This window comes from Rhinichthys klamathensis, unplaced genomic scaffold (genome assembly GCF_029890125.1).
Source record: "Rhinichthys klamathensis goyatoka isolate OS25496 unplaced genomic scaffold, OSU_Roscu_1.1 h1tg000010l_1, whole genome shotgun sequence".
NCBI classification, from domain to species: Eukaryota; Metazoa; Chordata; class Actinopteri; order Cypriniformes; family Leuciscidae; genus Rhinichthys; species Rhinichthys klamathensis.
Genome location: NW_026606563.1, coordinates 1,241,995 through 1,305,185, shown reverse-complemented (window position 1 = coordinate 1,305,185; position 63,191 = coordinate 1,241,995). Strand labels below are relative to the sequence as shown.

General features: G+C 40.3%; 2 protein-coding genes across 2 annotated transcripts; one reads left to right on the top strand and one right to left on the bottom strand.

The window, feature by feature from the left end:
* Positions 1-25,426: 25,426 nt before the first annotated feature.
* LOC130094862 (uncharacterized) lies at positions 25,427-27,852 on the top strand. Its single transcript, XM_056261398.1, has 2 exons — positions 25,427-26,346; positions 27,669-27,852. The coding sequence occupies exons 1-2, from the start codon at positions 25,916-25,918 to the stop codon at positions 27,850-27,852; spliced, it is 615 nt and encodes a 204-aa protein (XP_056117373.1). The 5' UTR covers positions 25,427-25,915.
* Positions 27,853-28,240: 388 nt separating this feature from the next.
* LOC130094848 (uncharacterized) lies at positions 28,241-31,616 on the bottom strand. The gene is made up of 7 exons (XM_056261345.1): positions 31,104-31,616; positions 30,922-31,003; positions 30,505-30,691; positions 30,209-30,330; positions 29,905-30,133; positions 29,678-29,824; positions 28,241-28,543 (listed from the first exon to the last, which is right to left on the bottom strand). The coding sequence occupies exons 1-7, from the start codon at positions 31,547-31,549 to the stop codon at positions 28,377-28,379; spliced, it is 1,380 nt and encodes a 459-aa protein (XP_056117320.1). The 5' UTR covers positions 31,550-31,616; the 3' UTR covers positions 28,241-28,376.
* Between the last annotated feature and the right edge of the window lie 31,575 nt (positions 31,617-63,191).

The following is a 63,191-nucleotide window of genomic DNA, read 5'->3' as shown; positions in this document are numbered from 1 at the left end:
AGTAGATGCTTTACATATTTACATACACATACACCGTACATCTACAGTACCTACACTGACCTAAACACATGCATACACATAGACACAGATGCCTACCTTCATGCATACACATACACATTTTCATCAATCTTCTTCGTTTCCGTCTTTCTGAATTTAACACTTCTCAAAGAAATATCAGTTTTACAAGTAACATTGTTCAAAATTATACATTCATTCCTAAAGTTGTATGGTCTTTCCACAGGTCATGCATTTCCCCAGACATAGAAGAAATGGGATATCCCTTGAAGTTTTCCTGCACACTTTTGCATTGTTTTGTGAAATAAAGTATGTTTATATTTCACTCTTTTTTTAACTCAATTACTCTTCCTGATACTGGTTCAGATTGCCCCCAGATGTAAGTAAAATGTGTATGGGGATGAGTCAGTTGCTATGTGTTTAGAGATAAACATTATTACTTATATTGGTTTCCCCCTCCACTCAAGTGAATTCCATAAAAGTAGCATTTATGCTACTTGTTGTTATTCTAAAGGAGAATGGACGGAATCTTGTTTATTTGCTCAAAATCACTAGCCTGGGTTTCCCCATACTGCCTTTGCGCAGCGCGATTTTATTCACGCTGCAAGGTAGTCTGGATACCATGGACCAAATTTTCGCCTCAGCGAGGGGACCAATCACAGAACGGGGAGGGACCAGCAAGATGATGACGACGTCTATGCGACACACCGAAGCAGTTTGTTTATACCTATGGATCAAACATGGCAGCAGACGCAAAGTTACCTTTCGATGCAGCCTTAGATATTATTCTAATATATATAAGTAGTTTAGAACGCAAATAAATCTCTGACCCATCGTCTTCTTCCTCGTCTAATTTCTTTCGCTCTACATACGTCATCTGGTATAATTGAAACGATTGGCTATGAGCTACGTACAGGCGCATTTGATAGACATTCGTAGCACCCAATAAACTGCTCTGGGCATTCGTAAACCACGCCTCCAATACGAGAAAATGAACATGTGGTTCCCAGACCGCGTCTCAATGTCAATGAGACATGGTCTGACGTTAGCCAGGCTACAAAATCACAGCATCAATACTAGGTGTAAATTATTGCAATATAAATGGCTTCTGCGGACCTACATTACCCCAGTCAAACTACATAAATTTAATCCAAAATATTCCCGACAGTTGTTTAAAATGCAAACAAGAAATTGGTACCCTTTATCATTGTATATGGGAGTGTAATGAGATTCAAGGATTTTGGAAGGAGATTGTTCTTATGATTGGTAAATTAACTGAAGAAAATTTCCATCTTGTGCCCAAATTTTGTCTGTTTCATATTTACCAGTAAATTTGGAGGTGAATGCAAGAAAACGTAAACTAATTGATTTTATTTTGCTTCAGGCCAAGCATGCTATTGCTTAAAAATGGAAGGAGACTCAAGGACTTTCCCCTAATCAATGGTTTAAAGAAATGAAAGCTTTAGCATAAGTTCTGCCGGGAAGACTCAATTGTTACGTCACGTATTACCTTCTCATCTATCCAATCGTGTTCTAATACTTGTGGTATAAAAGAGGTACTCACACATGTCTGAGTTCGCAGATGCTGACGCTTCCATTCAGTTGTTCGAGTCAGTTGCCGACCAAACATGTCTAAGGTCACGCAATTCATTTGCGATTATTCTGATTCTGACGATGATTTCGTCCCGCCGTCTCCTCCTGTTGCTCGACGCACCTCACGCATCCAGTGCCGTATCTCTCCATGGGCGCAGTGGTCCTCCGAGGATATGATCAACGTTCTCAAGGACACTGGCATACCGGTCAGCCAAGGACTTTCTAGAGAAGATCTACTCCTTCTGGCACAAAACACCCTGGGTAATCCGCCTGTTTATACCCATTCGACTTCAAAAGCTTCAACTTCGGGAGCTCAGCCAAAAACAACCAGCAGGAAAAGATAGGCTAAATCATCCTCACCTCATCCACAAAAAAGATCATCGCTACCCGTTCGGGTGCTATCTTCTCCGCAGATCGTCGACCCTACAGACACGCATTATCAGCTCATCTACACAGTTCAAAGCCTTTCACAAACCGTAAAAGGACTGGAGTCTAAAATGTCGACTTTCGAACATTCCTTCATCAATCCTAACTTCAGCTCAGATCCGGCCACCAACTTTTCAGTGATTCCACAGTTCCACCCTCCTTGTCTTGGATTAACCAATCCTTCGAACGGGCCTTCTACATCTTCTACCCTGCCTGCTTCTTCACTCACGATTCTGTAAGGACTGGGCTAAAAGGGTGAATCTGAAAGGACTAAATACATCCTGCTAAAGACCCAAAAAGCCTGGAATGTAAATTTACACACACACACACACACACACACACACACACACACACACACACACACACACACACACACACACACACACAGCTTTGTTTTTGTGATATATGAGGACATTCCATAGGCGTAATGACTTTTATACTGGACAAACTGTATATTCTATCCCCCTACACTGCCCCATCCCTAAACCTACCCATCACAGGAGACATGCTGCATTTTTACATTTAAAAAAAAACATTGTTTTTTATGTTTTTTAAGCTATTTGAAATATGAGGACACATGCAATGTCCTCATATATCACGTGTAAGTTGTAATACCAGTGTAATATGCATGTCATTATACACATTTGTGTCCTCATTTATCACAAAAACAAACACACACACACACACACACACACACACACACACGCATCCCCCACAAGTGAAGCCTGCTCAGGACAGAGCGTGGTTTCCTGTTACGAGACACTTTTATGACTGACTTGGAATTTGATGTTCAAGAGAAGGAAACTTCTTTTTTTTTAAAGACATTTAACCAGATATATTCGATGTGTTTTTATGTGTGTCCATTTGCCCATGTCACATTGGAATGGCTATGATTTTATCGTAGCTTAAAGTGAATTATAAATACCTTCATTATGCATTTTATGAATAACTGTCTATTCCCATAACTGGTACACATAGTTCTGGACACCTCCAGAATACATTCGGTGTGATCAATCAGAATACGTACAGTAATATCCAGTAAAATATAGTTTACTATGTTTTCCATCTTTGGAGTGAAAAGAGACCAAAACTAACATCACTGGGTTCTTAGATAACAGCGTTTACGACCCAAAGGAATGTTCACAGGACTGTGGCTCTCTCTGAATTCTAACCAAGGAGGAGAAATGAATCCTGTATCCATATATATATATATATATTATTATATATCCACTTGAGAATTGCATGAACAATGTATCTAAGTTCCCTATTTCATGAATTGCCTTTCTGTGGTTTGGTCTATGTTTCTCGACAACTCTAATGGGATAAGGTTTCAAACTTTGCCAACTAAGGTTTAACCAAATCCATTTGTGGCAAGTTTGGTCTCGATAAACTCCAATCTTCGTTCCCCATTTGTTAATTGACATTACATTTTGCTAAACTTTGTGACACATTAGTATTATAAGAATTGTGAAGATTCTTCTCTTAAACAACCGACGAAATTAGGGTGTCAAATGTCTCTCTCTGAGACAAAGAGCAATAAAACCCAAAGTCCCGCCTGTAAACTTCCAACCCTCTAATTGGCCAAGCCAACAGGAAGAGGCTGGATTTCTCCAAAAGTGATAAATGACGCTTCCCCCCTCCGCTCGCTCTTCCTCCCTTGTCCTCGTGTCATAATGTAACGTCTCGCCTCCGGGCGAGCTCTTCGCCTTTCTTTTATTTGTTTCTAGTTTAGTTTGTGTTTTTCAGTTGTAGATAAGTCTCTGTGTTTAATTCCAATCGACGATTGAAAAGAAAACCCCGTGACATATCTCTTCAGCAAATCCATCTACAAGGGACCTTTAAACGAGCGCGCGCTCGCTTTGAAGGAGAAACACGCGCACGTGACCACGTGACGCGCCGGACCGAGAGACACACACGCTTCTTCACAAGCCATGCAAAGAGTTACCTGTGCAAGTATCCGTGTTTGATCACGCTTTTAAGATTTGTTGAAGTCTTGTTGTCTCTCAAAGTTCTGTTGTCTATGTGAATTTGCTATTTAGAAAGATCCTCGGGTCTTTCTAAACTCCCTCTTGCATAACTGCAACTCTCTACATTTCTTCTCTCTCTCTATCTCTATGCATTTCTCGTTCATCGATGCCTTATCAGGTTTGTTTGTTTATTATGTTTGTAAATACATATATCCCATGTAACCGTAGTAAATACATAAGTAGTCATGCCTCTATTAAATTAATTATATATTCATTTGATTGATGTGCTGTCTCTTTGCTCAGTTTCAAGTCCCTTAAGTGCAAAAGATCTTATGCTACAAGCTTACTAAAATTAAAAATACCTTAAAGAGTATGTGTTGTGTTTATAGGGCGGGAAACCCAATTCTTCTGGCCAGAGAATTGCGTTTCCTGAAATCCTATAAAGTAAGATGATATGGTGGATCCCCACAAATATTATCCTGACAATTGAGCTAATTCATTTTACCTGTTTTGTGAAACGTGGTCCGTGTAATTAATTGCAATCAACTTGTGGTTAATTTCAAGGATTCACATGCATGCATGCATCAGGTAAAATGACAGATCCTCCCTTATCGGGAGATTTATTAACTTGTTTATATTTATTAAGATTTATAGATTGACTGATCTAATCCAAACATGCATGAATAATTATTAATTACCAATTATTAATTATGATATGCAAATTCCCCACGGATTAGATCCGCCCTGAATCCTTACAATTCAGACACCATTTCAAGATGTCTCTGCTCCACCGGCTCCTTCAAACTTCAGTTTATCAACAGCAGCTCCAGCTCAAGCGTTCACAGCAAAATCCCCAATGTACATATGTACACTCTCGGTGTACATATAGGTCCAACTACAGGGTGTTAAAAATGAACACTGAAGCAGTGTTGAAGTTAATGAGATAATTAAGTGATTAATTAAGTGATGATTGGCCATTAGTTGTGACACCTAATGTTAATAAGAAGAATCATTGAAGGAAAGAGAAACAACAAGAACAGAAAAAAAGAGAAACACAAGAACGCCTGACTTCGAGCCATTACACATTATTGTACTTATTATTACCAGTGTATTTCTGTCATAAATCTACATACATTCTTATTTATATTGAACAGAAGTTTAGATGGTAATGTTTTTATTGAATGTTTCGTTTCATGTCACCATTATGGCGATCAGTGTTTGCTACAGTTGGGCTCTTGACCCTTTGCTTTTTAACATTAGTTTTTCTCTGGCTGTTCCAACTCTGTGTTTATAAAGCACATGTGTTACTGCAAGAGAAACCATGACATGGGCTGTGTTTCCCAAAAGCATCGTAAGCCTAACGTTCGTTCTACGATCAAGTTAGGCTTAAGATGCTTTGGGGAAACACAGCCCAGGTCATGATGGTTATGTTTAAATTAAGTTACAATCCTGTAGTGTCCTGATTCACTCAACCAGCATTATAAACTGATTATACAAAGGTTCTATTCATATTCATTATAATAGTTAATTCCAGCAGTGCTTTAATAATCTGAAGGTTTAAAATCACACACAGATATCAAGAATCTACATATGAATCTCAACAATGGTGACAATCACTCAAAAGATTCATGTTGCAGTGCATGATGGGAGCCACCAATCAAAATGCATCCATGGCTCCCATCATGCATTGCAGTATGAATAAATTATGCAGCTGAATTGTCCTGTAATTTTCATTGTTTTTCCTGTTTGTTTTTATTTTGCTATTGCTTTGTTATGCCTTTAATAGCTTGTTTTGTGATGTTCAGAGTTGATCTGTGTGTCACTAGTTTGTTTATTGTCACCATTGTTGTGATTCATATGCTGATTCTTGATGTTTGTGTGTCTAAACACAAGAGCTCAAGTGCACAAAGAATTTTCAAAATTGTTCATATTGCTGTTGGATCTCAAACTGTAGAATCTCAGGGCTAGAAATAAACAATACTAAAACGCAATATCAATCATATAATCAAAGATTTAGACTCTGACATCAGTGAATCAGGTCACTACGTGATGATAATGTCATCGTCACAACATATTGTTAGCAAGTTTTCTCGTGCAAAACCAAAGTTGTTTTTTAAACACAGTTGGAGCAGCCAGAGAAAAATTAAAAATTAGGGCCGGGACTCGATTAAAAAAATTAATCTAATTAATTAGAGGCTTTGTAATTAATTAATCGAAATTAATCGCATTTTAATCGCATAAATATTTGACCTGAGAACTGTGAGAAGTAATTTTTTCACATGGATTTTTAGTATACCATTGAATAATGACTGCATACATAAGCTTAAGCAACAAAATATTGTTTATTTTTGTTCAACCAAGTCCAGCAGACCAGTGCAATTTTTGCCATTAAGTGTAGCAATAGCATATTGCAACAAAATAGCATATTGCTACACTACACTAATAGCACTACACTAATAGCCATAATAGCCATTAAGTGTAGCAATAGCATATTGCAACAAAATAGCATATTGCTACACTACACTAATAGCAATAGCGAATTCCTTGTTGCATAGCTTGCACACAACCATGCTCTTATCGACGCGTCCATCCGTTCGTTTTTTGTAACAACATTTCCCAGCCACCGGCCAACCAAAGCGATCTCGTCAGCTTCTTCGTCATGAACGCTAGTTGGTGCGCCAGTATAATCGGTCCGCCGAAACTCATCCAGTGAGAAACGTTCCGCGGTGCAAAAATAAGTGCGATTAAAAACAATTTTTTGTGTTATAAATTAATGCGTTAAAGTGTGTAAATAATTAATCTTAATTAACGCGTTAAAGTCCCGGCCCTACTAAAAATACAAAATGAAAAGGGTCAAGAGCCCAACTAAAGCAAACACTGACCACTATAATGGTGGCTTGAAATGAAACATTCCATAAAACATTGCCGTCTAAACTTCTGTTGAATCTCAATAACTTTTGTAGATGTATGACAGAAATAAAGTTACACTGGTAATAATAAGTGCAATAATGTGTAAAGGCTCGAAGTCAGTAGTTCTTGTGTTTCTCTTTTTTTCGTTCTTGTTGTTTCTCTTTCCTTCAATGATTCTTCTTATTAACATCGGGTGTCACCACTAATCGCCAATCATCACTTAATTAATCACTTAATTATCTCATTAACTTCAACACTGCTTCAGTGTTCATTTTTAACACCCTGTAGTTGGACCTATATGTACACCGAGAGTGTTAATTTAACACTGGGAATTTTGCTGTGTTTGGTAGGCATTTTATTTCAGCAGCTGCAGTAACAGTGTCTCCTCACCTAAGAGCCAACATCATCCAAGGTAAGGACATTAACCTGGCTACATTACTGCTTCCTTCGCCTGCTGCTGACAGGAAAATGGTTGACTGTGGTGACGTGGCAGTCCTTCTTAAAACCTCCGATCCTCGCCTTCAGCGCAATCTCTCGTTCGGCGAATTCGTAATTGCTTTCAGCATCTACAGAGACATTTTGTGCCAAAGTTATCCAGAGAGAAGGGAAGAGTTAGATCTCTATCTAGCTATGATGGCAGACTTTAGCCAAAGATACGGGGGCACGTTGTTTTACAAATACCACAAGTCATTTTCTGCTAACTTAACTTAACTTAAACTTTTTAATTGTCCGTGTAGGGCAATTGGTTCTGCAGCAAGACATAGACCCAGGACAGACACAGATGCAAGACCGAAATACATAAAATACTTAATGTTACAGGCTCTGGTTGTACGACAGAGAATTGAGAAGATAGATAGGCCTAAGTGCTACAGAATAAAGTGTTCCATTTCTTTTACGGCTTTATGCGTCCAGGGGAATTTACTTCAGCAACCAATCAGTTCGATCCCGCTCGTGATCTTTCCTTCTCTAATTTACACTTTTCACCTAAATTCTTTACACTCTTTCTTAAGCACTCTAAGAATGATTCCAAAGGTTTTGGCATCACACTAACAATTTCAAAAATTAACAACAATTTCTGTTCCTTCTCATCTATGCTTAAATTTCTTAAAATCCGTCATAGATCCTCAGATCATTCCCCCCATTCATACTACCTAACGGAGCACCTCTCTCTAAAGCCTGGTTCAGGACTCATCTAGTTTCTGTCCTCAAAAGCTGCAGTTTATCTCCCTCCCAGTATACCGGTCATTCCTTCAGGATCGGGGCAGCCACTAGGGCAGCCGAACGTGACATCTCTACTTCAGCTATCAAGGTCCTGGGCAGATGGTCTTCCTCTGCATTTGAGTCTTACATAAGACCCGACAAATACCATCCTTGAAGCTCAGCAAGCTCTCCAGTAACGGTTCAGGTAAATACCTATGCAACTTCTGGTGGTGGTGTTATGCTCTCCCATTATTCTGTCAATAGTCTCTAGCTTGCATTCTACAAATGGTCAATCATCTATTGTTATGTGGTATAAAAAATTATGATAATGCAAGAATATGATATATGTTCAGTGTGGTCTACTGTGACTGTGTAGCCTAATGTGGCCTTGTCCCATGGTCTTGTGGCCAGTTATGGCATTGGTTCTGTGTGGCCTAGTGGCTGTGTCTCGTTGGCCTTGTATCTGTATGGCATTAGCAGCCTTGTGGCCCAGCGGGCCTCGTCTCTGTGTGGGTCGGAAGACCTTGTGGCACAATGTTGCCTTGTCCTGTATGTAAAAAATAGCCAGTGGTCTGTGGCCCTCAGTGGCTCGGTTCAGCGTGGCCTAGTGGCCGTTGTCTCTGTTCATCATGTCCTTTGTGCCTTTGCGGCAGTGTGGCCCTCCGGGGCATAGGTTTCGTGTGGTCTCCCATGGCCTTGTGGCATATCGTTGCCTTGTCCTTTGTGCCTATTGCTGGCAGTATGGTCCTTCGGGGCTTAGGTTTCGTGTGGCCTAGTCTATGAGTGTTTTTGTTTCCATGTGGCATAAGTAGCCTTGTGGCTTAGCTGTGCCTTGTCTTTGTGTGTTGGGTCTTCGAGGCCTCGTGGCATATCGTTGCCTCGTCTATATGTTAAAAATGGCCAGTGGTCTTGTGGCCCTTAGTGGCATTGGTTCTATGTGGCCCAGTGGCCGTTGTTCTGTGTGGTTTATTCTGTGTGGCCTCTAGTGGCTTTGTGGCATATCATTGCCTTGTCCTGTATGTAAAAAATAGCCAGTGGTCTCGTGGCATGGTTCTATGTGGCCTAGTGGCCGTTGTCTGCGTGGCCAAGCAGCCTTGAGGTATCGTTGCCTCATTAAAAAATGGCTATGGTGGTCTTGTGGGCCTTGCGGGCTCGGTTTAGTGTGGCCTCGCGGCATTGTCCAGTCTTACTTCGTCTTCTTGTGCCATTAGAGGCCGTTGTGGCTATCGCCAGCCTCGTCTCTGTGGTCTGCCAAGGCCATGTGGCTATTGCCAGCCTCGTCTCTGTGGTCTAGCAAGGCCATGTGGCCCAGCGTGGCTCCGCCCTGTGGTCACTATGGCCGGTTCTGTGTGGCCCAAGGTGGCCTTGTTCTGTGTGGTCTGTCATGGCCGGGTCTGTGTGGCCAGGGTGCCCTGATTCTGTAACATTATCACATTAATGTAAAGGTGTCTTTAAAATATTAACTGTTATGGTGTCATAGAACGTATTACATGGGTTATGAGTAATGTATGATGAATTATGGATGTCATGTATATGGTTCGTATGTATTCCTGGTTAATATACTAAGTGTCTACTGTGTATTTTGGTAATAATGGGGGATATCCCTTTAAGGTTGCGGATGGCCTTGATTACAGGACAAGGCGCACCTAAGTTTTTTTAATGGTGGTGATGTGTTTTGAAGAGAGAGGCGCGCCAGTTTTGTTGACTGCAGCGTCACAGAGTTAAAGCTGGGTTTCCTTAGGGTTTGAGAATTTTTTCAACCGATACGACAAGAGATGGCTTTAATGGGACGAAAAATATGTTAACCACCTGGACTGTTTACTCGGGATGCGTTTCCAGCAGAAGGACATGCTTGAACCCAAGTTTGAGAAACTGTGTGAGTAAACATTGCCCGAAGATCGACCGAGCTGGTGAGATCTGACTCATTCTTTTTATTGGAGTGGAACACCAGAGACTCAACGCTCTATTTTTTCCTTGTTGGGGATTACGTTTTTTGTCACGCAGCCAACAGAGGATTATGTCTCGCGAACTGACTGTATCTTGGTTGGAAAGACTGTAGCGCGATCTTGGGCCAGCCTGAAAATCTTTTCGGGTTAAGTTTATGGACTGGGACAGTGGGGAAAGTGGGGGGTTACACGCACGGGTTTTTTTATATTCGGCGCTCAGCGCGTCAAGCAAATGAACGGGTTGATATGGGTTTTTCCTTTGAATGATTTTCAGCGCCGTCTGAAGATTTGTTTTGGTACGGTGTGGGTCATTAATTTCCATGCATTTGTGCTTGAGCATGGTTATTTGATAAAGGAAAACATCAAGAATGTGTTATCATTGAAGTATATGATTTTTCTGATTATTGATTTCATTCTAAAAAGATCCCCTTGTGCGTTTATAGTGACACACCTGTTGACAACAAAGAAAATTGAAAAGCAGAGTGTTACAGATGGTGGCCCGTATGGGGACAGAATGCAATTTGGGGATTATATCTGGGACCCTGCTGAATACATCCACTAAGCAACCATTATACATACTTTGCTCTGTTTGGTATTGTAGTAAGCACTGTTTAAAAAAAAAAAATGACAGACATGATAGAAACAAGTGTTGCACCCCTGGTGGACCTTGGTGAATTCCCGGAGGAAATATCTGAGCATGGCACCCGGGCTTCTACACCTACATCAGGGCTTGGGCCTAGTGAACAGTACCATGAAGCAAGGGGAGATGCATGGGTAACTAGGAGAAATCCTGTGGGGGAGATAACATCGCTGATTAGTTCACTTTACCTATCAGACCAAGAAGAGAATGAACAAGGCTTTGGAACTGAGGGAGATACATCTTATCTCACACTTCCTGCTCTCACTACCATCACTACTGATTTAGGGTCAGTTATGGACAGATTAAATATACTTGAGACTGACTTTAGAGATTCTGTTGATAGTGCATTGAACAGAGAAGTGGGTATACGAAGTTATGTTGATACAAGTGTTGAGGCGCTTGAGCAACGCATGATGTCAACACTGAGACAGTTTGAAGGAAAATTAGTGGAGTGCTTAAAGAGACGTGATGAAAAGTGGAAAGTAGAACATGATCGGCTGAAGCGAGCCAGCCTGGTTACTCTCCCTAGGCCTCTTCCACGTACAGGTGCTACTATTCATCCACCGCATAGCCGCTCTACTCCTGCTCAAGATTCCTCCGGTGCTTTTCCACAAACAGGAGCCCCTTTGAGTATGGGAGTACAGGTTATGAGCCCGTCTATCAGTAGAATCACTCCTCCCGTGATCAACAACGTGACCACGCTTGACCTGGCGGCTAGTTCTGACAGGACTGTGCAGTCCTCGAATCTTCATGCTCAAGGGCTCATTCCATGCCAGCCAGTTAATAGTGTGGTAGATGCTCAGCTTCAGTCAACATTCACTGGAGCATTTTCCCAGCCACATTTACAGCCTTTTATATCAAACGCCAGCCTTTCATCTCCATTAGATGCTTCATGTAGTCAGGCCATCAGACCTCCTGTGGTTTACTCCAGGCCGGCTATTCAGATGGAGTTTCCTTCATTTAGTGGATCCAGGGAAGTGGCCGATGTTCTTAACTTTGTTGATCGCTGCGAAACGTTTTTTGCAGTACGGCCCTTGTCTGATGTAGAGCTGATGGGCGCCCTGTCTAACACTCTTAAAGGGCCAGTACATAGCTGGTGGATGGTGGCGAAAAACAAGGTGAATAACTGGTCAGAGTTTAAAAATGCCTTTAATGATGCCTTTCTCCCGCCGGATTATCTCACAGAGGTAGAAGAAAAACTCCGGGACATGGTACAGTTGCCAGATCAGTGTCTGAGGGATTTTGCATACGATTATCATGCTCTGTGTTTGCGGTGGAAGCCGGATATAACAGAGACCGAGTTGGTGCGCAAGATCCTTAATAACTGCAATCCTCGAATAGCTGGGTGCCTCCGGGGCACTGTCACAAATGTGGACCAGCTGGTTCAGACTGGCACCTTGGTGGAGAAAGACTGCACCTCGTCTAGAGAATACTGGGGAAAGGTGGACCAGCAGAAGGCCAAAGAGAAGGGTTTAAAGAAAATCCAGGACAAGGGGCCGTCTAAGGAGGCTAAGAAACATGCTGATGTGGTGACAGTAGTACAGCTGGGACGGAAGTCTCCAATGGAGCTCCTCTATGTCCCAGTAGGGGTGAGGGGAAAGCAGTGCCATGCTGTGTTTGACACAGGATGCACGTACTCACTTATGCAGGAGAGTCTCTGGCTGGAGCTGGTTCGTGAAGGGGAGCAATTGACGCCGACGGATAACCAAAGTTTTGCCTTGGCCGATGGGAAGACCTATGGTGCGGTGGGGAAAACACAGATGGTGTACTTATGGCATGAGATGATATGGTCGATGGAGATGTTCGTTATGGCTGACAACCACCTGGCTTTCCCTATCATCCTTGGTTTGGACTTCCTTAGGAAAACTTCTACCATCCTTAATATGGGAGACCAGACCTATGGGGTGAAAGGCCCCAGGGGTTATACTTTCCATTCTTTTCTGTCTCACCCGCTGGAGCGGAGATTGAAGCAGGACGCTGAAGGTTGTTCTAATGCTAGCCTATATGTAGCTGTTCCTTACCGGGGGTCTTTGGATCCATTGCCATCATCAGGAATGGTGTCTCCTGTCTTTCTAGACCACCCTTCAGAGGTCAGGGAACTATTCCAGGCCTGGCCAAGAGTATGCTCTGGAACCTTGGGTAAGACAAGGGTTGAAGAACATCGGATCTTCACCACTGACGAGGTGCCTGTCCGCTGCAGGGCATATAGGGTTTCACCCTTTAAGCGGCAGATCATAGCTGACCATGTGGAACAGATGCTCAAGGATGGCATTATTGAGCCGTCACAGTCTCCCTGGGGTGCTCCGGTGGTCTTAGTTAAGAAGCCAGATGAGTCCATTCGATTTTGTGTCGATTTTAGGCGGCTTAATGCAAAAACCCATCCAGACGCCTACCCCATGCCTATCATCCATGAATTACTGGAGTCTATGCATGGTGCTGCATTCTTCAGCACTCTCGACCTGAAGTCGGGATATTGGCAGGTCGCCATGTCCGAAGATAGTAAGGCCAAGACGGCCGTGATAACGCCCATTGGTCTCTATCAGTTCCGGTGTATGCCTTTTGGGCTCAGAAATGCTGGAGCCACATTCCAGCGATTGATGGAGAAAGTCCTAGGGGAGCTTAGAGGGAAATTCTGCTGTGTGTACATAGATGATGTTATAGTCTTTTCACCCACACATGAACAACCTCTTCGGGATCTGCACGCTGTCCTAGGGAAGCTCAATAAGGCTGGACTGACACTTAATCTCAAGAAGTGTGCCTTGTTTCGGCAGGAGCTGAGGTTCTTGGGCCACGTAGTCTCGGACAAGGGCGTGCAGGTGGATCCAGAAAAGACACGTGCAGTAATGGCGTATCCCAAGCCCACTAACATCAAGACCCTCCAGCGGTTCTTAGGCCTTGTTGGCTGGTACCATAAATTTATCGATCATTTTGCAGACCTGGCAGCCCCGTTGAATCGGCTGAAGAGGAAAACCGTGGAATGGGTCTGGTCAGAAGAATGTCAGCAGAGTTTCGACCAGTTGAAGAGGGCGCTGGTGGATGCACCTATCCTCATGCAACCTGATATGTCTATCCCATTTGAAATCCACACAGACGCCAGTGATGTGGGATTGGGGGCTGTGCTGGTGCAGAAAACAGTGGAAGGGGAGAAGGTGATCGCCTATGCATCCAGGGGAGTGCGGGGGGCAGAGTGCAATTACTCCACTTCTGAAAAGGAGTGTCTTGCAGTTGTTTGGGCAGTTGAGAAGTGGAGGCACTATCTTGAGGGGATTGAGTTCACCATATATACTGATCATGCTGCCTTGACCTGGGCCTTCAACTGTCCAAAAACCTCCTCTCGCCTGACCCGCTGGATCCTGCGGCTCCAACAGTTTCAGTTTAGAGTCCAATACAGGAAAGGACTCCATAACATCGTGCCTGATGCTTTGTCCCGAGCGGTTATACCTCCTTCATCTGCCGCCGTCTATGCTGCAGTGAAGGCTTATGTTTCTTCTGATCTGCCTTCCTCCCTGTTTGAAATAAGGGAAGCCCAAGAAGAAGATTCAGAAGTCACTAACCTAGCCAAAGGGGCGGACGATCTTAGTAAGTGTGACCGGATAGGCTTCACCAAACTACACGGCCTCCTGTATCGACGGTCTCCTGTTAAGGACACGGGGGACAAGTATCAACTGGTCGTTCCGAAATCTCTTGTGCCTGTTTTTTTGGCCTATTTTCACGATCATCCTCTGAGCGGACATCTGGGCAGGTTGAAAACACTTCTGAGGATCCTTGAGGTAGCCTGGTGGCCTTCTATTCGTAAGGAAGTTTGGGGCTACGTCAAGGTGTGTGCCATCTGCCAGGTCTATAAGGCAGAAAATCAAAAGCCAGTTGGCCTCATGCAGCCTACTCCTGTGGAAGAACCCTGGGAAAAGCTGGGGATAGACCTTATGGGGCCTTTTCCCCGCAGTAAAAATGGTAACACCTTCCTTCTCGTCCTTGTGGATTATTTCACGAAGTGGGTGGAGATGTTTCCTTTAACCCTCTGGGGACCAGAAACGCGCCCGCGCGTTTTGCCGTTTTTTTTTCACATAGCAGAAAAATAGACTTAAAATACTCTGTTGATTTTGATCGTACATATAAGTGTTATACATCAATCGATCTTGTTAATTGTCTATTATTTTTCTGTATACTCACAATAAAAACAAAGTTTTGTGCTTTTTGTCAAATAAAGAAAAATAAACATGATGCGAGTTTTGCCTTCTCTCTGTCAGTGCAGTCCATTCTGAAACACGTCCGAAAAATTAACTCTAACTCTGCATATACTTGTCATACAGGCACGAGAGATTTTTCTTTATGAAGCTTGAATTCTCTTCTTTTCAATGATGTAATTTATATAAAAAACAAATATTCTCAGTTTATGTAATCTGTACGAAAAGAGAGTGCTGTCAGATTTTTTTTCCCCAGCTCATTACACTTCATTACGCGTTAATCTGACACGCCCACGGAGGACGCGCGCTATTCAAACGCAAATGTTGAGGCAAGCCATGACAATGCCCACATCAGCCGTTCCACCGCGGCGGTAAAATTTGGGGTGTATTTTCTGCCTTTTACCGCCAAGAGGCGCTACAATCATAGACTCTGAAAAGTGTTTGTTTATTCTCTCTAATGCGTAATCTGCTGCCGCACCGCACTGATTCAGAGCGATTGAAAGCTGGTAGCAGATGAATTCAACAAGTGAAACGTATAGTTAAAATAATTCATAATCACAATACTGAAATTAGGCTACTGAAATGAAATTGAATAAATAATGAAAAAGTAAAACATTGCAATAAAAACATTTACAGACGTACAGACGATAGCTCAGTGGTTAACGCAACAACACGAGCTTCGAGGAGCTTCAATCGACTCGAGATCGAATCTCAATGTAGCATACATGTTGTTAACTGATGTTGGCCAACAGCGTTTATATTTAACCTTCTTGATGCTTAAATAGCTAACTGTTTATAACTGTTTACTTATTTAAAGTCAAGAGTTTTGTTTAATTATTATTACAACATAAATTTGCTACATTCCTGTAGAACCGCAGCCGCTGCACAAACGACAAAAACTGATGAAGGAAGATTGTCAGCCGATTGCATCAGAAAATGAAAATGAAGAAGCTCGTCTTTAGTCTGCTAAATTATTGTGTAATGTAAAAGAACACTAAAATTACTTAAGTTTGAAACCAAGTTCGAACATTTCAAGGTTTAAATAAAGTGTCGGGACAGTTTTTTTAATTTAAAACAGGGTTGCATCGGGTTTAGAGTTTATTTCTTTTGCGATGCAAAATAAGAAACACTAGGCTAATCTTATTCTTGCGACATTTTAAATTTGTATTGCCAAAGAAATGACAGCTATATTAAACAATTAAAACAGTAGGCCTACAAAACGAAAATTGTCCAAAGCAACATAATTAAATTAAAACATGCGTTTTTCTTTGCCTCTCTCGCGCTGAATCTCTTTTTAACAAGTTTATTTAGTCTCCCTCGCTCTCCATATGAAAGAGGAACATTAACACCTATGCCTATTGTCCTGCGCGCTCGATACAGCACTGAACTGTCCCTCCAACCCCCCACAGGCTATCGGAGTCTGAGGCTGACTTAACACAAAGAGAAGTCGCAATTCACACTTAAATCGCTATTCTAGACAGTGTTGATAATGAAGGAATTAAATGATTTAGTTACATGTAGCCTAGTGATATTTCTATCATAAAAGTGTATTACTAAATATTTCATTATTTCAGTAATTGATGAAATAAAACTGGTTTGGGCCAGCTTTTTCCAAGCAAAACTAAATATAATCTGAAAAAAACGCATGTTAATTTGTTTTCATGAACAAAATGTTCAACTCAATATTAAAGTCTACATGGATCTTTGGATCCTTTCAACCAGGCATGCAATTTGTGAATTAAGTTTTTTATTTTTTATTTTTTTATTCAAATAAATATCGAACCACGGTGCTTTGTGGTAATGCTGCTAAATTAAATAACATGTATTGAATAATTATGAACTTAAATGAAACAATATCGCAACATTTCGACAAATACATTATTTGATCTGTTTTTACATTTTAATTCAGGGCGATTTAGCCTGCTACATTTAATTAGAGCGAGATTTTCACCCTTGTCATTTTCTCATTGGGAAGCGCTTACAGGCTACATGTTTGAGTACATCCTCTGTACCTCTCGTTTTCATATGGATTACATAATCAGATAACATTTATTAGCCAGAATATTTAGACATTTAAAGGCTTTAGACAGAGCCGATTTCTTATAGTGACTGAGCTGAAGTGGCTTCGGTTCATTTTTGTGACGCGCAGTTCCCGGAGACAGAGACGACAGATAAACTGTTTTTGTCGTTAGCAAAAGTTCGAATAAAACCCGACTTTAGAAAAATGCATAGGGCCACTCGGCGTGGTCTGCCAAAACACTTAATTATAAACTTCAATATTTCATTCAAAATAATCTCAACACGCTTTGTAAAATTTTGAAAAGCCGTGCATGCATTAAGGCCACTTGAACTAATGAACAACTGAAACGCTGGTTTTGATTTTATTGTTTGTCGTTGTTTAAACGTGCTTGTTGCATATCTCTATTTTATATTTGATATGGTCTATTGGTGAAGTAGCCTATAGCATTGATTACTGTGGAGGGAGGGGTGTGGGGATTCAAATAATTCAGCAGAAGCAGGGATGTTTAGACCAGAAGGAAATCCCCGTCCCCCCTGGCAAATCACACTTTACTTAAAACCATGTTTTTAAAAACTCTAGGTTGTAGGGAATCAAAATAATAATGATAATAATAGGCCTAATAAAAAAAAATATATATATATAGGCTATATATGTAAAATTACTTTTTTTACAGAACTGCTTTTGAAATTACGATTGGTAGCCTCGTACGATTGGTACAGATGCAACGTCGTTGTGTTCGATACTATTGTTCCTAGTGTAAAATGGAAATGCATGGTAATTTTATTTTATAAATATAACCAAAAAACTGTATGGCGTAACAGAGTTTTAGAGCTAGACAAATCTCTCTGCATTAATAAATATAAAATTTGCAGTAGACCATGTTTGATCGGGATTTGAACCCGTGTCATCTTGATGATGAACCGTAAGTTCTACCGCTCGGCTATTAATTTCCTCACTGAGAAATGCCCAAACGTTTGTTTCTCACATGAGCGAGAAAACGTTTTGTCGTTAGCCTGTGTGAGTGTAGGCCTACTTTAGCCTACATGAATAAAAGTAGACCTTTTACAGTTTTAAAAGATGATATCTTATCTGTATGACCAACAATTACGCAGTAAGTTCTTTTAGCTGTTATGAGAAAAATAAATCCAAATGAACGCGCCGCCGCGTTTGTCAAACTCTAATTCAACATGCCAGAATAAAGCCAGATTTTAGAATAATGCATAGCCACTCGGCGTGGTGTGCCAAAATACCCTAATTATAAACTTCAATATTTCATTCAAAACCATCTCAAAACGCTTTGTGACATTTTAAAAAGCCGTGAACCAGGATCGTAACTGAAACGCGCTGCATGTCTCAATACAGGAGCGCTGGTTCAGATTGTATTGTTTGTTGTTTAAACGTGCATGTTGCATATTTAAAAATATTTGTTTAAAAATAAATGTTTGTTGTAGGCTTATTTGTAAATTACCATAACTTGTAGAATTTCATCCTTACTGTTGTTAATTGACATTAGCCCCACTTACGTTTTGATAAATGTCCCTTTGCGCCACCTGGCGGTCATTTCGCGAGCGACTTTGAAATGCGACTGGTTTATTTTTATTGTATTGGTCTACTTTAAAAAATAATACTTTATAAGACATTTATGGGAAAAGACTATTTTCTTTTCAAGATGTTTCCAACTGTAACTTTGAACCAATTCTGTAGAATGGCCCATATAGCATTTGACCAGGATTTGTTTCCAGGTATGACTAAAAATGTGCTTTTGGCTTTCATTTATATTTTGATTGTTTGTATATATATATATATATATGTGTGTGTTTGTGTGTGTGTGTGTGTGTGTATATATATATATATATATATATATATATACACATGTAGGTTATATATATATACAAGAAAGAATGCAATGACAAAATATATATATATATATATATACATGTAGGCTATATATATATATACAAGAAAGAATGCAATGACAATATATATATATATATATATATATATATATATATATATATATATATATATATATATATATATATATATATATATATTGTCCTTACATTCTTTCTTGTGTGACACCCCTGAATGAAAGGCTCATTATTATGCAGGGTCACTGTCTGAGAACCACTTAATTATTCATGATAGGGGTTGGGCCGTTCCGCCCATCCGCATATTGCCTTAGCAAACAAAAAAATGTTTTTCACAATTTAAAACAATCTATTGTTTTATGTGAATGATTAGGAAGGATGATTTTCAGATCATTTTGAAGCAAAAACTCTAGGCAACAACGTACATTAGTCAAAAGTCTTGTGGACTCATATTTAGTATGTTTTTTGTGTCCTTATTTCAAAAACTTTATTTTTTAGTTTTTTCAATAACCACGCATAAACAATATTCTCTCAAAAATACAAACATGTACATACATGTTGCTCACACATTATGGTAGACCTGTTTGTGCTAAATAGAGTTTAATTTCACCTGTGCCATTAATATGTTTATAAGCAACTGAAAAAAGCACAAATGTCAGAGCATGTCAAAACATCCAAAGGGCCCCAAAAACACTCTGGTCCCCAGAGGGTTAAAAGATGGCAAGGCACATCGAATTGTGACAGTTCTGAAAGATGAAATCTTCACTCGCTTTGGGGTGCCACGGGAGTTGGTGTCTGACCGGGGGGCACAGTTTACCGGACATGAAATGAATAACCTCTGTAAGACCTGGGGAGTGATGCAGAAATTCACTACTAGTTATCACCCCCAAGCCAACCTCACTGAACGGTCCAATCGGACCATTAAGACGATGATTGCGTTGTACGTGGGGAAACAACATAAAAACTGGGATCAGTGGATCAGGGAGTTCCGTTTCGCTATCAATGCTGCATATCATGAAACCACGGGCCGGACACCGGCAGAATTGGCACTCGGAAGGTCCCTAAAAGGCCCACTGGAGAGACTCATTAGTTCCCCTCCTACTCCGCAACAGTCACCATACACCCTACTGGAAAGACAGAAACAAATGAATGATCAAGTCAAGAAGAGAGTTGAGGTGTGTCAGTCCAGACAAGCCAGGTATTACATTACCCACAGGAGAGGTGCACAACTCATGTCGGGAGACCTGGTCTGGGTCCGTACTCACCCGCTCTCTAAAGCATCAGAAAACTTTTCATCGAAGCTTGCGCCCAAGTGGTCGGGACCAGCCACTGTGATGAGAAAGTTAGGCCCCATTAATTACCATGTACAGTGGAATGATCAGAATAAAAAGATGGACACGGTTAATGTGGTCAATCTGAAGCCCTACTTCGGAGTCCAGCCTCCGGTACCTCCAGCTGGGGGGGGGGGGATCTGTAACATTATCACATTAATGTAAAGGTGTCTTTAAAATATTAACTGTTATGGTGTCATAGAACGTATTACATGGGTTATGAGTAATGTTCATGTATGATGAATTATGGATGTCATGTATATGGTTCGTATGTATTCCTGGTTAATATACTAAGTGTCTACTGTGTATTTTGGTAATAATGGGGGATATCCCTTTAAGGTTGCGGATGGCCTTGATTACGGGACAAGGCGCACCTACGTTTTTTTAATGGTGGTGATGTGTTTTGAAGAGAGAGGCGCGCCAGTTTTGTTGACTGCAGCGTCACAGAGTTAAAGCTGGGTTTCCTTAGGGTTTGAGAATTTTTTCAACCGATACGACAAGAGATGGCTTTAATGGGACAAAAAATATGTTAACCACCTGGACTGTTTACTCGGGGATGCGTTTCCAGCAGAAGGACATGCTTGAACCCAAGTTTGAGAAACTGTGTGAGTAAACATTGCCCGAAGATCGACCGAGCTGGTGAGATCTGACTCATTCTTTTTATTGGAGTGGAACACCAGAGACTCAACGCTCTATTTTTTCCTTGTTGGGGATTACGTTTTTTGTCACGCAGCCAACAGAGGATTATGTCTCGCGAACTGACTGTATCTTGGTTGGAAAGACTGTAGCGCGATCTTGGGCCAGCCTGAAAATCTTTTCGGGTTAAGTTTATGGACTGGGACAGTGGGGAAAGTGGGGGGTTACACGCACGGGTTTTTTTATATTCGGCGCTCAGCGCGTCAAGCAAATGAACGGGTTGATATGGGTTTTTCCTTTGAATGATTTTCAGCGCCGTCTGAAGATTTGTTTTGGTACGGTGTGGGTCATTAATTTCCATGCATTTGTGCTTGAGCATGGTTATTTGATAAAGGAAAACATCAAGAATGTGTTATGATTGAAGTATATGATTTTTCTGATTATTGATTTCATTCTAAAAAGATCCCCTTGTGCGTTTATAGTGACACACCTGTTGACAACAAAGAAAATTGAAAAGCAGAGTGTTACACGAAGTAACACGAAGTGTGTGGCCCAAGGTGGCCTTGTTCAGTGTGGCCCTAGGTGGCCTTGTTCAGTGTGGCCCTAGGTGGCCTTGTTCAGTGTGGTCTATAACGGCTTGTGTTCAATGTCTCAATGTTTAGCTAGCCAGAATAGTTAATGCATAAACGCATTATTCACTCTTCTCATAGTGCCTTTCAGGCTCACTGATCTCACTATGATGAAGTGGCCTCTTATTAATTAGCTATTGGCCTACAAAACATTGTATTGTTATGCAGACGAAACCCAGCTGGATTTTCCTTTGACATCTAATGACAATTCTAAATGGTCAGTTTTGCTTGATTGTCTGGATGAGATAAAGCAGTGGATGGCATAAAGTTTCCTTCAGCTGAATGAGTCGAAATATGAAGTGGTGATTTTTGGCCCATCGAAGCTAGCCAAACAGTTTTCTCCTGATTTGGGCCCTTTAGCCTGCAATATTAATACTCAGGTGAGAAACCTTGGTGTGATTTTCGACTCCGAATTGAAATTCGTAAACAAATAAATGCTGTGGTATAGGGTAGCTTTTTTTCAATTGAGGGGCATTGCCAAATTAAAAGGCTTATTGTCCTTTAAAGATATGGAAACTGTGATCCATGCATTTGTGTCGTCCAGATTGGATTATTGTAATTCTTTATATCTGGGGCTGTCTAAGAAGTTGCTTTCACGTCTGCAGCTAGTACAGAATGCAGCGGCTAGACTGCTGACTGGCACCAGGAAATGTTCCAGTATTTATCCAGTGCCTACATGGGCTTGTCCCTGTATACATTTCTGGTCTCTTACAGCATCGGCTGCGCCCCTGCCTTCGTCTTCAGGCAGGATATGCAGAGTCCGGACCCTCGGATTGCGAGCTACGGACGGGGCCTACGCCAAAGAACTTTATATCATAATATTGCTTGCTGGGCTGTTAATAAATGGTTAATTGTTATAGTATTATTCTCCCGAGTCTTTCTGGTAGAAATGACCGGCAACCTTGCCTTGGAAAAACTGACATACACTGAAAAAGATGACACTTTGGACCAACCTAAAAAATTACTGTAATTTGTTACAACTAAATTTATTAGTCTTTCTCAAGCTATATTTTTGATTTGGTTTAAACTTTAATTATTAATTTAATAGCAATCAAAATTGTTATTCTGCTCAACAAAAAGTTAAATGACTCTGAAGCAGTGTTAAAGTTAATGAGATAATTAAGTGATTAATTGAGTGATGATTGAGCATTATTGAAGACACCTGATGTTACAGTTTTTGCCCGTTGCTTGAACACATTTTGCAAAACTTTGCTCATTGTGCCAAAACTCTACACACAAGTAAACATGACACAACACTGGGAAATATACCATTCACATCTGTGTCAAATTGAAACTCTACTATCAAAACCTAACATTCCTTTGTCAAAACCTAACTCTGATGACAAAATGACACATACTTGCATCATATGCATACACTTTCAGATCAGGGGAAACACACTAGTCTACTTCATATAAAACACTGCAGTCTTTGATTTTCACTGTTTATTCAGATGGCATATTTTCAGGAGGCACATTTTTAAACAACCAAAAAAGCAAATAGGCCTACTCAATATTGTACATTGCAGTAACATGAATTCATTTTTTTATAATAATAGAAAAAACACTATACTGTAAACACAGAAAAGCATGGCAATTGTGCATACGTGGGCTCATATTTCCCCCACGCTGCCCCGGGACGTGCACAATTGCCCTTTGGCCAATTACATTACGTCCCCGTCGTCGTTTTGCTCAGGTCGAATCCAGCTTCATCAATGAAAATGAATTCATGAGGCTGTGCAGCTCCATCCATGACCAAGATTCTCTGTAACAAAAAAAAAACCCATATTACTGCACTACAGTGCTACACATACTGAACCCTCACCCCATCACACAGGTCCCTGTGTAGCTCTCCGAATGGATCCATGTGGTACTGATATGGCACATATTCAGCTGCTACTGGATTTCACCAATACTGTATTGTAAATGTGAAGGACAGTTACACTTACCCGTACATATTCAGCTCGAAGTCCTTTGACCCTGACACTGTTCCTCTCAAATGGGACCCTGTAGAGCTGCTTCATGGTGATGTTGTGTTTTCCCAAGATGCGTCTGATGGTGGTGATGCTCACATGGTTTATGTTGTTGAACACTTGCCTGTCTGCAAGTATTTTCTGTCGTAGCTGGTGGAGACGGATGGTATTGTCTGCCCTCACTAGGTCCACAACGGCAAGTTCCTGCTGTTGTGTGAACAGGCGTTGGCGTCCTCCCCCATGAGGTCTTCTAGGCATTCTAGAGAAATACGACCACAAATTGTCATCGGTTTGCATCTTTTCTTACATTTACTGTATATTCTGTATCATCCACTGTACTGAAACATCTCAATCTACTTTAAGTAATCCTGCATGGTATGTTTCACAAAAACTACCACTTTGGCTGCAAAAGGTGCATTAGCACCCTGCAATACCCTGTACATGTGATGTGGTAATGTGATATACAGTCCAGTGCTGTAAATAATAGTAGAGTAGAGAGGTGAAGACATACCTGTTCATACCTGAACATACCGGAATGTTCTTATTACAGATGCCACTGTGAAACGGCTTAGATGTGGCTGGACTCTCTGCCCAGCTTCCCTCGTCAGGCTATGGTTGATGACATGGTCCACCAAAGTTGCTCTTATATCATCAGAAATAGGGGTCCGTGCATGGCCTCTTTGACCTTGACCTTGTCCTCCTCTTCATCTTCCTCCTCTTCCTCTACCTCTGCCTCTTGCTCTCCCTCCATCCATGCTTGCAAAGTTCTTGAAATGGCTAAACTGGGGGCTTTTTGTAGCTGGCTGATTGGTGTTCAGTTTTGCAAGTAAGTGCCTTCAATTGTGTATTTGAGTGGTTTCAATTACCCGATGTGTTTTGTATTTTGGATAAATGTGTTTTCCAAATGGCACCCTGAGATTTCATTTTTGAACGAAGTGTCTTATGTATGAAATAGAGTGTAGTATGCAGGACCAAGTGTGTTGCATAAAGGAGTAAGTGTGTTGCAGAATTGCAACTAGAGTGCAAAGCAGCGCTTTTGTTTAAGGTATGGGCACATGTGTTTGAGGTATGGTAACAAAAGCTTCAAGTTGTGTTACTTTAGTCTAAGCATGGGTCTATAGTGTTCAATCAATAGGCAAAAACTGTAACAAGCAGAATCACTGAAGGAGAAAAAAATAAAAAATAAGTCACCGTTATGGTGATCAGTGTGTGTTTTAGTTGGACTCTTGACCCTTAAATCATTAACTTTTAATGTTGTTTGGCTGCTGACAGCCAGATGAACAACTAGAAAAGGTGATCTGATGGTGTTGGTTGAGTTTTAACATAATCATTATTTCATAATCATTTGACCTGAATCAACTCATATTGAGTCCCATTTAGGTTTACTTTATTAATTATACCAGCACTGGCCTTGTTCAGCATAATATTTTTAGCCTTTTCAATGAAATCCAAATTATCAATTCAATAAAAAGAAAACTTCAAAACCATTTATGTTGGCACACACAGACATCAATAATTAGCATATGAATCTCAGCAATGGTGACAAACAGATCACCTCTGAACACAAGCTCATTATTTATTCATGCAGCAATGCATGCTGGGAGCCATGAATGAGTTTTGATTGGTGGCACCCAGAATGCACTGCAACATGCTTATTATTGTCACCATTGATGAGATTCACAGGCTGATTCTTGATGTCTGTGTGTCTAAAAACGAAATAGAATCAATAAATAGTTTATTGTACATGAGACATGTTTAAAAAAAATCTTTGGATTTCATTGTAAAAGGTAAAAATATTATGCTGTACAAGGCCAGTGCTGCTATAATTAATAAAGTAAACCTAAATTGGACTCAATATGAGTTCAGTGATTCAGGTCAAATGATTGTGAAAAAATGATTGTTAAAACACAACCAACACCATCAGATCACCTATTCTAGTTGTTCATCTGGCTGTTATAACTCACGTACAGCAGGCAAACAACATCTAAAGTTAATGATTTAAGGGTCAAGAGCCCAACTAAAACACAGACTGATCTCCATAACGGTGACATAAAAATTCCGGTTTTCTCCTTCAGAGATTCTGCTTGTTAAAGGAGTAGTTCACTTTTGAAAAAACTTTTGCTGATAATTTACTCACCCCCATGTCATCCAAGATGCCTATGTCTTTCTTTCCTCAGTCGAAAAGAAATTACGGTTTTTGATGAAAACATTCCAGGATTTTTCTCCATATAATGGACTTAAATGGGAACCATACGGTCCAAGGTCCAAAATACAGTTAATAACAGTTTCAGATGCAGCTTAAAATGTCTTTAAACGACACCAGACGATGAATAAGGGTCTTATCATGCGAAACAATCGCTTATTTCAAAACTTATTCCAAAAATGTACGTTTTCTAAGGACAAATGCTAGCCTTGCTCTATTCTGTGAGGCGCGTTTGTAACGTCACGTAATACGCAATTACGTTCAAAAGGTCACGGTTGACGTAGCCGGAAGTACAGAGTCAGTGTTTACAAGTTGAACGTGCAAACTAACTCAAACGCCGTTTACAAAAAAAGGAATTAAAAGGTAAAACAACAATGTCGGACGATTTTGAACGTAGAGTAGAAGATGAGATGGAGTGTTTCGCCGTTCCCTACCTTTTTGAACCTGAATACACAGACGAAGAAATTAGGCAGATGGAAGAGACTGCTGCGGCGACACACACCTCTCAAGCATCGGGCAGACAAAGATCGAACGAGACGTGGTGGTGCACTTGTGGCAAATGCCAACCATTGCCAACGGAGGAAGAATCCCAGTGCTGCCACGACTGGACCATTTCAATCCCGCCGTTAGAGTCTATCAATGAGTCAGCTGATGAGACCCAGTTTACATATCGCTGCATTACTCAACAAAGTGGATTTCCACCGTTACTGAGCAAAAGCGTTCTGGAGGTGTTTTTTAGTTTGCCCAAAATCAACTGGAGACGCCATGCGAGGCCCCAAGGACCTGGTGGCACCCTAACAGTAGAGTAAGTATTCCGTGTATTATGATTATACACTCACCAGCCACTTTATTAGGTACACCTGTCCAACTGCTCGTTAACACTTAATTTCTAAGCAGCCAATCACATGGCGGCAACTCAGTGCATTTAGGCATGTAGACATGGTCAAGACAATCTCCTGCAGTTCAAACCAAGCATCAGTATGGGGAAGAAAGTTGATTTGAGTGACTTTGAACGTGGCATGATTGTTGGTGCCAGAAGGGCTGGTCTGAGTATTTCAGAAACTGCTAATCTACTGGGATTTTCACGCACAACCATCTCTAGGGTTTACAGAGAATGGTCCGAAAAAGAAAAAACATCCAGTGAGCGGCAGTTCTGTGGGCGGAAATGCCTTGTTGATGCCAGAGGTCAGAGGAGAATGGCCAGACTGGTTCGAGCTGATAGAAGGGCAACAGTGACTGAAATAACCACTCGTTACAACCGAGGTATGCAGCAAAGCATTTGTGAAGCCACAACACGCACAACCTTGAGGCGGATGGGCTACAACAGCAGAAGACTCCACCGGGTACCACTCATCTCCACTACAAATAGGAAAAAGAGGCTACAATTTGCAAGAGCTCACCAAAATTGAACAGTTGAAGACTGGAAAAATGTTGCCTGGTCTGATGAGTCTCGATTTCTGTTGAGACATTCAGATGTTAGAGTCAGAATTTGGCGTAAACAGAATGAGAACATGGAACCATCATGCCTTGTTACCACTGTGCAGGCTGGTGGTGGTGGTGTAATGGTGTGGGGGATGTTTTCCTGGCACACTTTAGGCCCCTTAGTGCCAATTGGGCATCGTTTAAATGCCACGGCCTACCTGAGCATTGTTTCTGACCATGTCCATCCCTTTATGGCCACCATGTACCCATCCTCTGATGGCTACTTCCACCATGTCACAAAGCTCTAATCATTTCAAATTGGTTTCTTGAACATGACAATGAGTTCACTGTACTAAAATGGCCTCCACAGTCACCAGATCTCAACCCAATAGAGCATCTTTGGGATGTGGTGGAACGGTAGATTCGCATCATGGATGTGCAGCCGACAAATCTGCGGCAACTGTGTGATGCCATCATGTCAATATGGACCAAACTCCCTGAGGAATGCTTCCAGCACCTTGTTGAATCTATGCCACGAAGAATTGAGGCAGTTCTGAAGGCAAAAGGGGGTCCAACCCGTTACTAGCATGGGGTACCTAATAAAGTGGCCGGTGAGTGTATGTTATACATATTTTATAATTTTTCATATTTTAACATTATATATTTCAAAAGGGATTGATTGCACACATTCAATTTATTTTACAGTCAATACCAGCTGGTGGCATACAGGATAGTGCTGGAATGGATGCTGAAAGGGGAGAGATTGGGAAGACGCAACAGGAGGGTTCTTCCGTCCTGTGTTGTCAATGCCATCAGACGGTCATACCCCTCTCCATCAGGAATGTATGTAGGCTTCAGAGAAGCAGAAGAGGCTTTTAGTCTTCTATAGATATAATGATTCAAATTAAAAACATACATTTTTGATTAAAATAATTGGTTTTTGCTTGGTTAATATTTTTTAATGAATGTAATTGCTTAATTTTTTCATAGTCAATGTTATTTGTTATTGTATATACATCAACACAACACAATTATTGATGTCTCACACAAATGCATATTGTAATTTATTTTATTTAAAAATAAAACAAATTAGATAACTACAGTCGTTGATGTTTAATTATAACTGATTTAGGATACCATCAGTAAGAACCATATATTTCACACTAACACCATAAATATACATTTTCTTTCACCAACAGTGTTTTTTCTTTTTTCTTTTTAAATCAGTAAGATACACACATACAAAAAAATAATAAATGTACAACTTGAGTAAAAAAATAAAAAATAATTGTACATTAGACGATAACATTTAAAAAGTAAATCAGTGTCCAAATCGTGATAAACGCTTTGCAATTACTTCTTGCTTGTCAGGCCTTGGTGTTAGGGCTATGTTCTGCGGCAATGGGTGATGAGTCAAATGAGAAGAACTGTCCTTGTAAACAACGCTGGTGTCCAGCCGCCGCCGTACAACTTTCTCAACCAGAGTCTCTTTGATTTTTTGAGTTTTTTTTTTTCAAAAATTGCTTTAGCTACCCATTCTTTTGTATGTTTGGGGAAAACAATGTTGTACCGAGGTAAACCTGTATTAAATGAAAATTTAAGAAATATAAGAGGAAATTATACAATTTGTATGTACTACATTAATATAATAGAATGTCGGCATTTGTTTCTCAACTTGATTAACTTAGATCTATTGTCATAACCCAACATATTGTACAATCTTTTGTACTTACGCACAATCGGTTGTTTTCGACTTACGCCCGTTTCACACATACTCCGTGTGCAGTGCGTATGCGGTGCGTGTTGCGGTGCGTATGCGGTACAGGAGCAGCACGCGCTATAGTGCTTTCACATATGCTGCGTGCGTTTGCAGTGCGCAACTGATCCGCGGCTGTACCACAAACACATTTACTCACTATTTGTATTTCAAAAAATCATCAATCAAATCAAGTTATCAGCAGCAAAAGTTTTTGCCTCCAGTGCAATTCTCTTTGTAGGCCTATTCACGTTTAAAACACAATTTAAACAACGTATTATTCAATGCATTACTTTTATATAGGCCTAGATTATATATTAAGTTGCTCAAGCAAGTGGTAACATATTTAACCATGTACTTATATTAAAATCGCAAACATTTTAAATTAAAACTTAAAATTGACAAAAACAGCAGACTCATACCTTTTCTTTTGCATAATTCAAATCTGTATACAATAAATATTGCATGTCACAAATAACTTGTTTTTCCACCTCAACGAATGAGACGAGTGTCGTTCATTATGTGGCCTTGTTGAAGTAAATTGTAGCTTTCTTTGCTTTACCCCGGTCTTAAAGTAAAAATATGACTGTGAACAAAGTAGTATTTAATTAAATGCATTTATGGTTACATTTTATTTAATTAAATACATTTATGGTGAGATTACTACATTTTATTGAATTAAATGCATTTATGGTGAAATTACTACATATTCAGGTCAGTCTGTGTTCATTTTGACCACGAACCGTGCGCTGTCACTTTAATTCAGCGTTTGCAGCACAGCAGAAATAGACTCGGTGCGGAAACGATCTCTGCACTGCTGTATACGCACCGCAACTGGAACGGATCGACGGACCGCATCCGCGTGCAGTGTGAAAGCTCTAACCTGTTAACATGGGTACGGAAAAAAATACGCACCGCATACGCACTGCAAACGGAGTATGTGTGAAACGGGCGTTACCAGTAGTGGTTGTTGCCTGCTGACGACCTACATTTTCATTGTGGTCAAGGATAGCGAGTTGTGTTCGTGCAACCATGGATGCATAATGAAAATGGAGGTTCTTGGAGCAGTATTTCAGTAGGACAGAATGAAACACCTCCAGTTGTCCTAAAGATAAATTTAAAAATTGTATATGCTGTACCTACATGTACATGACTATCTAAACTATTTGTATACAAATAATTTACCGGTGTGTTTGAAAAGAGCCATTTGCCTCAAATCCTTTTGAAGTCCTCTGTCCAGAACCAGATTCTGCAGTGTGCGGAAGGCGTGCGAGTCTTTTCCCAGCCATTTTTTTCTGTGTTGCTCTTCCAGACTGAGATCATTGTGTCTGCATTTTTTCGGATTTCCTTCTTCAATCCAACTGTGCACACCTGTAATGTGATAAAGTATGGACTTCCAATTCTCGATCAGTTCCTGTATAAATATGTAAAAAAGACATTATTATACATTATATCTACCCCCTCCCCTCCACTCCAGAACAGAACTTACGTCTGGGTCACCTCCACAAGTTGCACAGCAATACCATAAATGGTTGCAAATACTTCGTGTCCATGGCTGCAGCTCTCGATTGTCCTTGTATCTTGAATTGGAGCACAACTTTTTGGAAAGTCCTAAAAAAAATATTATTTCAATTATAAAACTTTTAAAAAGGATTGAACAAATAGTACGCATTGACATTTGGCTGCATGCACACAACACTTTGTATATTCCTATAGAGGAATAAGTAAGCTTTTTTGATAATTCATAATTAATATCTCTTTTTTAGTCTCTTATGAGACATTTACCTTTGACCACATGCCAGACATCAAATTCGTGGTGAATGTTTGGATATTCTACACGCATAATCTTTCGAATAGATGGTGATCTGTCTGGGGTCAGCACGTCTATTTTGATTCCTTGTTCTTGTATTGTGTTCACTGCCCTCTTGAATCCTACTGGCTCCATGGCCACAGAACTAGATGCTTCTGTAACCTGAAATGCAATACCATGATAAATAAACAAGGAGTGTGTGTATTTTCAAATGCTGTTCAAAACTACCAACATATTTATTTTTTGTACCATTAAAACCATTTTATATTGTACATAACATTGCAAAAACTGCCAGTAATGTTACTGTACTTCATTTTAAAATAATGAACACCTACAAAGGTTACTTAAAATTAACAACATACAGGATATATAATTATTTCATGTAAACTGACCTGCACCAATTCAAAGTGAACAATTTTGTCTGTGGTGTCATCCATTAAACTATATGTGTTGTATTTTGCCGAAAATCCAGGGCTAAAATAATCACAAGCATAAAACATGTCAGTATTGTTTAAATTTTCTAAAATATTTTCAAAATAATAATACTAATAAAAAAATTACTACATTTACTTGCCTGTCTGACCTCCCATCTCCGGACAAATGAACTGGATTACAGAGTTCAGTTTGTAAATGTAAGTCATTGATTGCTGCTTTCTGTTGTTGTTTATATTCTTCATCAATGACTGGAACAAGGTATGAAGACTGAATGTCAAAGTAAGTGGTTTTATGGGGTATTTGAAGGTTGAGCAAAGTGGCCCAATCAGCGACGTCAGTATATGTTGCTCCAGTGAATAGTGTACATGCAGAAACAAGAAGATTATTAGCTGGCATTCCCCTAACATCACTGCAAGAACTCCACTTTCCTTTGTGTTTTTTTTCACATTCCCAGTGAACACGGAGAAGACTTCCCACAGATGCTTTTGTGGTCTTTGTTATTACTGATCCGCATTCTTGACATCTTTTGAACAGCTCCATGACATGAGGCTCATTGACAATCCATTTTTTCGTTTTCCAATGCATTTCACATTCCTCTTCTTCTGTGCTTGTGGTAGACGTTGATGTTGAACTCAGTGGCTGAAAACTAAGATCTTTCGGTAACACTTTATTTTAAGGTGCTTGTAATAAGCAGTAATTAACAGTTAATAAGACACTTATAAGACCTTATAAGACACTTATAAGACCTTATAAGATGCATATATGATGCATATAAGCATTAACTACTTCATATAAGGGTTAATTAAAGGTCCAGGCCCTGAAGAGATCAGGGAAACTACTCCCTCTTGGGAAGCTCAATTTTTAAGGGCCTGGGAGTTTGTGTTACCATTTATGTTTGTTCGGCTGTTCTAAAAGTGCAATGTATTGATACTTGAGAAATGTATTATTTAATTTAATTTATTTATTATCATTAGTTAATGCTTATATGCATCTTATATGCATCTTATAAGGTCTTATAAGTGTCTTACTAACTGTTAATTACTGCTTATTACAAGCACCTTAAAATAAAGTGTTACCGATCTTTCTTGTCCGATGGAGGATCTATGGAAAGCAGGCTAACATCAAGCTCCAAAGTTTCTTCTAATTGCTCTTCCATCTGTTCTGGTTGATTATACACAGGGGACTGTGAAATTACATTGATTACAGTTAGTTTATAATGAAACAGAAAATAAAATATTAATTTAAATAATCGATTTAATACTTCAATTTGAGTATATGTGTTTATTTTTATGATACAACATCATTAGACTAGCAAATACTACATTTTAATCAATTAATTTTTTGTTCAAAAATTAAGGTACTTACAGACTGGTGGGAGTGTATTGCAGGCAGGGCAAAATACATTCCAGATAATGAGGGTGTTTTCCTTTTTCCAACACTTTCAGGACTTGTGAGCATTAAACGAAGTTTGGACGGAGCATCTGCAAACTGTCTCGTTGTAGTTCCTGGATCAGATTCCTGTTGCTTTACTGGTGTTGAGTGTGGAACATTAGCCCAAAAATCTCCTGTTTCCTGGACCTCCAGCTCAGCGCTATGGTCTTTAGCTAGGGACTCTAGATTTCCACCATACGGATTCTTCGGATAAAAAAAAAAAAAAATGAACACGTCTATAGTATTAGGACAATACTAGTGATAAACAGTCACACGTTATGAAAGACATTGACGAGGAAAAAAACATCAATACATTTAATATAGTAAAAAAACAAACATACACATACCTCCGTTTGGTGTAAAACCGTATGGGGCACAGCCGAAATTTTCAGAAAACAACGATCTCCTTGCTGGGTGGGTTTGAAATCATCGTCGAAAAAGTGATCACTGCACACTCTCTTACATTTAAGAACATGTTCAGGTGTGTTTATATCCAAGTTCAGCGCGAGCAGCCACAGTTTCAATCGCTCGGGATTGTTTACAGGAAATCTATGAAAAGTTAGATGTTTTTGTCCTAAATAAAAAAATCTTTTTGACTTTAAAATATTAAAACACCCAGGACACACACACGACATGGGCATTTTAAAATGATACGTTTTGCTTTCGTTTAATTTAACGGAATCTGTTAGCCTATAGGTTAAACTATTTATATTTTTATTATTATTATTATTTTGTTCTAAAGGTTTGTTCTATTCTCTTTCGTTTGTTTATTTTTATTTTATTTTTTACATATTCAATCAGTTTTAACTATTTCATCCTTACTGTTAATTGACATTAGCCCGTTTCAAAATGCGGCAATTGCAGCTGTTTTGCTAAATGCCCCTTTGCGCCACCTGGCGGTCATTTCGCGAAGGACTTTGAAATGCGACTAGTTTATTTTTGCCGCGGTGGATTTGCCGCGGCACGAGTCGCGGCGGTAATAGGCATTCTGGTTGAGTACCTACTGTAATACGTTATTCCGGATTATGTTTGTATTTACGTAACGTTACACTAGTTAGAAATGACATACAGATCACAGAGAAGAAAACGTAAACAGAGTTATCAGGCTGTAGCGCCATAAATTAGGATATGAAAGACGATTACTAGACAGAGTAATCTCTCTAATCAAAGACTCTGCTTATTACACACACACTCTGCTAATTACACACACACTCTGCTTATTACACACACACACTCTGCTTATTACACACACACTCTGTTTATTATTACACACACAGGGACATGCACAAACATGCCAAATTTAAAATAAAAGGATTACAATGTAAAAGATTATTATTGTGTACATAAAGATATGGTGGAATCCGGCTTGTCCCGTAGATGGTCTATCTATAGTAACGTTAGGTTGTGTGTAGTTGATGTAATCGTATGTAGCTAGCTAATAACGTTACATGTTATCTCTTCCATGACTAGCTATTAGGTGATGTAGCTAGTAGATGTAAACTAATGTGGTGAGGGGCATCAGGTACTTGAAGGAATTGTAAGAAGCACCAATGGTTATACTAATATTCGACTACGCCACCCGGTATATACCGGGAACTACCAGCCCCAGAATAGGGGGCGCACAGGTTTGTTACCGAATCTGGGTGAGCAAAGAGACATAGGCCAAGGAATACAAAAGATGGGGTAGCTTTATTCAAATACAAAAAAAGTTAAAAACCATCAATACATTAACATCAAGGGCACAATATTCACAGGTCAAAAAGAAACCAAACAAAAGAAACACTTTAAACGAATATATAAATAACTACAAACAAACAAAAGAAAGCTTTAAAGGAGGGGAATGGCCTACTGTAACCCCCAATTCACACACACACACACCACACTTAATACCCACACACACCCACTCTGGTGAGGTCAATTTCAAGAAGTTTAGCACACAAGATGAACACCTGTAAAAGCCAATTACTAGAGGTGGGACAAAGTCATTAGAGAGAGGTATAAGGGCACAAGCCATCACTTTGAGTGATTTATTGCCCAATAAAATGTTTCCCACGCTCAAGCCACGCCCCCTTCTACCCCACCCACCCACTTCCGGTCTGAACACCTGGACCGTGGGAATTTTCCCACGGCCCCCCCTCCTCTTTCCACCTCCCTCACCCCCTCCGGCCACCCCTCCCCTCAGGGTTGTGAGGATTTGAAGTGTGTCAGTGAGAGTTTTATGATTTAAAAATGTAAAACGTTAAAAAATGTTGAAAAACATTAAAACAATGTGTTTTCAAATCTTTTTTTATTTTATTTTTTATTTATTTTTAAGAAGGTTGACCGTAAGGTTGACGAGGTAAGTTCAGTGTTTTATCAAAGTCTGTTGTACATTCAAAACCAGTTTTAAAACAGTGTATAAATGTTAAAAGTATAAATTGTATTTCTTATAAGTGTTAGTGTTAGTGTTAAAATGTCATCAGACAAATAATCGTTTGTGCAAAACGTTGAAAGAGGAAGATAAGTTTAACCAGTTTTGTGTTTAAACATGTGTGAAAGAGCACAGAGTGTAATCTCCGGGATGCACGATAAAAAAACACATCTGATCGTACAGGAGGTCTGACAGCAATGATGACAGCAAAGTCTGTACACCACCCCACACCCTGACTCCACCCACGGCACACCCACACGTGACGTGTGTGGGAAAACACTTTTTTTTATTAATCTTTTATATTTGTTTAATACGGGGTTTTTATTCTATAATTATTTGTATATCTCTCTATGTAAATAGGTTTTGGATACTCCGTACATGGATACTCCTTGTAGGAGCCTATAAGTTGTTAAGCATAACAATGACTACCCTACAGATGAATGCACAATTAAATGTTTAGACCAAAGAATTTAAGTCTCACCGCTAGACACCAACACACACACACACACACACACACACACACACACACACACACACACACACACACACACACACACACACACACACACACTATCACATACTATTGGCTCCGTAATGTCTGACCCCCCTTGATGTGTTTGAAAACATGAGGGGGGTCTGTTTTTATTTTTTCTCTTTTGAAGTTTTGGTGAAGAGTGGTTTTATTTTATTGCATGGCTTATCAGTGATGTTTGGCCGGTTCTATCGTGAGATTCACCACGTGTCTTTTTCTAGTTGTAAAATCAACTATCAGATCCCATGCGGAGTTGTGAAGTTTTGCTGAAGCGTGATTTTATTTTATTGCAAGGGTTATTTTATTTTATTGCATGGTTTTTATCAGCGATGTTTGGCCCGGTTCTATCATGAGATTCACCATATGTTTTTCTAGTTGTAAAATCAGCTATCAGATCCCATGCGGAGTTGAAAGAACTATTCTTCGAGAAAGATGTGTTTTCCGACGGAGGATCGTTTTACTTAGGGGTTGAGAGGAAAAAAATTGTTTTTGAATTTGGGGGGGTCTTACGAAGACAAGAGACCAGCTCATTCGATCGATATACACTGAGCGAGATCGTCTACAGATTCGATATCCTACAAAACATGGCCGAAGATCAATACGGTAGGGTGTAGTCTATTTCTTATTTTTTACAAAAATATTATAACAAATGAGTGTTTAATTTTCTTCTCTCATTTTTAAACATGAAACAGCAGAGGGAGCCGAGGGTGTATATTTTGACGAAGATTTGATGGAAATTTTGAACGAGCTTTGTGAGTAAATTTTCCAAACGTTATACATTTCATTGAAAATATTACTGTTGTTAATATACATCTGTCTGATTTTAGATGTGGAGTCCTTTCCAGACGGTGTTTCACCTGATGATTTTTTACATGTTTATAATGAAAATTCGTCAGAAGTGAATAACTTCGAAAACATATTATCACGCTCCCCCAGTCACGTGCTAGGATGCTCAGGGGATGTATTGGCGAGTGTAGCGACCGATCCATTGGATGAGACCAGTAGGTCGTACGACAACGTCACACCTTGGGGGACGCCAGGGTCGTCGAGCTACGGGTCGTCACACAGATCCCACGAAAGCGATACGACTTCGGACGAGGATACGCATCAGGAGCCTTCATCCAGCGACGGGGCAACACAATCTATTGCTCCGGGCGGTCTCAGAGGCTCCGGACGTGGGATTAAGCGTCTTCGGGAGGTTTATGGGGGCTATAATTCTGACAACGGGGAAGAGTTAGAATATCCATGCGAAGGTGAGCGACGATGTTTTTTTTTTTTTTTACCTGATCATATTTTATATTTTCCTAGATTTCTAAAATAATAATTGAAATTTTTTTTTTTATTCTCCAGAGCAAAACTTTGAGGCACAATGCACGTCCACTTCAACACCGTGTAGGAAACGGTTTTCAGACTTATATCACGGAACCGAATCGGCTGTGAACTCTCCAAATGACAATTGTGAGTTGCAAATTTTTTACATATTTTCTTCTAACAAATATTTCATATAATAACCTATTATTATGTTTTCATCTAGCACAATTTTACGATGAGGTATATCACGGAACCGAATCGGCCGTGAACTCTCCAAATGACAATTGTGAGTTGCATTTTTTTTTTTTTTTTTTTTTACATATTTCATCTAACAAATATTTCATATAATAACCTATTATTATGTTTCATCTAGCACATGAATACGACGAGAGGGGTTTAGAGTTTTTCTTACAATCCCAGGAAGCGGTGTTGGACGCCTTCGATTCTGACCAGGATTCATCAGATGACGGCAGTTCTGAGGACTCTGCAGGATGTTTCAGGCCCCCATACAGATGTTGTGATGTCCAGAACCTGAGCCATGACATGCTTCGCAGCACCAACCGGAATTTTTTACGGATTTTAGAAGTTGCTAACCAACCTTTATCGTTTCAACACACCGAGGCCATTGTGTACGAGTCCCAAAGCGATGTTGTCACACTTCTACACAGAGTGATAGACCAGCAGAATCGCCATACGACTGATTTAAGGAGCGCTGTTGATTTTTTTGGAGTTTGTCATGAGCAAACTTTGAACGAAAACAGGGAATTACGTAGTGAGGTTTTGGCAGTGCGCGGGGAAATTACGCAGGCACGGGAAGACCTGCAGCTACAGACAATTGCATTGTCGCTATTCTCAGAGAGACTAAATATTCTTCAAAGACTATTGCGGGAATTACATGAGGTCTTCATGAGAAGGTGATCATTTCCTTATTTTTTATTTCAAACGAGTGATGTTATTTTGTTTAATTTGATGGTTATTATCTGTATCTGTTTTAAAAACTAGTAGTGACTAGTTATTGATGTGGTATTATTGTTTATGTGGTAGTCCTACACATGCTTTTGTTTTACACGATTTAAATAAAACATATCAAAATGCTTTCTAAAAGAGCGCGCACAGACTCAGACTCTGAAGCCGAAGAAGCCGAAAGATCTAGACGTCACACTAACAGTTTACGTCTTTTAATAAATGAGCAGTTACGAATGATAAACACAAATGGTCTAACCGCAACCGAGCTATTGCGAAATATAATAGCAGAGCAAGAAAATTTGGGGGAAATACCCGTACATGACGATAATGAAAGCACACAGACAGGCACGGGGGTGCCTGATCGAACGAACCCCCAGCCCCCTGAGATGAGTTTGAGCCAGGCAGAAATACGCAGTCTTGCTACCGAGGGTGGTCGCGTGGGCGATTTCACAATTATTCCAAGACCGCGTTTCAACGGGGTAGAAATTAATAGAACGCTTAATCTCAGAGAAATAGACACGAACGATTTAGCCGCTTTTAATATTCATCTGCATAACATTTTAAATGAGATTGTAGATTTTTCTCAACTGATGGCCGGTGAAACGGGATATATCAACATTGCGTTGTCTGGAGAAAGTTTACCCACGTCCATAAACACCGTTTTAACACCCGAGAATAATCATGATCCCTCATTATTTATCGAACAGCTTGAACAAGCAACACAGAGCAACAGTGAGATTTGCACTGATACATCACTATCGTTACAGATTTCAGTAGCTATGGACAGGCCTGGAGGGGGTCGCAGAAGAATTACAAGTCATGCGATCAGCGAGAGTGTGGAGAGGAATAAAATGCATCTTTTGTTCAGCCCTACAAATTTCGAAAATAATATGTGTTTGAGTTTTTGTCTAGCCTATTTCCTTAACCCGTCGCTTACTGATCAGCAGTTACATAGACCGGCGTACGAAATCCATACAAGTTGTGGTTTTACACCACATGATAAAATAGGGTATCACAATTTGGCTGTTTTCGAGAGAAAATATGATCTAAAAATTGTGGTATTTCATCGAGACTGCTCAGGGAGGCTACAAGTGTACAAGAACATGGATGAAATTCATCCAAAGACTGTGCATTTGTATAATCACGAGGGGCATTATCATCTAATAAAAAATTTGAAAGGTTTTATAGGGAATAGCTATGTCTGCCAATTCTGCAACAGAGGGCACAACGATATACGCACGCATAGATGTAAATATGTATGTAAAGTGTGCAATACGGCCGAATGCCGATCACATGCTACAAACTCTAGACAATGTCCAGATTGCCTCAGATATTGTAGCAATACCTTCTGCTACAATACGCATAAAAAATCACGAGTACCTGGTGAAAGATCGCAGTGTGATACCCTGCGTTTCTGCCCGAAATGTCACTCTATTTATAGGGTTGCGAGAAACGGCGATAAGTTGAAACCCCACACCTGTTCTCCAAAGTGTTGCGTACATTGCAAAGAGGTCTTGCCAGATGATGGCAGCCACGAGTGCTATATTCAACCTCTTAAGCCTGAAACACATGACAAAAAATACATTTATTACGATTTTGAAACTATGTTTGAAAATGGCAGGCATACAGCTAATTATGTATGTGCAGCGACACACGACGGCGAGACGTTTGAAGCAGGTGGTACAGAATGTGTAGAGCTTCTGGTTAAACACTTTAGACGTACGAAATACGCAGGCTTTACATTCATAGGACATAATTCATCGGGCTTTGACAATTTTATACTGGCGGAACACCTTGCAAAGGAGGGGTTAACACCAAAAATTATTATGCAAGGATGTCGTATATTATACATGTACGATACTGTGTTTAGACAACGTTTTGTCGATTCTTTCCAGTTTATCCCAATGTCTCTGGGAAAAATACCCTCGGCGTTAAACTTGGGTGTGTGTGTTAAGGGTTTTTTCCCCCACCACTTTAATAGACTGGAGAATGCAAATTACGTGGGGCCCTACCCGGCAAAAGAGTTTTACGGTTATGACACTCTCAGTCAAACCGAGCGCTCTAGATTTGATCAATGGTACACAGGTGTATCAGGGGTCTTTGACTTCAAAAAGGAGCTCGCTTTTTACTGTCGGAATGACGTGATTATTTTACGCCTAGCGTGTATAAAATATCGCGAAGAATTCATCGAATGTACAAACATTGATCCGTTTAAATCAGTGACACTTGCTGGAACGTGTATGAAGGTGTTCAAAACTAATTTCCTTGCGCGTGACACCCTGGCTCTCACACACAGTCACGCATACATTAATCAGTATAAAGCTTTCTCAAACGCGTCTATACAATGGTTGGAGTTTTACGCGAAGAAACAGAACGTGGATGTCCAACACGCATTGAACAGCGGCGAAGCCAGCTTCGGACCCTATCATGTTGACGGGTATTACGTGAGTGAAGAGGGTGTCAAGACAGCTTTAGAGTATTTAGGGTGCTTTTTTCACGGACATTGTTGCAGATTTAAGGATGAAGAAATTAATCCCTTATCAAGAGTGTCTTTCGGGGCACTCAGGAGACAATCGGATGATAAACTAGAAGCCCTTCGTAAAGTGTATTCCTTGCGCGTTATTTCTATGTGGGGGTGTGAGTGGGAGGCTGCGAAACAAACAGATCCGACAGTGATACAATTTATGAAATCTTACGAAGCGCCCGAGAGAATGACGCCTCGTGAAGCACTTTATGGAGGACGTACAAATTCGTACAAACTATACCACGAAACAGCCGAGGATGAGAGGGTGGATTATTATGATTTTACATCCTTGTATCCGTACGTACAATCATGTAAAACTTATCCTATTGGCCACCCTAAAATAATTTTTAAGGATTTCGAACCTATAGAGAATTATTTTGGGCTTGTCAAAGCCACCGTCCTCCCCCCTCGCAAGCTCTATCACCCTGTTCTGCCTTACAGAAGCGGTGGTAAGCTATTATTTCCTTTGTGTAGGACTTGTGCTGAGAGCCGGATTCAGACCCCTCAATGCTGTCACCCGGATGAGGACAGGTGTATGACAGGCTCGTGGGTTTCCATCGAATTACAGCGAGATTCAACACGGATATGAGGTGTTGAAAATAGATGAAATCTGGCATTTTGAACAAACATCTGACAGCTTGTTCAGTGATTATGTAAATACATTTCTAAAATTCAAGCAGGAAGCCTCTGGCTTTCCCTCACACGTGGTGACAGACGCAGATAAGCAGTCTTATGTCGACGATTATCTTGAAAACCAAGGGGTTCAACTGGACATTTCTAATATTTCACACAATCCGGCAAAAAGATCCATAACGAAGCTAATCATGAATACGCTTCGGGGTCGCTTCTCTCTTCGCAGTCATCTCCCCAGCGCCGAGCTTCTGACAGAACCTGAAGAGTTCACACAGCGTCTTTTTAGCAATGCGTATGTGATCAAACATTTCTCTTTTGTATCTGACTCCGTGGCTTTAATCCAATGGTCTTACGCGCAACAAGACCCCTCTCCGACTCGTGATGTTAACGTGTTTATTGGGGCTTTCACCACTGCTTACGCGCGACTCGAGCTCTATAATCTTTTGGATAAATTAGATAAGAGAGTCCTTTATGCCGATACAGATTCTGTTATCTTTGTATCGAAAAACGGAGATTGGATTCCTGAGACAGGACCTTATCTCGGTCAGCTCACGAGCGAATTAGAACCGTCAGACTATCTGGTTTTATTTTCAGCATCAGGGCCTAAATCTTATGGTTTTGCCACAAAAAATGGGCATACGTGTCTCAAAGCTAAAGGGATAACGCTTCACGCTAAGAACGCACAAGTAGTCACGCTGCAGAGTCTGATAGGTCTTGTGCGCTCATATGTTGAGACAGGTGTCAGTACGCACCTGCTCGCTAGCACGGACACCATCACACGCAATAAGTCGCGCTTCACGCTGCATAATAAAACAGTTGTGAAGACGTTCAGAATCGTGTATGACAAGCGTGTCCTTCTACCTGACTACACAACATTACCTTACGGGTTTTAACAATATCTGTGAATATGTGTGAAACAGATGTTTTTGACTATAGACTCACACATCCTTTTTCCGGGGTTGTTAGCGGTCCAAGCAATAGCGGGAAGACTTTTTTTGTGAAGACTCTAATGTATAACTCAGACAGAATGTGTTCTGTGAAGTTTGATAATTTTGTTTACATATATACATCCTGGCAACCTTTATACGACGAACTGTTGCATGCTTTTGATATTAAATTCATTGAGAATATCCCCAAGAAACTGGATGATGAATCTTTATTTCCTCGCGATAAAAGATCCCTTTTAATTTTAGATGATGTCATGTCTCAAGCAGCATGCAGTTCTGAAGTCGAGAGGGTTTTTACACAGTACACCCATCACAATGGGATTAGTTGCTTATTATTGGTGCAGAATCTTTTTTTCCAGGGTAAATCTACCAGAACTATAGGGCTTAACGCAAATTATTTAATAATATTTAAAAACCCCCGAGATAAGCAACAGATAGGTGTTTTGGGTCGTCAGATGTTTCCTGGTAATACAAAATTTTTCATCGAAGCGTACCAGGATGCAACCGAGAGGCCTTACAGCTATTTACTGATAGATTATAAACCGCAAACACCTGAAAGATTTCGTCTCAGAACAGATTTACTGTCAGACTATCCGGCGGTCTACGTCCAGAAAGGGTGTTTAACATGAGTTCGAGACTTTCCAGAAATCTGTACCTTTTGAAGTTATTATACAAGAGCTCACCCAGACAACGAAACGCTATTCTCCATTCAGCACCTGACGAGCTTATACTGGCTCTCTGCGAAGTCGCACTCAATATTCTTCACGGTAAGATCCCTCTAACAGCGAAACAACACGGATCTTTAAAAAGGAGAAAGACTGAAATAAAGTACGTCGCTAATAAAAAGATCAACATAACCAGAAAGAGGCGCATGATTAATCAAAAAGGAGGGTTTATCTTGCCTTTATTATCAGTAGCTCTGCCTTTCATATCTAGTCTGATAACTAGAAGCTAAATCTGAAGAGAATGGATCATACTGATAAAATGTATCTAGTGCCAAAGCATCAATTGGACAGACTAAGGTCTGCACAAACACCTCGCGAAAACATACACACTTTTGTGGAGGACCATCTGGATTCAGCTATTAGAGAGATATTGCAGAAACATGATTTGAACACGTACGAGAAGGCAAAACTTTACACCAATGCTTTACAGCGATATCTTAGTGTGGTGAAACACAACGATATGGAAAGTAGCACACTGACCTTCACACACCCACCCGTTGAGACCGAGACCAGTGAGATCGCTCATGCATCAGATAGATCTGAGGAAGCCCCTGATGATGTAATCGTATCTGAAGTATTAAACAATGTACCACAGAGAAGTTTAAAAAATGTGAAATATATTATGGATAAAATGTCCAAAGCCAAACACTTGTCTTCATGGACAGATAACGGGGAATTTGTTTATAAAGGGGCAATCATCCCCGGATCCCATGTGTTTGATCTGGTGAAAAGTGTGACGTCACCACAGATGATACGCGATAACAGGCGTCCAGTGGGGTGGCATGCGTTTCTGGAGGCTTTTGCCAATCTGCACATACCTTATTCGACTGTAGCCAACCATCATGTTAGGCACATGATCGAATCGCTTAAAAGAAAAACAACAGATGATAGCTTTGGAGATGTACCGTCGAAATCAATGAAAAAACGAGGACATCGTAAAACACCACCGCACACCCCGGATGCAGCTGTATTTAATTCTTCTAAATTAGACAGTAAACAATGGTTGGATTTTTAACAAATGATTTTATCTATTTTACCCAATGTGTGTGACTTATCCTATTTCATAAGTCTATGAATTTCATATTTTTTATTTTAAAAGATGTATATTGTGTTGTTGCTTTTGTGATGTCAAATAAAAGGGGAGAAACACATCATTCGTTTACGTGTCATTTTATTCGATACATATGCACATACACCATGAGTTAATACGTCTGATATGTTTTACCAGTCTGTACACACTGTATACACTTGAATGATTTCCTATCACAGACACGGGGTTTCAATTTTTTTACAAAAAGAGATACCATAGAGTCATTTTTTAACAGATTATCATTATGGTAAAATTTCATTATATCCTCATACTCAAAACCTCGAGAAATATGATACAGAAAAAAAACACAATGCTGTCCACAGGTAACAGAAGTATAATCTTGCACTTGTCTGGTAGAATAATGAACTTGTGTAGAATTATTTTTTAGAAAATCTTGAATAGACCTAGGAAAACAGTCTGCATTCGGAGGGTTGCCGAAGCTGTCAAAGAAACACGCGACACCATTTCGACCTACGTGCATCGCCACCCAATGTTGCCCCGGATCACCCGAAGCGTCTGTATTAGAGATTAACAGGGCCGGTGTATCTACCAATGGTGCTTTGGGGAGGCAGAGATGGGGGACTCGAGTCACATGACTTGACTCGAGTCAGACTCGAGTCGCAAATTTAAGGACTTGAGACTTGCTTGACTAAATTAAGAAAATGACTCGACTTGACTTTGACTTGAGATCCAATGACTTGAGACTTGACTTGACTTGAACTGTATGACTCGAGAATGACTTGATATACATTTTTCTATAAATCATCGCAACATCCATTGATAAACAAAATGAAAGCAACGGAACCATTGACGTCAGTCATCAGATTCTGCGCGATTGCGTGACGCTGCACAAGCCCAGAAATAGCCTACATCGCGGTGAGCGCGCTAAATACAAAAACATCTCCCTGCATCGTATCTTTTTGGATATAAACACTAGAAAATGACCATATTCATGCAAGAAGATTTGTTGTACGCACAATAACTGGCAAGGGATATTGGACGACCATCACAACCTCGAACAGTCGAACTTCATTCACCACGTCTAAAAGTAAGCTATGGCTTCATAATTATAACATATATAAAAAAAATATTTCCAGATTATTGGCGCGATTGCAAATGTGATGATATTATAAAACAGTTCAGTAAACAAAGAGTGAATATTGTGATGTGACATTTTAGACATAATATTCCGAATATTTTCTGTTTTTGCTCTATTTCTCCAATGACAATAGTTCCAAACAAGCCACAGAAAGAGTTATGCGTATTTGTGATTCAGTGACCTAGTTGCTTAGTTCCAGAACGAATCTGTCATTTTGAACAAATCAGTTGAGTTGACTACTTCTATGACTCGTACATTAAGACGGCGATTTGGCGCCACCTATTGGCGGTTTTAACTTCATAATAGGCTAAATGCCAACGGCTGTTATATAACTTATATAAAGGGGATGCCAGTTTGAAGAATGCCATTTGGTGGCATAGGAACCATTATACTTGAATTGTGAATTGTTTAATACCTTTTAATGGTCTTCTGCAATGTTTGAGGCATATTTATTTTTTCATGCTTTAATGTTGGCCTAATTTCAGTTACATTTACATTTTAGGCTATGTAGTTTGAAATTGTATTTATTTTTTATTTTTTAGATTTTTATTGTAGTAACCACTCAGCTGTATGTGGAAATGCATATTTAAATGTGTTGCAAATAAAACCATAGTCCACAACTTATGTAGTTTTAACTTATTTTAATATATAAATTCAGTGAAATCATCAAACGTTTGTATGACTTGCCAGTGACTTGTGACCCAAGCTACGACTTGACTTGACTTGCTTGACATAAGGCAGTGACTTGACTTGACTTGCTTGCTTTTATAAAAAATTGACTTGGACTTGCTTGAGACTCGAAGGTTAAGACTTGAGACTTGCTTGTGACTTGCACATGTGTGACTTACTCCCACCTCTGTGGGGAGGTAATCGCTAGGAAACACACCTAGAAAATTGATGTCACAGAAGTTATCCATGATTTCCGTCAACTGTACAGTATTCATTTCAAGCCCCCCACGTCAGTGGTGTTCAGCGAGCACCTGTCTCCGGTTTGATATTTCGAGAAGAGAATCGTAGGTTGCATAAATTAAAAGATTGACGGTGTGTTCAAGCGGCTCTCTAAAACGCACTTCTAATCTAATATTTCCCGATCTAATTAGTGACATGTGTTGCCCACATTCGTCATCGGGCGTGAGATTGAAAGCGTAGAGTGTGTATCCATTTAGAAAATCCTCCCTGTCTATGGCCAGCGGCTGATTCTTCAAATGTCTACCGGTCGCAGACACCAGCTGGTAAAATTCCCTAACGGCGTTACCTAAATTATATTGGGGTTGAAGAGGCCTATTAGGATTCGAGACTCCATCTGCGGTGAGATTGAGATACTCTAAATTAAAGTGCTTAAAAGCAAAAGGGTTTTTGTCATAAGCCCCTGTGAACGCCGAGTTATCAGTCATAGCTAAAATGATAGATTTTGGAAGAGTGCCGAGGAAGAGATTCTCGTGGTTTGAGACGCGCGCCCCTGCTGGTATGGAGAAATTTTTCACACAGACACGGTCTATGGGGTATTTGGCTGTCGCCGAGAGAAGCGCTTGTGCGTGCCCCAAACGCACAGCCGGTGACACACTCACTCTCTTGACAAAGAGTGAAGCTGAGAGAATTTTTAGCTTGTAATCGATGGCGTCGCCACTCATCAAGCAGAATGCGTCTTTTGCTCTGGTTAGGCGAATACGGATATCAACCCCGTTCAATAATAGTTTCGGTTGAAAGAACATATCACAGTGTATCGGTGCTAATAACTCCACCACATTACTGGCATTGGTGAACGCGGCTCTTTTTGTCAAACCTTCGTTGCCGGCTCCAGGGATAGTCGAATCCATACTCCCGGCCGTATCCTTAAAAAAAAGACCTGCTGAAAAGTTGCTTTCTAACGTGTCTCTCCCATAATTAATGAGCGTTTCGATAATACATCTATAAGGGTAAGTGCTGGACGGTTGTGAAACTAGACGGTCCCCCAAAGACACATCAACCTGTGAGAAGATTGTCGCCGCCGGGTAATTGAGAACCGTCACTGGAGCTCCCTCAGGACAATCGGATCCGTCCGGCATAGTTATTTTGACACGGGTAAATAATAATGTGTTATTCAAATCTGTGTAATCTTCACCCGTCCCCGCTATGAAGAATTCAATCGGAGATAAATCAGAAATAGCCGAAATCGGTGGGTATTCGATGTAGGTGTTCTTCTCAATAGCTGTTTGTGTCAAAGGGACGGTAAACAGGTCCAGCTCGGATTTAACACATTCGTCAGACATGCAATGTAGCAGAGACATGTTTTTTATTTTTATTTTCATTTTTTAGAATATAGTATTGACTCGTCTTTTTAATTTTGTGGTTCTTTTCACACGCTTCACACGAGTTCTTCTTTTGATTTTTGTGACTGAGCGTTTTTTGGTGACGCTCCTGCTTTTCTTTATGCCATGACCACGCCCCTTTCTCATACGGGCCCCAGGCGGCTTTAATCGTCTACGCCCCATCACCATCAGACCATGCCCGCTCTGACCGTCATCGTTGTTATATGACTTTGCTAGGGCTGTGCTAACGACGTCACTCACTATATTTTTTGCTGCGGTTTTCATGTGTGGTTTTGCTATACTGAACCCTCTCCTAATAAGCGGCACAGCCAATCTATACAACCCTCTAAACAAACCACCGATACCTGATAAAAAACCCCCACCGTACATAACTCCGCCACCTGTGTATCCGGGGATACCATTTCCGGTTTGCGCTTGGTAGTACGAGACGTAACGCTCGGGATCCGGCTGGTATGGTGCTAGATAAGCCATTTTTTAAAACAGGTGTTGCTTCAAGGGTCTAAAGTGTAGTTTAGATACAACCTTCCCGTAGGTGAATGGGACGTCTCTGTTTAAGTCGTCTTTAATCTCTATAGTAATCTCGTTAATACTGTTTTTATTAAGGCGCACGTAGTGTGACTTGTCGTACCTGACACTGACAACTTTGTTAGTCTCACCTTCGATGTGTACTGTGCCTAGTAAAGGTACATGGACATCTCCAACTGTCTGGCACTCGATTATATCAGTGTATACATACAATGTGTAAAAACCCCCGCTTATATCAGCCTGGAATGGAGCATATGCGATGTGTGTGTCTCGATGTTCATCCGAACTGTTTACAGTTTCTATAGAAACCCCTGGTTTTAAACCCAGGATGATAGCCAGCTTGCCATAAAATGTCAGCGACGTCCCGTGAGGTGCTTTCAGAAATACCTTATTCTTTATACGGTCGTAGACGAGTCGTACCGCCGGGGGGAGAGAGATGTTTATATCCCTGAGTAAGATAGGTACATCCTCAAAATACCCACATTTCAACGTATACCGATTTGTTGATAATTTTAGAGGTTTCTGAAACGCATCACCCCTAACAGGGAGCTCGTGGTTATCCTGCAGCAGACATTGATCACAAACAATAACAAAAAATGCGTCATCCTCATTAAATGCATACCACGTCAACGGGTATTCAAATTCGACCAATGCCACCTCCCACAGGCCTTTTAAAATTATACTTCTGGCCAGTCTAGTTCTGTAATTGGATATACAATTCTCAGGATAGATGCCACTCGAGGCATTGCACGGGAGCGTGACATAGAACCCCTCCTCAGACATAATTCACATAAATGACACCTGTCACGAATTCACTACGGCTTTAAGACGGTTTGTAGATCCATCACCTGCTTTTCGGGGACCCAGCTGTTGAATTTTGTAGGCCAGCCAAGCCACTAGACGAGAACGTACATGACTTTTCCACGACGTTGCTTGTCCAGTATTTTTTCAACTTTGAAAGACGAATTATTACTAACTATAATCCTCTGTAATTCTTGTTCATAAAAACAACCTTCAATCAAGTCCCCGTCATAGTCCTGTATCCGATACACGACCGGATTTCGGGGTATACACGCCGTTATGGTGAAGTATTCTTCAGTATAATTCTGTTCGTACCCCTTTGCGAAAATATTACGGGTTTTAGATACTCGTACAACGTCTCCAATCGAGAATTTAAACTTGGGTGTCTCTTTACGTTTTTCCCCATATAAATTATTAAACACCACATTTTCATTTTCCTTATCCACATCCACTGGTCTCATTTTAATTGACTTGTGGTAGCTTGAATTATAGCCATCTGTCAGGTCTTGCAATATGTCACAGTAGCGTTTGGAATTTATAGCTGTCAAATAACGCCACATTCGTCCTTTTAAAGTTCTATTAAATCTTTCGACCACACTCGCTTTTAAATCGCTGGCTGTTGCAAAATGATGTATGTTATATTTTTTCATCAACTGCTGAAAATGTTTATTGAAAAATTCTGTACCCTTATCTGTCTGTAACTTGACAGGTATCTGCCCCTCTCTCAAAATAGACGTAAAAGCTTTAACCACTTCCGGTCCGGTCTTATTTTTCAAAGGTCTGGTCCAACCGTATTTACTGAAAACATCTATAACCGTAATTATATATTTAATACCCTGGTTGTGTTTAGAAAAAGAAGACATATCGACTAAATCCATCTGAAACTGTTGGCTTTTCCCATACACCACTACACGGTTCCGTTTATATTTTATTGGTGCAGTTCGATGGAGCGTGTATGTGTCCTGACTTGAAAGCCATTCGGTCACCTCTTTATCAGATAATTTTACACCGTATTCCTGTAAAACAGCCTGTTTTAATCTGTTTTTACCCCCCAAAGCACCGGAATTTGCAGGGTCATAGTAAATCTTTTTCATAAGATCCTGATTAGCCATGTCGTCACTGTGGGTTTTCAGAGAATAATGAGTCAGATGGCGAAAGTTGTCAAGATTTTATTTTTATTTTTTGCAATCACACGTATATATCATCAAACAACAAAGGCTTTTTTTTTTTTTTCATATACATTTATTTTTTTCCGTGTACATTTATTTATTTCAGGAATATCAATTAATTTTTTACAAAAACACACTTTTTTTTTTCAGGATTTACAAGCATACATAATGAATTAAATGTCGATCATCCAAACAGTAAAATAAACCTCACACACATTTCAAAATTTCTCTCCAGAATGTGTTCAAGTAACAGGTCAATAATTTGGGGGGCATCCGCCCCCCTCTTTCTTAACAATCTGCAGACATCAGTTACATACGTACAAAGACATACAATGTTTCCTATTCTAAGAGAGTTCTGACATTCAGGCATTAGTTCGAGGATGTTTTTGACAGTCGTGTACGGATCGGAGTTATGGCTGACGGATATGTTCACCATGTTATTCCAGTCGCTCGATGACTCGCGTGCAGTGTTCATATGACTCATTAACTTCGCTAGACCTGTATCATCCATAGTCGCGTGGGTATTTGTTGCATGATTATCATCGATAATCTTGTAGAGCAGACTTGATACCCCGTGTTTAACATGCGATTTAAAGAAATACTTGGTGATCCAGAATGTGCAGAGATTCCACATTTTCACACAGCGGTAGACTCAGGTTTTTCGACTGCGACGAGTTTCCACTTATCGACAGCAGAGTAGATAATCTCCTCGCAACTTTCATCCACAAGTTTCTGTCTGATAGATCCTAGGTGTTCCACGATGTACATCTCATCCCGGAGTTCGAACAAAATCGTCTCGATAGACCCCTGGATTCTTTGCAGGTGCGGAGTAGTTCCATACAGAGTCAGAGCATGCGCCAGGATATTTTTTAACCCATGGCTGAGGACCTCCTGTCTGATCTCGTCAAAACATCCATAGAAGTAATAGGGACACGGCTCAAATAAACAGGAATGTCTTGTCTGGGACGGATGATCCACAGTGCAACCGTCGCATGTTTGCTTCATCCGCTTGTCTATTAAAAATTCCAATATGATGGCTACAACCGCCTTAATAATCCTATGACCGGCATCCCCTATACACGCATCCGGTTCGTCACCGGTCGTGACGCCAGGGCTCTCGTAGACTGCTGGGGGTGGAGCCGCAGAGGATGCACCAGAACCATGACTTGTGAGGAATGCAAGGTTGTGGTATCCAAAATCTGTACAAAATTTATTCAGCCAGTCGATGTTTCTCTGTGTACATCCATTCGATGCATCTGACACCCCCAAAACCGGTGATAATCCTATTGGTGGGTATCCATCAATAGTTCCAAGAGGTGAGTATGATGAGGTGACATCTTCCTGAGACATTGTTGTGAGTGTGAGCCAGACTGTCAGTATGGGGAGGTATTTAATGTTTGTAGAGTGTGGGAGGAGCTATATGAACACCCCTCCTGCTGGGCGTGCACCATTCAGGGTGAAACAGTTTGACTTTGATGTTTTTGTACCTCTCATAAGCATCGGACCATTGAAAAAGCTTATGTATTTTAGAAAAAATGTCTTCCAGTACGGGTAAATCCTTCCATTGAAACATAAATTTTAAATCGTAGTATTCTAAATGCTCACTCTCGGTAATGGGCCATGAACACACGGATGCATCCTTTCCGAAATCACTGCAGAGTATGTATATGTAATCCTCTGCATATTTGTGGACATGATCAGCGAGTAGTCTGTATCGTGTCCCCATTGTTAACCCGCTCCACTCAGCAATGAAAAGAGGCTCGTCTCCTCCGTCTTTCAAGTCTCTCCAGACTTTTGTATAAAATAAAATCCAATCTCGCTCCGTGAACATCAAATCGGGGTCTTCCGTCATATTCGTTGTAAATTTCTCATCACCGTCCACGTTGCTCAGTCTAACTTCTCGATTGTTTTTATCAAAATTGTACATGCACGCACGGCCACCTGACAGGTGGAATACATATTCCACACGCTCCGCTGGCTCGTGGAGAAACCTCGTTAATGAAGGACCGTGTTTTTTCCGCGGTGCCAAAGTCAGATCCTCCATAACCTCATCAATCCTTCTTTCAGGAGTCTTGGGGGCTGCAGTGGCCATACTTTTCTACTTGAATAAAAAAAAATCACAAGTATTACGCTCTGAGCTCGCGCTCGTTTTTAAATCTCATGTGACATCACACCATGAGGGTGTGGTTTGTGTATGACGCTAGGGTCCTCCCTGTGCGGTGTTTTCCCACACACGTCACGTGTGGGTGTGCCGTGGGTGGAGTCAGGGTGTGGGGTGGTGTACAGACTTTGCTGTCATCATTGCTGTCAGACCTCCTGTACGATCAGATGTGTTTTTTTATCGTGCATCCCGGAGATTACACTCTGTGCTCTTTCACACATGTTTAAACACAAAACTGGTTAAACTTATCTTCCTCTTTCAACGTTTTGCACAAACGATTATTTGTCTGATGACATTTTAACACTAACACTAACACTTATAAGAAATACAATTTATACTTTTAACATTTATACACTGTTTTAAAACTGGTTTTGAATGTACAACAGACTTTGATAAAACACTGAACTTACCTCGTCAACCTTACGGTCAACCTTCTTAAAAATAAATAAAAAATAAAATAAAAAAAGATTTGAAAACACATTGTTTTAATGTTTTTCAACATTGTTTTAATGTTTTTCAACATTTTTTAACGTTTTACATTTTTAAATCATAAAACTCTCACTGACACACTTCAAATCCTCACAACCCTGAGGGGAGGGGTGGCCGGAGGGGGTGAGGGAGGTGGAAAGAGGAGGGGGGGCCGTGGGAAAATTCCCACGGTCCAGGTGTTCAGACCGGAAGTGGGTGGGTGGGGTAGAAGGGGGCGTGGCTTGAGCGTGGGAAACATTTTATTGGGCAATAAATCACTCAAAGTGATGGCTTGTGCCCTTATACCTCTCTCTGTCATTGTTATGCAAGTCACAAGTAAGTCTCAAGTCTTTGCCCTAGAGTCCCGAGTCAAGTCGAGTCAAAGATGAGGCAAGTCCCGAGTCGAGTCAAAAGTCAAAGCCAACAAGTCTCAAGTCGAGTCCAAAGTCCTACCATTTTAGTTTCGAGTCATTTCAAGTCCTCTTACCACAGAAATAAAATGTATACAAATCATGTATGTCTGTAAGATTTGTATTTATTTAAAACTCTTTTTATACAATGGCATTAATCAAATACAGTAAAAAACTGAAAATTAAATTTTCACAAAAAATGCTTGTATTTCAACAGCATATTGCACTAGAACAATGCACAGCAGCTTCAGTCCTGTATCGTATTGACCTCATATTGCAAAACAGTTTAACTTTCAAATAGACATGGGTCCTTTTAGTCTAAACTTTTTAAACATGTCATCAATAAAATCCTCACTCAATTATCACTTCTGAAAAACTGGACCAACCTGATAATATAATTGGAATGCCTCCATAGAGAGAGAGAGAGAGAGAGAGAGAGAGAGAGAGAGAGAGAGAGAGAGAGAGAGAGAGAGAGAGAGAGAGAGAGAGAGAGAGAGAACTGTGTGGACAGGTGACGAGCAGAGAGTGTGTGTGTGCGCATGCGTGCTGTGGACAGGTGGAGGGAGGCCCCTATACTGCATTGCATTTGCAAAAGATCAAATTGGCCAAAAGTCTGTCAGTCATTTGTGCGCGATGGGGACGCCGAATGATGCCACCATGGCAGAAAACTCGCTCCACTGGAGCACTAGAAGCAGGCACTGCCAAGACTCGGATGGCTACTTGAAAGAGTGAAGGAAGAGTCTTACTGTTCAGTGCCCAGAACAAAAGGGCATTCTGTCCTTCTGCCATGTCAATGAAGTGACTTACTGCTGGTGGGGTACCAACATCCCTTTTCTGCCTCTTATGGTATGCAGCAAACAGCCCTTCTCCTTCCATGTCCTCTAGTTCTTCTTCAGCAGGCACCGGCACAGGCACAGGTTGCTCCGTCTCTGCAGCATCTTGCAGGATCAATTCTAAAAAAAACGTGTTACAACAGCAGAAACAAAAGAGCCCTTATTACCATTACTGATGTTGAAGATACTGTGCAAGACTGAAAATTGTTATTATTGTTAAAGTCAGATTAATATCACATTAGATCCTAGATCAAATTATTTTACGTTGCATTTAAGTTGCATTGCAAGTCAATAATATTTACCTTTAACTCGTTGTGCCACCTCTGCCTTGATGTCACGGTTGACCAGCACATGGGGCTCAATCCACAGCAGACAAAAGGCTGGATCCAAGGCACAGCTGCTTTCAGATAGACTGTGTCTGAAAAGGGGGCACTGATCTCTTCTTGAGACTGGGCCATTTTCACATTAATGTCTTTTTTTTCAGGGATGCCTGCAGACCTCTGACCAGGCCGCTCAGGAAACGAACTTGAGGCTTCAGCTTCTCAAGATGGTGATTGAGGGACAAGACGGATGGAACAACTGCACTGATTGTAATGACTTTCTCCCCCTGTGTCAAATCAGTTGCTTCTCTGTACGGTTTCAAGATGTCCACCAACTCCTTCAGCAGATTCCACTCTCGTGGTGTGAATGACAGTTCTTTATGCCCGGCCTTCTCAAGAACTGCGCAGAGCTTTTGCTGATCACAATGAAGGACTGCTTTCACCTGCCGGAGTGTGGAATTCCACCTCGTGCTCACTACAGCAGGGATGCCTCTGTGCTCCCCAAATTCACCATCGAAGATGTCTTTAAACGTTGTGCTTGTGTGGAGCAGGGAGCTAAGTTTTGATAACTTGGAGAGAGAAGGACATGCCGCTTTTGTTTCTTTCAAACCGTCTCCCACAACCAGCTGCAATGTCTGTGCAAAACACTGCAGGCGCTGTTTCTTTGCCATAGCAGCATCGACGGTTTGCTGGTCTTCTAGGGTTAAGTCATGCCATAGCTCAGGATCATCAAGATTATCTCCAGCATCATCATCTTCCTCCTGTTCGCTGGGGAAGCAGACCGTAAATGCCTTGCGCATGTTAGCAGCATTGTCACTAATGATATAGTCCAATTTAGCTTTGATGTTGTATTCATCACATATTGCCTCAAATTGGTCACGGATGCGCTCCGCTGTGTGAGAGCCTTTGAAGCGGTTGCAGGCCAAGAGATTAGTCTTTAGCTGTACCCTCTCTGCATCTCTCTCCATCCAGTGCACAGTGACACCAAGGAATCCCCTCATCTTTCGATCAGACCAAATGTCCACAGTGACTGAAACATGGTCAATGTTGCTCAATTGAGATTTTAACTTTGAACATCTCTCCTCAGCAAGGCTCTCTGTTTTTGTGGTCAGCGTTCAGCGACAGACTGGGGTATACTTGCTGTCCAGCACAGCCAGAAAGGGACGAAAGCTCTTATTTTCCACAATAGACAGAGGAAAATTGCAATCAATAATCAAGTCAGACAGTATCGCATTGGAGATGGCCTTCTGCTGTGGGTGGCTCACGCTGTAACGCCCTACACGAGTGTCCAGGAATTGTGAGATTGAAGGCTGTTGTGGTTCATCTACGATGCTTTTGTTCATCTGGTATTCTTCATACCTGTAACAGAGAAGAATATGAAACAGATGTCAGAAAATCCCTTATAGCCACACATGTTGTATTTGAAACTACTCTTTACTCATATCAATGTTGTTGTGTTAATATTCATTGTATATTGTACACTATGGAATACAATAATACATTTCAGTTTCGGTGTATGCAATATTAAGAATATTTTCACTGCTTCAAAAGTCATAAGAAAGCCCTTTCCCTCAAGAAACTGAAGTCATATGCTTTATAGCAGTGGTTTTCAAAGTGGGGACGGGGACCCCTGGGTGCCGCGAGGGGGGCCATGGCAAGTTAGCATGAAAAGTATAGCAAAACAAAATAATTAAATAAATTAAATAACTAAAGTAAACCAAATTAAACCAAAAATAAGCTAAACAATATTCCCATTAGTTAAGAACTGCACTAGAATAATCTATTGCATCTCTGAACATTACTACTATAATCGTTATATTTATTATATGCCGATTATGTCTTCAGCGACAGTTCAGCTTAGTTGTGATTAACCAAAATTACATAAACGACCTCAATGAGGCAGGACACCAGCAACTCTGAAACGGAATAATTTAAAGAGTAAAACTGGAAGGCCTGTTTTTGTCTCATGTGTGTTGGAGAGACTGAGATATACATTTGTGTTTATCCGTCTAGCAGCAAGGTAGAAATGGTACTTTAAAACGGACGTTGACATGATGTTGCCGAGGTTTTCCATCTCAGTGTGCTACACTCATGTACCTCATATAATCCGGGTTCAAAAATCCCTATTTTTGTAAGCATGAACCAGCAAGGGTGACGTGCGTTTACTTTCTCATTGATACAGTAAATATATGCAGCAGCTAGCTAGTAAGTTACGGTACATCCGATAAGGTGCTTAGCATTCGTTCAAAACTTACCTTTTTTTGTGCAACTTCAGGTGTCGAACAAAGTTGGACGTTGTGGCAGCTCCGTCTGTAATCTTCGACCCGCATGTTTTGCAAATTGCAACTCGTTTTTTGTCGACTACCTCGTAATTTTTATTTAAAAATACCATGCATGCGCGCGCTCTCTGCATGCATGGTGCACATTTTTTTCACAGATGCAGATAAACTGAGAGCGGCCGTGTGAACATTTTTTTCCCCAGTTTTCATGGGAAGTAGCAAGTCTTCTCGAGTCAAAAGGCGCAAGTCCAAGTGATGTCACGAGTCATTGATGTTAAAGTCCAAGTCGAGTTGCAAGTCTTTGTACATTTTGTCGAGTCTGAAGTCCAGGCCCGCCGACAGGGGGGGACAAACGGGTCTGTTGTCCCGGGCCCAGGGTAGGGAGGGGGGCCCAGAACTGGGCCCTCATTAAATTATGGAATAATTGTTAAAAAAATAAATTAAAATAGAAATATTTGTTAAAAAAAAATGTAATATTTGAGTTACATAAAAGCTTTTTATTCGTTTTCTTCCTAATTGTCCTTGAAATAGTGGTCAAGAACCCCCCCTCCCCCAAACAAAAATGGTTTGGCCACTGATCGAAATATGATGTTGTCATTTGATTTGAAGTTCATTAGGCTAACGTTACGCTCAAAATGTCCGGTCAGCACAAGTCCGGTGCTCAGAAAAGAAAAGAAAAGAAAAGAAAAGAGAAGAAGAAAATAGAGGCCTTCGAGATGTCCTAAACAAATATTTTTAAAAAGGTGGTGACGGTGAAGCTGGAACTAACGTTAGTAAAGTCAACGTAGAGCAAGGTAAGAAACAGCGCAGCCAACGTTTATGAGTGTTGTCAAAGACCCGGCACTTCGGTACCAAGTCGGTACACATTTCTTTTTAAACATCACGCCACGGTACCAGGTTTTCTCAAACCCGGGATGCGCGTGCATGCCCGAAGCGCGTGCAGTTGCGTCCTCTTCATAAAAGCGCTGAGACATGGCGACCGGCGGTGCTGCTGCTGTGGTGGCTGTAAATCCACTTGTTGATAAGAAAGGAGAAAAGAGCCACATATGGAAATATGTTGGATATTAGCTCATAATAGCGACGCGGCGCGCTCGTTTTTACAGGCGCGCCTAAGTTCATTGTTGCATAGCAACGACAGACGCCACGGGAGAGCAAACGCTTGTGGAAAGGAGAAAGCGGTGCGAACTGCGCTCTCCATGATGACGAGGAAGTATTAGCAAAGAATTCATTGATTTCTAGCCCTTGGATTAGCTTTACTACTATTTATGGAGATGAGAAATAAAAAAGCCGGCTGAAATGCATCACTGTCATCATCGGTGAACAGATAATGGGTCAGATCCGAGTCTATTTTTGCTGTGCTGCTCATGCTTAATTAAAAGTGAAAGCACACTTTTGATGGACAAAAAATAAATATGATTTCACACAAAAAGTGCCCAAAATGCACAGATGTTGCATGTCTAGTGTGTTTTAACAAGAACTGCAGTAGGCCAGAAAAGAAAATGAAGACATTTATAGAAAATGTACCCATTTAAACGTGTTTTTATTATTCATTTTGGGTAAAAGTATATGGTGTTTTAAAAAATAAAAAAAATCGTGGGGGGGCCCCATCTAAGATTATCTTGTCCCGGGCCCAGACAAGACTGTCAGCTGGCCTACTGAAGTCATCAAATTCATGACTCGAGTCGGACTCGAGTCCAAGTCACATGACTTGAGTACACACCTCTGCCAATTACCCCTCCCCGATACACTCTCCCCACAAATAATCCTAAACAGCTGGTACTAACCAGCCTCAAATAAAGCAAAAAAATAATTAACTGTTCACAAACATCAAAACAAAAGGAATTACAAAGAGAATCTTCAATTCAATCACCCTTGTAACTCAAAACAAGTTTAGACCTACAGAATAATTGACATTACATACAATACTCAGTAAAAAAATAAACATAACAAACAATAAGAGAAGTGTCCAATCATATTTCGCAACAAAACAGAAAACAAGAAAAGACAAAAAAACAAACAGGGCCACGATCGCCGCACACTCGATGGCAAGCCAGCCAGAAAACAGCCACGCTTCCCTTTCTCTCTCACTCCGCGGCGAGCAATCATGCCGGCCCGCTATTTCAAAACACTCCGACTTCACTCCACAAGACAACGACCAGAATAAGCCCAGGCAAGACAGCAGTGCGTTACAAAAAGACGCGCATCTCGTCCCGCAAATCAGATGAAACCCTTGATTGTCACTCAACCTGTCGAACATAAAACAGAATAATTACTAGCAAACCAAAATAAAAGAAAAACGAACCGCATTTTTAATCTGGGCTTTTTTTTTAAGTGCCTCATAAATGTAAATCCTCGTTTATTAGACCGTGAACCAATAATTTAACTACACCGTTTACAACTCTGCTAATCTGTTTTCCCAGGTAATCCCAGATCCTCAGCCCTGCGAGACATCTTCTTGACCTGATCTGACTAAGCCCTGACACATCTATTCTGCTGAAACAATGAAAATGCCCTTTGTTTTTCAGGGTTCATCATAAAACCCTTTTACTGTTTTGCTGTCTGATTGGTGGAGCACATTTCAGTCGCTATATGTTGAAAAATGTGTCCACTAGATGTCTAGTATGGACAATATGTCGCTGTGTCTATAGAAGCCTTTCATTAGTTTACCTTGACTAAAATGCGAATTAAGACACAGGGCTATGTCTGGCCTTTCTCTTTATACATCCAGATATTTAATTTTTATAAGACAAAATATATAATAATTAACTTAATATATATGTTATTACATTATATAATTATATCTGTATGTTTTTTCACTATTTCTGAGATGTAAATATCAATAATTTATGTTTGGTTACGTATATCCAAACGTATGAGGTCAAACAACTACACTTAACCACAATAAAGCTGCCTTACAACCCTTCAACTTCCTGTACTGTCTTTTCTTTCCTCTTGCTGGCTCTCTAAATATTTATTTTGTTAGCATACTGCATGTATCATTCTCTATGGTAGCCAACATGAATTGGCACATCTGGAATGTGGCCTTTTGTGATTTCTTATTTGTCCACAGCTTTTTAGGCGATTTGGCTTTCTTTTGTATTTAAATTCACCCACTCTAAAGAACATTGTACAAACTTGATCCAACTTGTTAGTAAAAAGGTGTTAGTGTTGATCTACAGCTAACATGCACACAACACTCCATATTCAAGATAAAGTGTCTTATTTGTGTTAGATATATAAATATAGGTCTACAATATAACATTGCCGCTATGTCACGCCCGCCCATTTCGGGGTCCTAGTCTGGCCGTCTGCGATTGGTTAGTATTTTTAATGACGTTAAAAACTACAATCCGATTGGTGCAGCTACTAGAGCTGTCCCGCGATTTGCCTAAGAAGATTGACAATCAAAACATACGTTTGTGAAAATATATGATCAAACCAGAATTGCCAACACATTTTATTTGACTACATATAATGACTTAATATCGCACATAAAAGAAGCGTATACTCTATCGATGGAGATCGATCAACAACACGAAAAACACGTTCGGCCCACCGTCTATCAGTTACAACAGCCAAACTAAATCTAATGTTAATAGTTTAAGGGTCAAGAGGCCAACTAAAGCAAACAATGATCACCATAATGGTGACTTCGAAAATGAGATTTTCTCCTTCAGTGATTCTGCTTGTTAACATCAGGTGTCTTCAATGATGGTCAATCATCATTCAATTAATCACTTAATTAGCTCATTAACTTTAACACTCTTGAGTGTTAATTTAACACTCATATTTTAACACTTTAACACTATTGAGTCTGGAGCCAAATAAACTCCCAGGAGAGTTAATTTAACACTGGAGTTTTTGCTGTGCACCTCATTTGTGTTGGCCATGTACAATATATAATGCAATTCTTGTAATCCAGCAAAATAACTAATAACTTTTGTAAAGTAGCAAAGTTAAATTACACAATGAAATGCTGCGAACTTTATCAAAATGTATATTTCTTATTTTATTGTATGTTTTAGTCTAGTTCTAGATTTCCTGTAATATGTTTATTATTATTTTTTTATATTCATTCATATGTTTGTTGTATTTTATTGTTTTAATGTTCAAGCAAATGCCAATAAATATATTTGGGGGAAAAACCCAGCATGTTGGGTTATGCAGTTTAACCCATCCGGCTGGAATGTTTATTGAATTCATAGGTCAGCTAACACTGACTCGATTCATTAATCCTGACAATTCATCTGTACATCCACATCTAAGAGATTTAATCCATCACAACACTGAATTGTTGTATTATTTGTCATTGGATAATAGCAAACTACAAATTTGTTTTACTTTAATTATATTTAAAGTCATATTAAAACCCATTATTGCTCCTTGTTAGTAGGGAATTTGTGAACACAGTAATTCATTTTGATTTATAGGTTGTTTCTGTTGTTTTCATAAAAAAAGAGATTTATTATAAATGTTGGTATTTAATATTTTCAATATTTAGATTTACATATTAAACATATCCATTATTCATCATAACCAACTGAGCAGAATCATTCAATCTGAATTCAAATTCTATATTTTTTTTAATTAATTGAATTATATAGTGTAATTCAGATGTATCTGTTTGACTGGGACTCTAATAATTTTCAATTTTGTGCAAACTAAATTAACTAGCAAATTATTTCCCATCACACAATCATGCAGATGTTAAAATCGTCTGTAAATATGTTGTAATCATCTGCACCAGGACGGACTGAAACCCATGTTTAAATAAGATGAACCAGCAGATGGAGACATTTACTGGATATGCACAATCAAGCCACGTTATAGTCATCATTTGTTTCTTAATATCAAACCATACATATCTAGACAAATGGTTTTATATTTTACATTGTCGCCATTTGCATATTTTTAATTAATGAATCATTTTTTGATTTATGAGCATGAATATAGACTGGATGAGCACTATAGTTTAGTATAGTTAATTTGGTAACTCTTTAGAATAAGGACTCATTTGTTAACATTAGTTAATGTATTAACTAACATGAACTAACTATAATACATTTATTAATGTTAGTTAATACAATTCCAGCTGTTCATTGTGTGTTCATGTTAGTTCACAGTGCATTAACAAATACAACTTTTGATTTTAATAATGTATTAGTAAATGTTGAAATTAACATTAACAAAGAGTAATAAATGCTGTTGAAGTATTGTTCATCTTTAGTTCATGTTAAAGGGGTCATATAATGGTACATGCACTTTTACAAGTTGATTGTACTGAAATGTGTGTTGAGAGTGCCTGTACATAACCATCATAAAATGATAAAAATCCATCCAGTGTTTTTGTTTTAATCTTCTTATATGTTTTCCCCTGACTCAAATCAAGCCGTTCGACCGTGGGACGTCACACGGTCGGAAGCCCCTCCCACGATTGTTGATTGACAGCAGCGTTTCAACACAGACCCGCCCTCGCTCGTGAGCGAGCGAGCTGTCAATCATAGTCTGCGCGGACCGGCGCGGTCATTGTTGATATGCTGGAGCACTGTCTATGAGCAGAATGGCGTCTAAGCGGTTGTGGTGTTCTGTTCTTGGGTGCAATAAGGAACACAGCAGTCATTTTAATGTTCCTAAATCCGAACCGTTGAAGACGCAGTGGCTGAGTTTGTTTTCGAAGGGAATATTCCCCACGAGCAACGTCAATGCTTTCATGTTTGCGCGAATCATTTCTCAGCAGACTGCTTTATAAACGAGGATCAGTATAAAGCTGGTTTTGCTAAGAAGCTGCTCATGAAAAAAGGATCGGTACCAGATATTCGTGTTCCTGCCGAACCTCTAGAACAACTGAAGTGAGTGTAACGTTTTATTAAACTTTATATTAATATTTATATTAATCTTTGCAAATCGCTAGCTGCACGCTTCACAATGAATGCGTCTATGGTTTACACTTAGGGTACATTACGGCATGTTTTCTATATATGATGTTCTCAATATAATTCATAATCCCACGTTTATACTGAACAACGCGTTATGGTTATTGTGTTATTGAGTTACAAATGATGTATGCACAGAACAGAGAGGCGGAGTCAGCAAAGCTCATTATCATTTAAAGTCATATGCACTGAAACGGCGTGCTGAAAACAGAGCTGTTTTTTTGACCAGGTAAAATAAGTGTTTTCTTACAATACTAATGAGAATTTTTAATTAAAGTATATTACAAACTTTTAATTTAGACCCTAAAGAATCATATTAGCTTGTACAAAAATGGCATTATATGACCCTTTTAACTAAAGTAGTTAACTAATGTTAACTAATAAACCTTATTATAAAGTGTTACCTTCAATTTTTATTATCGAGGCAGGTATTACGAAGGGAAAAAATTAAAAACATTATTAAACCATATGGACACTAACAAGGTTAGCATTTGTCACCACAAATGGAGAAACTTGAAATTCACTTTAAATCTGTAATATGTGATTATTTAGACTACATGTCACATGTCTGTCCTGTCTTTGTGATGCACATGATTGTTTTGTTATGTTGGGCCATGTGCTCTTGTCATTGTCTGGTCCCTCCCCCTTGTTATCTGATTATTGGTTTATTTGTCCCACCTGTTATCCTCGACGGGTCACGTCCCGTCTGCCCGGTCTGAGACAGATCTAGAGATGCCCATTTGTGTGGCCGCCAAGGCAATGATGGACTATTTGGAGCGTTTGGCTCGGATCCTGGACAAGCCTGTGTCTGCTGTTCCAGAGCCGGAGCCAGTGTCTGCTGTTCCAGAGCTGGAGTCAGGGTCTGCTGTTCCGGAGCCGGAGCCAGTGCTTGTTCCTGAGCCGGAGTCAGTGCCTGCTGTTCCGGAGCCGGAGCCAGTGCCTGTTCCTGAGCTGGAGCCAGTGCCTGTTCCAGAGCCAGAGCCAGAGCCTGTTCCAGAGCCAGAGCCAGTGTTTGTTTCTGTGTTTGTGGCTGTTCTTGTGGCTGTTACAGTTCTGGTGTCTGTTCCTGAGCCGGTGTATGTTCCTGAACCATTGTCTGTTCCTGAGCCGGAGCCAGTGTCTACTGTTCCTGAGCCGGAGCCAGTGTCTGCTGTTCCAGAGCCGGAGCCAGTGTCTGTTGTTCCAGAGCCGGAGCCAGAGCCCGTGCCTGTTGTTCCAGAGCCGGAGCCAGTGCCTGTTGTTCCAGAGCCGGAGCCAGTGTCTGTTGTTCCAGAGCCGGAGCCAGAGCCCGTGCCTGTTGTTCCAGAGCCGGAGCCAGAGCCAGTGCCTGTTGTTCCAGAGCCGGAGCCAG

Bases quoted from the DNA above. Each gene is read 5' to 3' on its own strand.
- LOC130094862 (XM_056261398.1), top strand. From the start codon at position 25,916: ATGTCGGACGATTTTGAACGTAGAGTAGAAGATGAGATGGAGTGTTTC. The intron at 26,347-27,668 runs GTAAGTATTCCG...TTTATTTTACAG, and splicing joins GGTGGCACCCTAACAGTAGA to TCAATACCAGCTGGTGGCAT.
- LOC130094848 (XM_056261345.1), bottom strand. From the start codon at position 31,549: ATGCATTGGAAAACGAAAAAATGGATTGTCAATGAGCCTCATGTCATG. The intron at 30,331-30,504 runs GTAAATGTCTCA...TATTTTTTTTAG, and splicing joins TGTCTGGCATGTGGTCAAAG to GACTTTCCAAAAAGTTGTGC. The intron at 28,544-29,677 runs GTAACGCCCGTT...CATTTAATACAG, and splicing joins GCAGGCAACAACCACTACTG to GTTTACCTCGGTACAACATT.